Here is a 72,089-nt window from a genome sequence, read left to right as displayed (position 1 = left end):
TAGCACAGGGAATTCTACTCATTACTCTGTAATAACATATATGGGAAAATAATCTGAGAAAGAATAGATATATGTATATGTATAATTAAGTCACTTTGCTGTACACCTGAAACAAACACAACATTGTAAATCAACTATTTTCTGTTATAAAATAAAAATTAATAAATAAATACAAATTCAAGTAAAAATTCCAGGCCATATTCTTTCTAAGATATTGTTCCTTAAAAATAATAAATAGAAAGTTGATAAATTGTCTCATATCCAAGAAAATTGAGTTCGGATATCAGATATTTGAAGACATGATAGGACTTGAAAAGATGCAACTTGAATTATTTGTATTGTTATTGACATTTAACTCTACTTATACATGCAAACACAGAAACAGGAAGAAATGCAATAGAACATCAGTTGCAGAGAAGTTGTGTAATATTTTACTGGCCTATGTTTTCTCATGAATCATGCTTTTAAACACTCAGAGTCAACTAGGTATTTTGTTGTTTGTTTTGTTAAAACTCTGTCAGGCAAACAATTTATTTTGTTAAGCACTAAATAGTTTCATTTTACATGTGAATGTTCAAAAAAACTCTCAGTGTTAATAAATTTTTATCACATATTTATCTTTTTCCTTGTATTGAGAAATTTTAAAAAACTATTTTTTAATTTAGTAGGTCTTCCAGATGTCTTTTTAAAGTCATGCACCCAATGAAGACTCTACTATGCAGTGTTTATTTTTCTCAAAAGAGGTCATATCGTCAGCACTTTCTACAAAATGTGTTTGTATGGTGAAAAGGATTTAAATAAGATAAGCTTCTAGTGAAAGGTTAAGTATCCTGTGGGTGTACCGTAAATGATATTTAAGGGAATGACTGGCAGCAAATTCCATTTAATCAAATCAACTTTCACTGAGAGCCTAACCTATTCTAGATGTTAAAGGTATAAAAATGGATAAAAAGATTGTCTCTAATCTAAAGAAGTTTAGGTTCTTTTGCTAGAGATAAACATCTTCATAACTCTAAAAATGGGTATTTGTTTTTTCTAAATCAGCAAATATTAGTCAAAGTTCATTATAGACTAATATGTGAAGATTTGGACAATAAAAATTCCTGATCCTCTTGTTCTAAAAGCTTACAGTGAACTTTCAAATATAGCAAGAAAAGATTCACTCTTTCAACAAATACCTATTTTTGCAAAAATGTGTGTGTGTGTGTGTGTGTTTGTGTGTTTTCAGGAAGATTTCATTGAGACAGTGATCATGATCCTGTGCTGTCCCTTTTGAGTAGGACATAGATGGGGAGAGAAGATAGAGATAAGTTGATTTTGTAAGCAGAAATGAAGAACACCAAGAGCTAAGACTTGATGCCTGAACATAATGTTCAAATCAAGAAGTGAGAAGCTTACAATCCAAGGAGGGTTGTATAGAGACTTGCAAGCTATAACAAAGTACTTGTTCATATTCCTTTGTTTGTCTTTTATCTAGATGATGTAAAACCTTAAATCATAGTATTTATTCTCTGTAAATATCACCCTTCCAGTTTAAGGGTGTCCTTTATGCAGAGTCCATAGACAGGAAAACAGTATGTGGGTAAGTGTGGTTCAGTTGGTTCATGATAGATAAGAGCAATTTCAATAAGCAAGAAGTGGTCAAAATACATGGATGAACTTCCAATAGATGAGTTTTATAGCCCCCAAAAGGAACAGGTGTTAACAAACAAAACCTCTATTACTTTGTTATTATGTAAATAACAAAAATAATAAATCTTCAGACCGTTGAATGTGTACTATTCACAGGAGAAGGAGGCTAGTGGTAGTCATGGTATCCTTCAAGAGCTTCTCTTCTGCCTGTGTGTCAGTGTGAAGACTTTGATGACCATGATATTGCTACTCTTGGCACCATACTAGTTACATGTAATAACCTTGATGTGTCACAGAATTAATTAGATCTCTGCCTAGCTGAACATTAGAAATATTTCTCTTTAATAACTGGTGGGAGAGAGGCATTGGGGCTATAGGAGATGGGAGTGGAAGTTGTAACTATGGCAAATAACATTCTAATTTTTTCCTGAAGGCTAGAATATTAAAAAAAAGAATAGTATATCATGTAACATGAGAATATCAACTTCCCAAGCTACTTGTATCATAGGTGTCCTAAAACTTTCAATTGCTCTCTCTTACCTAGTTTTTCAATACTTGGATGTTTCCTTTTGTTATTGATCATTGACATCTATAGAACTCTATCTGATATCATAGGTAGCTTGTCAAGTTCCTGTTTTTTCAAAATAACTTATTCTAGTACCATTTACTATAACTGGGGCATCTTTTATATTTGCTGTGTAATATAATGTGGTTCCACATCTGATCTTTTATAAATTTTACACAGCATTTCAGATGTTTCACTACTATCCTGCTCGCTTAGATTTGGTTCCCTCTTGAATATTGATGTCAGATTTGAATTGGTCTCTCATCTGTTAATCTGCTTGTTTTGGAATCAGTTATCTCTCAATATTTTTCTTATTTTGATGGGCTTATTTAGTCTAAGCTCCATCTTATCTGCTTGTTTAATATTGTAAAACCAGTTTTATATTCAGATTTATATTAATCCCTTCTTTAAAAGTTTATAGCAATTATTTGTAGCTTTTTTAATGATGGCCATTCTGACTGGTGTGATATAATACCTCATTGTAGTTTTGATTTGCACTTCTCTAATGCTTAGTGATGTTGAGCATCTTTTCATGTGTTTGTTGGCAATCTGTATATCTTCTTTGGAGAAAAAATCTTCTGCCCATTTTTGGATTTTTTTTTTTTTTTGATATTGAGCTTCATGAGCTACTTGTATATTTTGGAGATTAATCCTTTGTCAGTTGCTTCATTTGCAAATATTTTCTCCTATGCTGGAGGGAGTGTGGAGAAAAGGGAACCCTCTTGCACTCTTGGTGGGAATGAAAATTGATACAGCCACTATAGAGAACAGTATGGAGGTTCCTTAAAAAACTAAAACTAGAACTACCATACGACCCAACAATCCCACTACTGGACATATACCCTGAGAAAACCATAATTCAAAAACAGTCATGTACCACAATATTCATTGCAGCACTATTTACAATAGCCAGGACATGGAAGCAACATAAGTGTCCATTGACAGATGAATGGATAAAGAAGATGTGGCACATACATACAGTGGAATAGTACTCAGCCATAAAACAAAAGGAAATTGAGTTATTTGTAGTGAGGTAGATGGACCTAGAGTCTGTCATAGAGAGTGAAGTAAGTCAGAAAGAGTAAAACAAATACCGTATGTTAACACATATATATGGAATCTTAAAAAAAAAAAAAAGTTCTGAAGAACCTAGGTGCAGGAGAGGAATAAAGACATAGATGTAGAGAATGGTCTTGAGGACACGAGGAGGGGGCAGGGTAAACTGGGACGAAGTGAGAGAGTAGCGTTGAAATATATACACTACCAAATATAAAGTAGATAGCTAGTGGGAAGCAGCTGTATAGCACAGGGAGATCAACTCCGTGCTTTGCAACCACCTAAAGGGGTGAGATAAGGAGGGTGGGAGGGAGATGCAAGAGGAAGGGGATATGGGGATATATATATGCATATAGCAGATTCATTTTGTTGTACAGCAGAAACTAACACAACACTATAAAGCAATTACACTCCAATAAAGACATTGAAAAAAAGTTTATTGCAATTATAGTGAAGACCCAAGTTATTTTATTGCATAAATATCAGTCCAGTAACTAGTTTAAAACATTATCTTAAAAAATCTGGAATAATTCTTTCACCAAACTTGTCCTGCAGAGCAATTAAAGTTGTACTTTCTTCAATGCATTTTCATAATATCTCCTCTATCCTTATTACTAATATTTCTCTTTCAAGATTGTTTTATATATATATATATATATATATATATATATTTATCAATACAATTGATCAAGTTCAGAAAATGTAGGGAATATATTTCAGTAGTTTTAGCATCTTTAATTTCCTTTTATTTTTTATTAATTTCCCCCATCTTGTCTTACATTTAATGCTTAGATTCTAAATAGATCTGAAATAATTATTCATACATATTAACACTATATAGGAGATTTGTTTTTAAGGCTAGCTTGAGCAATATGATGTTTTTCATTCAAGTTAATTTATTATTAATTTCTACAAACGTTATTACTTCTAGCCATTAGCACCACGGCACAATACCAACCTGCTTCTTTGAATAGGTAGCACATTGGCTAACTCAAACATTTAAGATATTCAGATTAGGTTTCATACATTTACCTAAGTTTTAAAGTTAACAGCTATGTAACAAAACTAAATGAAATCAACTTGCCTTTGAACATTTTGTTTTCCTGAACAGTTGAAGTCAGCTGTTAAAAGTTTCAAAGGAGCTTAAAGTACTATATCAAAGGTAAAATATATCAATGATAACAAGGCTTAATATGAGGGCTAAATACAGATATTTGATAACTTAGAAGAAGAAATATGAAGTGTAGTTGTCCATGTATTTGATGAAATGAAATATTATACATGTAGAGAGTATATAACATAAATCAGATATATTATAATTAATATAAATATATATAATATGTAGCTATAGGCCTTTAAGAATAATATTACAATATCCAGAAAAGCACTTTCTGTGGGTTCTGATTTTAATGTGCAACTTTACGTAAATACAGAGACAAGTACTGATGATTGACATTTTAGGATTTAATATTGACTTGTAGTAAAATGATATGTTTTGGAACAAGCTAAACTTATTTTTACACCCAAGCTTTGTCACCTACTAAGGTATCACAACAAACTACCAATTTTAAGTCCTACTTCCTAATATATGAAATATGAAATGGTTCTTGGATGTGTTAAATCTGAAAACATACGTAAAAATCCAGGCTTCCTGAAAGTCTTTTATAAGTGTAAGCTTTCTTTCTCTCCACCAGCCCCTAACTTCACCCCAGCACTCCTGCTCAGGTCATGTATTACTAGATTGATCATTTTGAGTCCAGAGTCTCTGTCCTTCTGGTCTTTGTGTTCCCAGAATGAGGAAAATGACTGGCTTAGAGTGGATGTAAAATGTTATTGGGTTGAAGGAAAACAATAATAAATCGATAGGTGGAAGAAGAAGAGAAGGAAGTGATCTCAGGTGGCTTCAGCCTGCAGTGGCTTGAAGCAGGATTTTGGTTCCCAGCCAGAGATTGAAGTCAGATCATGACTGTGAGAGCACTGAATCCTAGTCACTAGACCAGTGACCAGTGGCAAGACCCTGGCCCGTCAGCTTTGCAGAAATGAATTCCCACAGAAACGGAAAGTAGTGAAACAAGTAAAGTGTTTATTAGCAGGAAAAAGAGTACATATGTATAGACACATAGGTGGGCTCAGAGGGAGAGGTGCATCACCATGGCAGTTTGAATAACTTTTATGGGGCATTTCTTCTGGGTTTCCTTCGGCCAATCATCTTGCTTTGCTTGGCTCTGAGTCCCTATTTGGTATATCTCAGGGTCCTCTTAACCAAGATTGATTCTAGTAAAGAGGCTATGGGTAGGTTCACATCATTTACTAGGAGGTGATGCCTCCCCACCCTTTGACCTCCAAGGAACCTTTCCATGCATGTATAGTCAGGAAGTTCTCCTTAACCTTGAGAATGAGAAATATGTGTTCTCTATCTTTTAACTAGACAGTCCTCAGCTCTTTCTCGCTCCTGCTATTTTGGAGTATCTGTCCACAGGGGACAACTCCAGCTGTTCAGCCTGGGGTCCATCTATCTCCTGCCTCAGAAGGAAGGAAGGCAGGAAGGATGGGAAGGAGGGAGGGAGGCAAGAGGGAAGAACTGTAGAGAACACAAAAAACTTAAATTATCATTTTAACTTTTACTCTGAATATTATGTACTATCATCTCAATTAACAGATAAAGGAACTACAATTACATTTTCATCCAAGCTCATACTGTGAGTAGGTTATGGGTTTGGGATTTGAATCTAAGTCTGCCTAGCTTTGGGATTCTCCACCAGATATGGGCAGTCTTGGCTTTGCCCATACCTGAACACAAGGATTCTGACTCCAAAGTCATTGCTACTTTTATTACAACTTGCATGATAATTAATACCAAGGCATGTTTAACTCTGAATCACTTTGGAGTATTAAATGTGAATATGACTTAAACAAACATTTGTCCAGTTAAAGTATGTCAAAATTCAAAAGAACACATTTGTCCCAGAGGTGAAATAAATTAAATAAATAATAAAGATGGTATTGCCTTATCATAAATTCAGAGATTAAAGGGTAAAAATCATTCTGAAATTGTATTATAAAACAATATATAAAAGAGTGTGTCTCATGAAGGAATTTCAAAACACATTCATTTCTAAAGCAGATAAAACCATAAAGATTATCATATTGAAAAACTTTGAAATTACTGAAGCATATCTTAGCAAATTCCAATAAAACATCTTTAGAAAGTGAAAAACAATTAAAGACTACAATGCTCATTATTGGAAGACAATTAAATTAAATATCAATATAGCAGAGTAGGATATTCTGATTATTCTGGTAAAATATGGAAATTTAATGAACTCAAACAGAAAATGGATGTAATATGATGGCACAATTGAATCTAAATTCTTTAGGTAAGCATCTTTCTATTCTCAAAGAAAAATGCATTTGCCATTAAACATGTAGAATTAAAGGACACTTTTGAAAGTTTTAAATTCCCAAAACAAAAGCAAACCATCCCAGATAAGAACGGCTGAAAATACAATGAGATTAGGAAATGTTCTAGTAGAAGAACACCAGCTTCTAGCTCATTTTATATTTGAAATATGGAGTTTTGATTCTTCCCACAACATTTTACTGAACAATAGAAATAAACTAGTTCCGATAGTCCTCAAATGAAGATTCAACTCAGCACAGTGGTTGCCTTCACAAGGAAAGAGTAAAGAAAGACAATTCTTTGTAGGAAACAGTGTTGGTTAAAGAAAAATAGATAAAGTTTAAGCAGTGTCTGGCTCCTTAATATGTCACAGTGGGTGAGAGTTGTTGTTTTTTTGTTTTTTTTTTTTGTGGCCTCTACCGTTGCGGAGTACAGGCTCCGGACGTTCAGGCTCAGCAGCCATGGTTCACGGGCCCATCCGCTCCGCGGCATGTGAGATCTTCACGGACCGGGGCACGAAGCCGCGTCCCCTGCATCGGCAGGCGGACTCTCAACCACTGTGTCACCAGGGAAGCCTCAGAGAGTTTTCTCTTACAAGTTGCTTTCCATCTACTTATTGAAACATGTCAAAAGGAACAACAAAGTGTATCTCTTAATCCCTTTCACAATTTAGTGGATGAAGCCATCTATCCTGATGGGAGTAGAATAAAGCTTATATCTCAAACATGACTAGTAGGTTGTCTCTAGATGATCAAAAGGAAAATCTGAATAAAATATCCAGGTTTTCAGAATGGTATATATTCCAGGGTTGTATCTCTCAACTGTTCATAGCATGCAGGTGGAAATACTAGGATTCAGTTAAGATATAACCAAATTCGAGAGGTTACTTTGGGAAACTCACTGTGCGTGAAGGCTTTGCTTATCTTAACTTATTCTGAAATGAAACCATCATTATGATTACGCTTAACTGAAGAAGAAGATGTAGTATCTTCACTTTGAACCAGTGTTCTGTTTGTTGATAATTAATATACAAAAAGAGATAATATGGTATGTTAATTGCTCCTCTATCAACTGAATTGAAATTGAAATAATAATGAAATTAAACTTGTCCTGAGATAACCCAGATGAAGTTCACATTCAACCCATGGGTTTCTTTGTAAAGGGCACTCAGAGAAAAGTATTCCCTGCAAAGCAACTGTAAAGTGCAGTGATGGATGAAGCTAGATTTGGATGAAAAATCTGCCACTTAATCACTGTGTGATTGTGGCCAAGTTATATAACATCTCAGAGTTTTTTGTTTTTTTCTGTGCAACATGTTAGTAATGATGTATGATTTGCATTGTTGTTGAGAGGGCAGTAGATAATGTATATAATCTACTTAGCACAATAATAGATAAATTGTATGCAGTTAATAAATGGCAAAAGCATGATAAGACAAGTTTTATTATGAGGCTATATATAGTTCATTCAATTCCTTCTTTATTAGAGCATCCATTGTATTTTGACATTAACCAGGCTTAGAAGAAAGATCCCTATTCTCAAGGGTAAGTATCAATTATAATATAGGATAATAACAGCTGTAATAAACTTAAGGAGAAAGTGGGTGCTATTCTCTGTGTTTGCACTTTCTACTTTGAAATGGAATATTGCTTTAGTTTTAGTCTTAATAAATCTAATTGGTATTGTACCATAAAAGTAAAGTTTATTATAAATTTTACATTGAAGAGAATGCATATCCAGGATAATTCTCTATAAACAGTAATCATCTTTTTAAGAAATTTGACTATAACTAATGACTGTAGTTAGCAACAGAAATAAATTATCAATGGACAGGAAGCACAGTGTACAGCATGGCTGCTGGAGGTACACATCCTAGGTTTGAGTCAGCTTTTTTTACTATCTGTGTAATGTTGGGCAGATTTCTTAACATCTCTGTGCCTCAGTTTCCTTATATTTAGTGCATTCATCGTAAGCTTGTGCTCATTAATCAATGTTTGTATAGTACTTAATGCCTAGAATAGTATAAGGGCTATATTTATGTTTAAGTGAATCTACTTGAAAAGAAATTAAGATTAGTCTTTTGAAATTCTAAAAAACAATACAACAAATTTTGGTTTTTGTATGTTGGAAATAAAAGGAACGCTCTTCTTCCCTATCTCTGATGAGTTTCTTCTTAAATAGAAAAGGGAAATTATGGAAAACACAATCTCAGAATTGAAAGAAATCCAGATAGGATTTTATTTGAAGAATCAGATATCTGGGGCAGTTATAAATAAATATATTGGATAGAAGTACCAGGTTTTAAAAAGCTAAATAATAGCACAGTGGTCCCCAATATTTTTGGCACCAGGGACCGGTTTCATGGAAGACAGTTTTTCCATGGATGGTAGGGGTCGGGTGGGAGGGGGAAGAGAGTGGTTCAGGTGGTAATGGGAGCAATGGTTCAGGTGGTAATGCAAGCTATGGGGAGCGGCAGATGAAGCTTTGCTCACTCGCCCACCATTCGCCTCCTCCTTTGTGGCCTGGTTCCTAACAGGCTGCGGACCAGTACCGGTCTGCGAACAAGTACTGGTCTACGGCCAAGGAGTTGGGGACCCCTGTAGTAGCATAAAGCTTATAATAAAAAATGCAGTCCATTTTATAACTACTTTTTTACTAATTACAATTCCCAGGGAGGAAAACATTATCCTGTTTTAAAATATTTCCCAATATTGAAATCAAATCTACCTCAGTGTCTTCATTTTTCAGTTGCAGACATGATCTATTTACTTCCTGCTGTGGAAGAAGTGTATACAGCATTCTTTTATCACCACTCCAATTTCCCAGCATGCACAAGTTTCATTAGAAAAATACATTTATAGTCTACATGAAATTAGTTTATACAGACTTGTTACAGTTTAATGACATGAATTGATTCTTCTGAAGACAATAAACAAAAAAACATAAAAAAAAATTCTTTTAGCTTAGCTTCAAAGATATTGTTCACCCCAATAACCAATATCTGTTATAGCTTCTTACATGATTACATGGATATTTTCTTTTAGATATAGATAGCAAGAAACGATTTCTATAAGATAAAATGAATTATTTATATTTTCACATTTCCTATTTATATTAGGCTTATAGGACTCCTACAAACAAATGTTAACATTCAATCATACACATAATACACACTCATATATAGTAAGTTTCCTCAAATAGTTTTTGAAAAGTAAGGGGTTATAAATAGATGGAAGACCGAATAACAAATAATGCATGAACATACAAATATGTAATGTAAATTTTCACACTTATTTTATCCTGCATTATTTTACAACAATATTACACCTTACTTCTTCTCTGCAGTTTGAGCTATTTTGGCACAGCTATCATGCCTTAATCATTGTTCTTACCATGGTGCCTGTATTATATAAAGTTGATTCTCAATAAATATTTATTGAAGGGACATACATAACTTTTATTTACCTAGAATTTCTCAAAATCTGAAACTTTTTTATATTCAGTTATTCTGGATAGAAATCTTTTTGTGATTACCTTTCAGAGGAAATGTCCGAACATTAGCACCATTCTCAACAGTAGTAATTTTATTGTGACAGAAAAATACAAGCTCTATATAGTATTAAAAGGTTAAATAATTTAATAAATAGTCTAAGTCTATTCATCACAAATTTACACTTTATATGCAGAGGAAGTAGGAGTTATTTAAGTAGATCTTTGAATTTTCAGAAAGCACTATGCTGGATGTGAATTCCATTTATAAGGAGGCCAAGCTGTGTCCATCATCAACAGAAGCCCAGTATATCTAAATCTTTGCATTGTTATGAGTGAAAGGGAATTGCTTTCAAGACATTTTGCTGCAATTCAGCAGCTACCAAAAGATTCCACTTCTCAGCAGGAAATGATGGCCTTCAGAGTTGTAACCCCCTTCAAATGACTGTAACAAGAGTTCTAAAGGGTTTTTCACACTGCGTTACTATGCACTGTGTCTCATTAGGCTACCTACAGTGCAGTAGTTACAGAAAGACTTGACAGATCTAAAATGTCACTACAATCACTTTTACCAAGTGCTGTCACCCATGCTTAGTCTGCTTTTAGTTTTGTGGAAGGAAATGTAGAAAGGTCATAAAGGTCTTTCTTAATGGGAACAAGCAATTTGGTTTCAGTTCTAAAATGAGGACTTTTGTTAAACTCTGTGAGCATCTTGACAGAAATTCACCTTGGTGAACACTGTATTTATTAAGATAAAGGTCATCTTATCTCCATGCATCCACCTGCTTGATAGTACACATAAAATGTGTCTATTTATCTCTCTTTTTGTATATGTATATAAAAACATAAGTATAGGTATAGACTCAGCAACATGCATTTTTGTAATTTATTTCATCTCTCATGTGATTTATTGGGATTTGAGGGGTAAAAAAGCAGCACCCATTTTTCTTGCTTGAACTGAAAATGAATTGAAAGATAGGCAGGTATATCTAGCAGGTTGAAACCAGAATGTTAATGTTGAAATATGTGCTATGCACGTGTGGACAAGTCAGTACCCTAATACTAAACGCTGGAACCAAATTAGGAGAAATCACTTTTGTTTCACTTGGATTAAGAGAAAGAATATGGGTAAAGATCTAGGAGAAAAGAGGCACATAACAGGCTGCTTAAGCTCACTATGATTTTTGCGTTCAACTAGATTAATATTGTGTTTAAGGGTTTGACCAGCCCAGTAGATTAATAGGAAAGATTACATAAGAGTTTAGGACTAGAAACTTAATAATTGTTTACTCTTTATAGTATTTATTTCCCTGAAAAGCCATTTGGGCAAACTTGTCTTAAGGATTAATAGTAGCTATGGCAAGGATAAGTGGTTAACATCTACTCTCTTTATATCAGAAAAACACTTAGGTAAATATTTTATTTTATGTATTTGCTAATGTTAACTACTTTATCTTACTTTATGTAAGCACAAGGTGACAATCCAACTCACTAATATCTTGCCTACACAGTGTATGACATGCAAATAAGACAATATGATAGGTAAATGTCTGAATGAAAAAATAAATTTACAAAGTTTAAATATTCTGCACTTGATTTTGAAATCCACCACTTTTGTGAAACAATATTCTAGGTGTACCATCAAAAATAATTTCCTTATGTGTTGGCTAGAATGATTATTATATTTCTGTAGCATTATACATATATTTCCAATAACTGAAATGAGTTTCTTATAAATATTCTTTCACTGTTATTTGAGTTTCCATTCCTAGTACTCAACAGCTAGCAAAGGAAAATGAGAGGGAATAAGAAAGAAAAGATGCAAGCAAGTGAATCTTATGTCAGATGTCTTTCTTTGAATGTTCTCTTCTCACCGCTTTGCATGTTTATATCACCCTTTTCTAAAATGCATTTGCAAAAAGTATCTATGAAACATAGCATATGCTTTAATATAAGCTGTTCTTGTTTGTTTTGAATATATCATCTTTATATCTTGACTAAACAAACCGTTTTGAAATTTCCTAAGCCATCCCAGTGAAACCCTAGGTTGCATTAGTGTTTCTTCCACTTCATGTCTCTACAGCATTTAATACTATAACTACTTGATCTATGATGTGTCTGGAGTACTTCTCTATGCAGAAATCAACTCCTCCAGTGATAAGGGTGTAATATTGATGTAGGGAGGAAAACTCCTGATGATCTTTATGTTTTAAATCAAGTCAAACCCCTTTTTCCTTGCTTACCTTTTCCCAGGAAGACTTTGATGGTCCTTGTTCTGTGGTCTGACAGGCACTTACAAAATTCCAGATACATCTTAGATACTTAATGAGTATTTGTTAAAAAAAAAAAAGAAAGAAAAGAAAAAAGAATGAGCTAACAAAAATTTGCATGATTTAAAGAGTGATTCTTTTTTTTTTTTTTTTTTTTTTTTTGTGGTACGCAGGCCTCTCACTGCTGTGGCCTCTCCCGTTTTGGAGCACAGGCTCCGGACGCTCAGGCTCAGCGGCCATGGCTCATGGGCCCAGCCGCTCCGCGGCATGTGGGATCTTCGCGGACCGGGGCATGAACCTGTGTCCCCTGCATTGGCAAGCGGACTCTCAACCACTGCGCCACCAGGGAAGCCCAAGAGTGATTCTTTAAGTTACTTTTTCCAGGAACATTGTTGCTTGCACCTAAAAGACTTGCTAATGTTAAGTGTAACAGGAGACGATGGTTCTCTCACAGATCAGCTATTCAGTGGGTTCTAAGCAAGGGATCGCCAGAGGGAGGAGCCTGGAGGTATAGAGGAGGAAGAACTCATTGTGTATTGTGTGTGGGAGGACACTTTTGGTTTCTTAAAGATGGAAAGCAGATACTGTAATTGGTTCTTTATAAATAAATTTACTTTTATTGCCAAGATTTTTTCTATTATGTAATAAAAATGCTCAACTTGGACTTTGAAAGATAATTCTCTTTTTGCTATTATCTATCAGCATATATTGTACATCGATGATTCCCAAGCCACACTTCAAGATGAAATAACTTTTAATTTAAAAAAATTAACAAGGCAGTGATAAGGTTACTTCAGGATAAAAAGTATTATGGGTCCAAAAATTTAGTAAAACCTCAAAATTGCCAGTTTTGGGATCTAGGAATCAAAATTAAAAATAAATACTTTGTAAGTATTTACATTGAAAAATGAAGCCAAATTAATAAGTTCAAACAAATTCATGGTTTAAAGGGAATTTTCTTCTATAAAACAAAGGCAATATTCTGGATCTGGAAAAATGTTACAAAAATTATGGGTAAAACAAAAAAATGATAAAAATAGCTAATGATTTTTTATTTCAAAATGATTTTCTCAAATGCAGAATGAGAATGAAAAGCTAAAGCTACAAACTAGAGCAGTAAATAACATAGGTGAGAAGAAATATATCTGTGGTATTTAGCTTGCCTCTAAAAGATTAATAAAAACATATTCCTTTAGTGAGCAGACACAATGGTTCTTTCTTGTGTAGATACAATAAACTTTTTAAAATAGACTGAAGAAAATGTAAAATACTTTTCAAAATACAGACTCAGGGAATACAGTCTATCTTGTTACCTTTTTATGTCAACAAGGGAAAAGCAACAAATATAACATAAAATGGAATCCCCATAAGGTTATCAGCTGATTTTTCAGCAGAAAAATTTTTCAGCAGGCTGGAAGGGAGTGGCAGGGTATATATAAAATTATGAAAGGGAAAAACCTACAAACAAGAACACTCTACCTAGCAAGGCTCTCATTCAGATTCAAAGGAGAAATCAACAGCTTTACAGATAAGCAAAAGCTAAGAGAGTTCAGCACCAGCACATTAGCTTTGCAACAAATGCTAAAGGAACATCTCTAGGCAAGAAACACAAGAGAAAAGAAGAAAAGAGGAAGGGGAGAAAAAAGACCTACAAAAACTAACCCAAAACAATTAAGAAAATGGCAATAGGAACATTCATATTGATAATTATCTTAAATGTAAATGGGTTAAGTGCTCCAACCAAAAGACATAGACTGGCTGAATGGATACAAAAACAAGACCCATATATATGCTATCTACAAGAGACCCACTTCAGATCCAGGGACACATACAGACTGATAGTGAAAGGACACAAAAAGATATTCCATGTAAATGGAAATCAAAAGAAAGCTGGAGTAGTAATACTCATATGAGACAAAACAGACTTTAAAATAAAGATGTTACAAGAGACAAGGAAGGACAAGGACAATACATACTGATCAAGGGATCAATCCAAGAAGAAGATATAACAGTTGTAAATATTTATGCACCCATTATAGGAGCACCTCAGTACAAAAGGCAAATGCTAACAGCCATAAAAGGGGAAATCAACAGTAACCCAATAATAGTGGGGAACTTTAACATCCCACTTACACCAATGGACAGATCATCCAGGTAGAAAATTAATAAGGAAACACAAGCTTTAAATAACACATTAGACCAGATAGATTTAATTGATATTTATAGGGCATTCCATCTGAAAGCAGCAGAATACACTTTTTTCTCAAGTGCACATGGAACATTCTCCAAGATAGAGCACATCTTAGGTCACAAATCAAGCTTCAGTAAATTTAAGAAAATTGAAATCATATCAAGCATCATTTCCAACCACAATGCTATGATATTAGAAAACAATTACAGGGGGAAAAAACTGTAAACAATAAACACATGGAGGTTAAACAATATGTCACTAAATAACCAATGGTTCACTGAACAAATCAAAGAGGAAATCAAAAACTTCCTAGAAACAAATGACAACAAAAAAACGATGACCCAAAACCTATATGATGCAGCAAGAGCAGTTTTAAGGATGAAGTTTATAGCAATAAAATGTTTCTTGTTTCTAGCAAGAAACAAGAAAAATATCAAATAAATAACCTAAACTTACACCTAAAGCAACTAGAGAAAGAAGTACAAACAAAGCCCACAATCAGTAGAAAGAAAGAAATCATAAAGATCAGAGCAGAAATAAATGAAATAAAGATGAAGAAAACAGTAGGAAAGATTAATGAAACTAAAAGCTGTTTCTTTGAGAAGATAAACAAAATTGATAAAACTTTAGCCAGACTCATCAAGACAAAAAGGGAGAGGACTCAAATCAATAAAATTAGAAATGAAAAATAAGTTACAAAGGAAACCACAGAAATACAAAGGATCATAAGAGACAACTACAAGCAACTATCTGCCAATAAAATGAACAACCTGGAAGAAACTGACAAATTCTTAAAAAGGTACAACCATCGAGACTGAACTAGGAAGAAATATATCCTTCTGAAACTCTTCCAAAAAACTGCAGAGTGAGGAATACTCCCAAGCTCATTCTAGGAGACTCCCAACAACCTGATATCAAAACCAGACAAAGATATCACAAAAAAGAAAATTACAGACCAATATCACTGATAAACATAGACTCAAAACCGAATCCAACAACACATTCAAAGGATCATACATCATGATCAAGTGGGACTTATCCCAGGGATTCAAGGATTCTTAGACATATGCAAATCAATCAATGTGATACACCATATTAACAAATTGAAGAATAAAAACCATATGATCATCTCAACAGATGCAGAAAAAGCTTTTGACAATTCAACACCCATTTATGATATCATTATATTATCGATTCAATTGATGACCAAGAAAATTAATTCTTAGTCACAAAATGAAATTAAACATTTAATAATCATGGTAGGGTAGTTCTATATAGATTTCTATAATGATTTCAGAAGATCTGAGATTAAAACCATTTGTATAAAAAGTGCATAATTTTATATGTGGTTGAAGTTTATTCCATTATAGAGCCAAACTGTAGTAGATTCTATTTTTACCTTGATAAAAACATTATTTACATTTTACCTTTGGTGAAATATATTGAATAGCTGGATGAGACTTATGGTAATCAAGAGCTAGTGTAATCATTTCATTAGTAACAAAATCAGAGTTATTTTTTTGACCAGGATATATATGAAAAAAAATGGTTCAACCATCCCATGAGGTTGGTAATTTTATCTTTCTTTTATAGATAAAAAAATATAAACACAGAAAAGTTAAATAACATGTCCAAAGTCACATGCTGAATAAGTAGCAGACTCAGAATAGTTGTAAAGATTAAGTGAGAGAATTCATGCGTGCACTCAACACACTGCCTGGAACACAGGAAACCTCTATATATGTTGGCTATTACTTTTTTCAGCACCATAAATCTCATATAAATATTGGTGATCATAAAAGAATTGTAAGAAAAATAATTAATTTTACTGCTAAAGTAAAAGACCTTAACATGAAAACTACTAAAATGCTGTTTGTGTGATTTGGACCTTGGGAAGTAGGCAGCTGCATAGTTGTAGATTAATAATTAACTAGTCCTTTAGAAAGGAAATCTTCATAGAAACTATAAGTTTGCTAGGTTCAGTTGGGGAGGCCCAGAATGGTAAATCTTTAACTTAATGATAAATCTTGGAAAATAGGCAATGAACTCAGTCATATTATCCTTTTAATGAATACTGTGTCCTTAAGTCACATCTTCATGAGAACTTGCTAGTGAAATACAACAAAAGAAGTATCTATAGATCAAAGATGGTTGAATGTGTTTAAAGGTTTTCAACAAAGAAACATTATTCTTCCAAACAGAAAGAAAATGTATAAACTCAGTCTCTGTCCAAACTCTAGATGGAGAAGAGTTGTTGTTATTATTTACTTGCTTACTCTTTGTTGTTGTTTTGTGTTAACAACTTTTGGAAATTGGAATAACCGTTGCCAGCCATTGGTTATTGTAAAATCTTTCCTGATAATCCACATGAAATGCTCAGAGACTTGCCAAGAAATGCTGGAAAAAAACTGGAAAGAATAAATGATTATTAAATAAGTCAACTTCTTTAAACTCGTACGTGGGGAAAAAATGTGCCATCATTTCAATCGCAGATGATGAAAATGACAATGCAAATATGATATTAACTAATATATGTCTTGGTTGAATTTTTAACTTTCTCTTCATGTAATTGTATACTTTTAAGATTAAAGTTATACATTATATGTAAATCAAATGTGAATTAAATTTTATACCCCTGTAAGACTTCTGATGTAAATTTGTTACAAATAAGAAAAAATAAATTTTGGTAAGAAAAAAATTGTTCATAAAATGTGCAAAAAGCCAGGCTTTGAGACATAAATTGAAATGGCTTTGGATTTAACTTTATTTCACTACAAAATACCTCAGGTTATCTAACTTGCATCATTTCTGTTACATATTTTGATGTATAAATTAACAACTTTATATCTAATTATACATAGACTATACAGGGAGACTGTATATTTTGTACTCTACATAAATAGGAGAAAATCCCATCCAAAATTTGGTTCAGATGTCAAAACTGATGATGTCACACCAAGAGGATATGAAAAGATTTACTGCTTGCATAATTGAGGATTTCCTGGAGAGAGCCAGGCAGTCCCTTAAAACAGGTCTGAAAAGGCTTGAGAAAGGAGATGGGTTTGTGATTTTCATAGTGGATGGGGTTGGAACTAAGGCGGCATAGGCAGGAGGTTACCTGGTTTGAATTTCCCTCTAGTGCCAAAGGAGGAAGCACCCAGGATTTCTTACCAGCTTTCCCAGATGCAAGATACAAGGGGAAGAGAGATAAATGAGGTTTAAAATCTGTCATCTGTTAAACATAAAAAAAAAAAAAAATAGGGTCAGACTTTTTGTTACAAGGGACATAAAATTCCCCCACGAAGTTTAGTAGCTGCATGGAAGTGTTTTCAAAACATTGAAAATTACATAAACTTTTTGGAAAACTTATAAAAGATTATGAGCACAACACCCTCATAAATACCTTTCTTCTTCTCATCCTCTTTCTCTATCTCTCACTTTCTTGTTTTCTCTATTTTTTTCTTCTGCTCTTCCATTTTTAATTAACTGATAGCCTACATTTCTTCTGTTTTCGTGAAACATATCATTTAGTAGAGAGAAAATAGACTCTAAATTAATAATTACACAAATAACTATTCATAATTACTATAAACACTATAAAGAATTTTAGGTGCTATGAAAACATATAATATGGATTTGAGAAGGCGTCCCTGACTAAATGACCTAAACATTGAGACCTGTGGATTAGTTATCTTTGGCAAGTGTAGAGCATGATGATTATGCATGGTGGGAGCAGGGTCCCAATTTTTTTTTTTTTTAAGATGTTGAGGATAGGAGTTTATTAATTAATTTATTTATTTTTGCTGTGTTGGGTCTTCGTTTCCATGCGAGGGCTTTCTCCAATTGTGGCAAGCGGGGGCCACTCTTAATCGCGGTGCATGAGCCTCTCACTATTGCGGCCTCTCTTGTTGAGGAGCACAGGCTCCAGATGCGCAGGCTCAGCAGCTGTGGCTCACGGGCCCAGTTGCTCCATGGCATGTGGGATCCTCCCAGACCAGGGCTCAAACCCATGTCCCCTGAATTAGCAGGCAGACTCTCAACCACTGTGCCACCAGGGAAGCCACCAATTTTTAAATGACAATTTAACTATCATTAATTTTACATAAATCATCATCTACTTCACTAGTTTCTAGTATATTCTGCTATAACCTTAGTATAGATATTAATTGACTGACACTTTTCCTTTTTTAAAAACAAAAATCAATTTGTTTGCTATCAAAAATGAAAGGTGGGCTTCCCTGGTGGCGCGGTGGTTGAGAGTCCACCTGCCGATGCAGGGGACACAGGTTCGTGCCCCGGTCCAGGAGGATCCCACATGCCGTGGAGTGGCTGGGCCCGTAGGCCATGGCTGCTGGACCTACGCGTCTGGCGCCTGTGCTCAGCAACGGGAGAGGCCACAATAGTGAGAGGCCTACGTACCGAAAAAAAAAAAAGAAAGAAAGGTAATAAAAAATAAAACAGAAAAAAATAAGGTAAAAGGAAATTTGTTTTTATTTTAAATCATTCTATCCCATTTCTAGTACAATACTTATAAATTGTAGATGGTCAATAAATATTGGTGGAATAAAGGATTGAATATATAAATGTTAGGGAAATAAAAGAAGGCTAAATATAGGAATATTTAATTATGACTTTTATGAAAGTCATCAAATATAAATTTTAAAATAGATGTATAATCTCCCAAGACTGAATCAGGAAGAAATACAAATCAGTTTCAGTTGGATTCTAAATCTAAATGTGAAAGTTTTAAATCTGTTTAGAAGAAAATAGAAAAATTGCTTTATGAATTTAGCATAGACAAATATTTCTTTAAGATTACACAAAATTCACTAATCATAAGAGAAATGTGTGTGTGTGTGTGTATATATATATATATATATATATATATATATAATTTGTTTGTTTTTCTCTGTTTCTCTGGTAGAACCTGGACTGATAATCTCTGATACTATCAAATGATCTATATCCAGAATATACAAAGAACTCCTAAATATAAACAGCAAATAATCCAATTTTCAAAAGGCAAACAAACCTTGAACATTTCATAAAAGGGGCTATCTAAATAGGAAATAAGCATATGAAGTGACCCTTAACTTTACTAACTTTATTAACATTACTAGTTCTCAGATAAAGGTAAATTACAACCACAAAGAGTTATTTTACACAGCCACCAGAATGGCTAAAATGAGAAAGACAGACAATACCAAATGCTGATGAGTAAAGTAAACAGAAATTCTCATATCCTGCTGGTAGTAGTATAATTTAGAACAATCACTTTGGAAAATGTTTCCTAGTATTTACTAAAGCTGAAAATACAAATAATCTATAACTCATCAACTTTACTCCAAGCATATATGGGACTGAAATAAATACATATGTTGATAAAAATACATGAAAAAGTATCATGGAAAAACAATTTACAGTAGTCAAAACATTAACAATAGATTAAATAAATAAATTATGACCTATTCACACAGTGGAATAAATGGAAATAAGCAAACTATATCAAACTACATAATTATATAGAGCAGCATGGAAGACTCACCCAAATAATAAGAGGAGAATCCAGGAATCAAAGATTATCTGCTGTATGAGTTCATTCAATCCAAGTTTAAAAACAGGAAAATTGATTTCTGACATTGGATGAGGCTAATGGTTACACTTAGTTGGAGCAGTGACTATAAAGTGATAAGGTAGATTAAAGAATGTCAGTTATTTTCTATTTCATAATCTGAAAGACAGTTACAATGGTGTGTCACCAGTTTTTCAAAGTGTACTTTTATTATTTATGTACATTTCTGTATATATGTTATATTTTATTTAAAGTTTAATAAAAATAGAGAAATACTTTTTTTATTTTTTAAACAGGTCAATGTATAGTAATGTCTGTAAAAAGATGAAGAATATTAATATTCATTTACTGTTTCACTCAGTTCTGATTTAAGACTACAGTCAGAGCAATTATGTATATATGTGTATGAACAGATGTATTTAGCTTGTTGTAGGTATAGAAATAGCTTTCAATAAACTCTATATTTGTATTTAAAGAAAATATCTTCATTCAAGTTTCATATTTGACCAGTGCAGAATGATAGTGGACTATCATAAATTTAATCAGGTGGTGACTTCAATGGCAGCTGCTCTTCCATTTGTGATTTTATTGCTAGAGCAAATAAACACATCCCATGGTACCTCTGGCAACTTGTATCAACTGTTGATGTAGCAAATCACTTTTTTCTCTATATATGGTTAGTGAAGGGCTTCCCTGGTTGTGCAGTGGTTGAGAATCTGCCTGCCAATGCAGGGGACATGGGTTTGAATCCTGGTCCGGGAAGATCCCACATGCTGTGGAGCAGCTAAGCCCGTGAGTCACAACTACTGAGCCCACGTACTGCAACTACTGAAGCCCATGTGCCTAGAGCCTGTGGTCCCAACAAAAGAAGCCACCACAACGAGAAGCCCGCGCACCACAAGGAAGAGTAGCCCTGGCTCGCCGCTACTAGAGAAAGCCCCTGCACAGCAACGGAGGCCCAACACTGCCAAAAATAAATAAATAAATTAATTAATTAAAAAAAAATACTTAGTGAAGATCATCAGAAGTTTGCTTTTAGCTGGCAGGGCCAAGATTAACCTTCAATGTTCTACTTGCATGCTTGGCTAAGGATTAACCTTCCAAGTCCTAATTCCAGGCTGTATCGACTCTCCAGCTCTGCGTCATTCAGTGAATAGGTCAGAGCAGTATGCTCAAATGAGACAGACATTTTCTCCAAAGTCCAAAGAGGTCCAATAGACATTTTGATTATTTCTTAGTGATAGAAGGGACAATATGCAGCAACTAATCTTTTATCTTCCAAAGATTCCTAAATGTGCTCCATACCAGCAATGTAGTAGGCACTTTTTCTTTTTTTTTGTAGGATTTATTTCCCACCTCTTGTCTTACATATGCTTTATTATTTTGTCTACAGTAGTTGCTACTTCCTGCTCACCAGATCTAATCAGATTTATACTACCAGCAGGTTTTCATTCCTTCACTTTGTGATATGATTCTAATCCATTGAACTTTGTTGACATATTCATATTTAATACAAGTCCAAAATAAGATGTTTAAATCATGAGAGAATCTATCATTATTTTCCCTCATGAATCTATTGTGTTTTATTTCTTTTGTACTTGGTTAAACAATAAACTTGTCTCAATAGGTCTGAATAGAAAACATGAACTACTATGCTTGCTCTTCAAATCTGAAAAAAATATATAATCTAAAATAATAAGCAGACACCTTTTCATTTCCTCATTCTTTTCAGAGTAGGTGCTTTCCCATGAAAATATTTCTTTATTTTTAAGTATTTGTATACTCATACTGCTTTTTATTTGAAACCAAATAGCAAATCTTCTGAGGCAAGAATGATACTTTGAACTATTCCTTATGAATATTTATAACCATATAATGAAAAGGAACTAACATTTTATATTTAAACTTAGAGTGCTGATAATATCAAGATTCAAACATTAAGACTGTGAATTTTAGTCATATTTTGTACTTTTAACATATCCCCAGTCTAAGAAGCAGTATGTCAAGAATTGCTTTAGACTATAAAAACAAGGTTAAGAAAGAATTGCCAGAGATGTCTAGAATTATTAGCTTTTCTAAGACAAGAGGAAATATGGAAAGCAAGGGCAAATACAGATAAAAATTGACCAAAATATTCAGCCAAAAAGAAGTGATCACACAATTGTCTCATGTATAATTCCAAAACAAAAATAGAAAACATCCAGAATCAATATTGTCAATCATTATTTTAGCACATGATAAAATATATTTATGAATTTAACTGATCAATTCAGGAATGCTATATTTATTTCTAGAAAAATTAGTTGACATAGCTTTTAGCACAAACTTAGGACATGCAAGAACATCAAGTTAAATCACAGAGATTCCAAGGAGTAAAGAATGTATAGTTTCATATGGTTAAAAACTGAGCTAGATTGATGTGGATAAAAAATTGTGCACAGGGCTTCCCTGGTGGCGCAGTGGTTGAGAGTCCGCCTGCCGATGCAGGGGACACGGGTTCGTGCCCCGGTCCGGGAAGATCCCGCATGCCGCGGAGTGACTGGGCCCGTGAGCCATGGCCGCTGAGCCTGCGCATCTGGAGCCTGTTCTCCGCAACGGGAGAGGCCACGACTGCGAGAGGCCCAAGTACAGCAAAAAAAAAAAAAAAAAGTAAAAAAAAAAAAAAAAAAATTGTGCACAGTAAAAGTTTTAAAAATGTAATTATTAGTAAAATGGACAGATCTTAGTTTTGTTTATATGTGAAAGAGTACAATGAATATAAAAGAGAAATGAGATACAGATCAATGTTTTTCTAAAAAAATAGGAATAGCTGTTTTATTATTTTCCTAATATTTTAATGAAACATTCAACTGATAAATAGATTAAGCTAAATTCTATGTTCTCTTTCTCCTCACCACTCCACCCCCAAAACAATTGTATGTCCTGGAGGACACTTGGATTATTATCTAACAGTTAAAGTCATACACAGGTTGTGCTATAATGTAACAAGAGCAAGTTCATAATTTTCACCACCTCCTCATCAAAGAAATTTTTGCAATCCAGCTACTGATATGAATGAAAGAATGAATGAAAATGGAAGATGTGACTCTCAGAAAAACCAACTCTTTCATTCCACCACGTGGAGAAAATATTTGTGTGTGTGTGTATAACTTCCTTGCCCCATAGACTGTAGACTTCATTGTGGGCAGAACCTCTCAGGCCTCTTCTTTAACAAGCATGAGTGCTTTCATTCTAGTTGCGTTGCCTTGTCAGGGTGGATGGCCTATTACTGCTATGATAGCGTCTACCACTCCTGTATCCTTTAGAACTTTAACTGTAGCAGTGGTCTATACTGTCTCCACTCCAATGCAGTATTATGTTTAATTTATTATGTTGGCCAGAGGAAGACAGTTTCAGACATTTCCTCTCAGCTTTCTCACTAAGATAGATTTTCCCCATTGAGACAACTCTTAATTCAATATGGGGGTTGCTCCAGCTGCCAAGTATATCAATCTCAATTATGAATTCAGGGACTGAAGAAATGATCACTGGGTAGATCCAAAAGCTCAGTGAACCCACTGTATGCTGGATTTGGTGCCAGGAATCCATTTACTACCCAACCCTAATTTAGGCACACTTAAACAGTTGAACCATATAAGGTTTTATGTTGCTGAACTGGCATCAACTGTAACAGGTAACGTAGTTTCAGTGAGAACTTTTCTGCGTTGCCTGGCAATTATATGCCCCCTTTTAGGTTTAGAACCTCCATCCCTACAGAGTCCAGATTTTGTGATAGAAAACAAAATCCACCAATGAGGCACTGAAAATGATGGCAAAGCCTACTTCCACTCATTGGTTCCTAGGACCATGTATCCTTCCTCCTGAGGATACAACACCATATGAGAACCTAGTTTCATAAATACATTGTGACCTGAATGATAGCACTACATAAAATTTGAGTAATACTATAATATTTACACATTGTACCCACTCGCATATGTTCATCCACATGACTTTACACAGATCTCCTTGTCTCTAATCTTATAACCCTTTCCTTTCCAGATCCCTGACCTGACAGCCAAGCATTTCGCCATTTCCCAGGCTCAGACCCTGTCATTATAGACCTGCCTTAGCTGATCATTACATCATTTTTAAAATTTAGCCACTCTGATTACTCAATCCTATGTTTGGTGTTCACCTTCTTCTTTTCTCCTTGTAAAATATCAGAGAAAGTATCTGGCCTTCACACTTAATTTTTAGTTATTTGTTAAGCTTTCCATTTTCCTTCTGTAGAGTATCAGTATAACTTAATAACAACAAGCCTATTCTATTTTCCTTGTATGGAAATTTTCTATCTCCTCCTTCTCTCACTCCTGCATCCTCATATTTTCACAATTCCTATATCACTGCACAGACCAGAGTCTTTCTTTTTATTGAACATTCTCTCCAGTAACCATCTGTATAAGTTTTAGCAATTGAGCTGTCATTTTTTTCCCAGGACTACCCTAACCCACAAAACCCCTAACAGTGTCCTTGTTGCCAGCAGATGAGTCATCAAGCTCCCCAATTCTATCTCACTCTCTGCTTTCTCAAATGACTCCTGGAACTTCTGTGTCAGTTTTGTCCTCTGGAAAGGAGAGGCTGACATAGAGTTAAAAGTACAAAAAATTGAGGGGATGTATTATACCTGAAAAGGAAAATAAAGAAAGCAAATTTTGGCAAGAGGAGTTGTTGGATCATGAAGTAAATATGGCAAAGTCTCTGCTAGGTCAAAGGAGAGCTTTCCAGCAAAGATTGCCTGTAAAATGTACGTCACATTATGTTTAATGCCAGGTGCATGTATCTCAGTCTCGTTTGGTCATTGGCTAGGGCCATCCCTAGAAGATTATAATCTAAACTCAAAAGCAAAGGTAAATCAAAAGGAGGTAAAAGAGGCTGTCAACTAGCCAAATTCCTCCAAAGTCTTTCAAAAAGACCCTTCTTGAAGAAAGATCTGGGCAGTACATTTCTGTTTGCTTTAAGTAAACTGTCAACGTTCATATGACTAGGAAGTGGAGAAGCCTCAGAAGTTTAACAAAATGCATAACTGTAATATTCATATGAATAAATTACCAAAACCAAAAAAAAAAAACATCTCATAATGTAAGCCTGGTTTGACACTTCTGTTCAAGATCCAATATTTATTTAATCTATGTTTGCTTTTAGCCAATTATATGCTGTCAGCCTGACAAAAATTACAACCGTTACTTGTTTTTATTCTCCTTAGAATTAATTTACCATTTTGTTCAATATATAATAACAGCTTGAGGTTTTAGAAAATAAGACCAAACAATATAACCTTGAGATAATTATGTTTTCTGGTAACTGATTGACATAAATTAATATAAGTCATCTGTGTTTTTCAACAGGAAAACATTTTTGAGACAATAACTTAGTGTTTGGAAATAATTGGAAAATTTATTTTTTTAATTTATAAAGTGAACTTAAATATGTATTTCCCTTTGCTGCCATCATTCTGGGGGGAGAGGTCACTTTCCATGTAGTTCTAACAACATATAAATTTATGAATTTGTAACTTCGAAGATATACTATAATTCGATGGAGATTAGAATTATTCAGTAATAGTTTTAAAATCTTTACTATCTCTTAGTCAAAAAAATTAAATTTCATGTAATTTTCAATGTTTCAGTTTACTTATCTATAAAATGCAGGTAATAAATCTCCCTCTCAGTATTGCTGGGTTCTAGACTGAGATCACTGTGCCATATATGTAATATTTTTATATGTCTTTTTTTCTTTCCTATCCTTCTATCTTCATATAAGCCTGAGTCCTTAGATCTGTCAGTATAGACTGGAAAAAAAAATGAAGATAAGTCATTTTAGAATACTGTAGCATTGCTCTTCACTTCTTTTCTGTACCCTGCCTATTCACAATATATGTCCCTTGGGGAGACAGAGAATAAAAATGAAGTTTAATGGTTTCATAACAAGTCTTGATTTAGCATTATATTTCTGTATGTATGACTATAGTATCATTTGGATAATCAAATTAATCAAATGAAGAATACTGCATTCTGCTTTCCATTAGGTGACTATTCATGGTTAAAAACTTCAAATATTGTATCTATCAATTTTATACCAATTTTGACATTATTTTAAGATGATTTTGTTGTAAACTTAAGATATTTCAATTTACTGAAAGCACATCATTATGATTCTGAAGCTATCTTCTAGGCAAGAACTTATATATGGATTTTTTAAGGCAACATATAGAATAAAGCAGTTAAGAAAGAAAAAAAGAAAGAACAAAATCCTAACAGTCTTCAAGGCATGTCCTAGAGCAAATTGATATTACAGTGTGAAGTTATATGGGATCTATTTCCTTGGGACCTGTTTAAAAATATTTTTTAGCTTACTAGTTATTTCTTAGTAAATATAGTGTAACATAACAGATGATAAGCTATTTTAGTCTTAATAAACTTCATTATTTAAAATAAGATATGTCTAATTTCCAAATATAATAGCATATCTTTATTCCAAAACTTGATTTATTTCTCTATTGACAGAGTTTATTCCTGCTCCATATTGACCTACATTCATCAACACTGTGTCAATAAAACTGCTTTTTTGTTTCAAAATTTAACTGTAGCAACATATATTTATTCATTACTCATGTTTAAGTATAGAACTAAATGATTTATCATCTGGTCTTAACATATCTAGAGAAGCAAAACGAAAACTGTACAGTTTTATTGCAGGAATTAAATTATTCATTTATTTTAAAAAAATACATATACATCAAGTGCAATGTTCAAAGACCTAGGTCAAGTGCTTAGGATATTAAATGAATAAGACAAAATCTCTACCCTGGAAAGACCTACAATCAATCAGAGGTAGATGTGTAACTAAGGATAGTCAAGTATAAAAAACCTTAGGCTTTGGAGGCATATGCACATGACATTAAGTGCTTATTTTACCATATATCAGCTCTGTGGCTCTGAATGAGTTTATTTTACTCTCCAGCTTAAATTTTATCATCTATAAAATTGATATAATACATTAGTCCATATATTCAGAATTATCACAAATTTAAATAAAATTATTTATTTAAAATGGTTAGTACCTACCAGACACAATTGTAAGCTCTCAAGTTCCATGTTTTCTCTAAACTACAATGTGATGTAATGTGCAATTTCTATCACAGTGGACTCTAAAATAATTCTGCTGGATCACAGAGACGAAAGCAAGTAATTCACCCTCAAGATAATGAGGGAAGTCATTGCATTGGAAGTAAAACTTTAGAAGTTGAAATAGGACATAAAGCCATTTCAGAAAGACAGTATGATTGAAAGCAACAAGGTAGGAAGTCAATAAAATTATGAGGAGTCAATGTGGTAGGATTTGTTGAGCAAGTAATAAAACACAAGACAGAAAAGGCTAAATTACTGACTAGACTGCCAACAATGACAACTTCTTAGAGAGTCTCTGAGTGAATCAGGATGAAAATATCTTTATAAAAAAACTCTAGTAAGAATTTTGAATTTGATCAATAGCCATGTCTTTCATCCCTTTCCATGGTTGGGAAATGAACACTCTCTGGCTATCAGTTATCCCTAGTGCTCTTGTATTAGCCAAACTTGGTCTTATTTCCTCTCCAACCTCATCCTCCCTTGACTTCCTTCTATGTCAACTTTCCTCAATGCATTCTGGAGGCCAAGTATACCTAAACAAATTGCCTTATATCTCCAAATAGTCATTGAGTCCTCTAAAACCCATGCCTATTAAATACTTATACGTTCAACTCTAGTACTCTTTAATTTCATTTTAAATCAGCAACATAATGCATGGGCACATCCTAGGCTTGATCTTCCTGGCAATAAACAAAACTTAAACTATAATTGAAGGTTTTAATTCCATTGTTATGAATGATTAATTAGTAATATATTTTAAAAATATATGCAGATAGTACTGAAAATCTAAATAAATTGAAAAATCAACTGGAAGTATATCACTTAATGTTTTGGTAAAACTCCTTCCAGATATTTCTGGTATTCTCTTGCAATATAGCCTAATATAAATAACATAACAAAATACATGATATCACATAAAATATAATTTTGTGTAACTCTAATTTTCACACGGTTTATATCATACCTTTAATAAGAATTGATTTATATGATACATACTAGTTGTGACCTTATTCTTCATTTAATGACTTTTTGTACATTAAATCCCCAATATACAAATGGATTCCATTCTGAGAGCATGTTCATAAGTCCAATTTGTTCATAAATCCAACAAAGTTAGCCTTGGTACCCAACTAACACAATCAGCTATATTGTACAGTACTGTAACAGGTTTATAATAATTTTTGCACAAATAATACATAAAAAACAAACAAACACAAAAAATAAAGAAAACATCTTTAATCTTACATTACAGTACCTTTAAAAGTACAGTAGTACAGTACAACAGCTGGCATACAGGGGCTGGCATCAAGTGAACAGGCAAGGAGGGTTATTGACTGGAGGAGGGAGAGGAGGTGGGAGATGGTAGAGCTGAAGGAACAGGAGACTGAGGGCATGCTGCAATTTCACTCACTCCTGATGTTGAGAGCACAGGTTCTGGTTCCTTGCTGGATTCAGTTCTATCTACCCTCTTGAAAAAATGATCCAGTGATGTCTGGGTAGTAACTTTTTTTTTCTTCTCATCATAGATGACACGGTAGCACTGGATTGCCTTCTGAAAGGCTGCTGCAACCCTCATGTACTATTTTACATTCGGGTCCTGTGCCTCAAAAACTAACAGTGCCTTCTCAAATAAAGGAAATTCCCTTGCCATTTCCTGTGTCATGAATCTCTTACGCTTGCTTCTGGACATCCTGGTTTTGAAATAAAGATACTATACTACTGTACTATATAAAATACTGTACAGTAAAGTATACAAAGCACAACCACTTGTAGAGGATGGACATATATGACAATGTACACCAGACACGTGAACTAACTTATGGATTAGACATGCAAATGCACGTTCACATCTTTGAAAGTTCACAACTAGAAGTTTCCTATGTGGGGGACTTATTTATACATATTTCTATGTCAATAAATACAGGTTTACATCATTTTATAGGCTACATAATTTCTCATTCTTTTCATGTATGATCATATATTATGTGTTCATGTAAATTGATCCCATTGTTTAATAATTCAAACAAAATTGGATAAAAATCCCTAAATATTTATATCATGAATAAATATGAATATCTATATATTCATATTTAGATATTCATATAGACTATTAATATCTATATCTGTATCTATATCTATATGTATCTATCTATCTGAGAAAAGTTTCCTCAAATTCAGATGCTTATGATTTTCTGCAATGAATGTAACCAGGAAATACTCAAGTCCAAAAAATCAATAATTTTATTTTATAAGTGATGATAGCCAAAACCAGCATATTGTGATTCTGAGATTTCTATGTGAACCTGAACGTGTGTTTACTACCTCAGAGAATGGTATGTATTTTGAAGACTTATTTAATTATTTGTTTTAAAATTTTGAGAATAGAAAGACAAAATGGCCAGGCCACATGCAAAAAGATTTACAAAGTATTGAACTTATAATGTGATATTTTAGAAAATATCAAAATAGTAAATTGATATGAAACTCTACTAAATATGCAACTGGCAATGAAAACAAAAATAGAATAACACTTAAAATAAAGAATAATAGCTTACAGATTTAATCTAAGTACTTGATATGAATAATTATTCATATGTAATTAACTTATCATTATGTAAAAATCCAGATTGTTTAAAAAGTATTGGGTTTTCAGGAGTAGCTAAAGATAATACAGCTAACCAAGTATATAATCAAAGATTCTTATTCCTTCTAACTTTTTGTTCCATCATGCATACAATTTAGCTTTTGTCTTGGGTATATGTAAAAGGAAGTGGTGGAGAAGTAGGATTTGTGTTTTGAAAGAAAAACCTTCCCCTAAAATGCCTAGCAGACTTCTACCTATATCTTATTGGCTAGAAAAATGTCACATGGGTCATTCCTATCTGAAAAGGAGTCTGGGAAGGCAAATATGTTTAACTGGGTATGTTTTTATACACAATCAAAATCAGTGGTCTCGGGACTTCCCTGGTGGTGCTGTGGTTGGGAGTCCGCCTGCTAGTGCAGGGGACGCAGTTTCGAGCCCTGGTCCGGGAAGATCCCACATGCTGTGGCAACAAAGAGTGGCCCCTGCTCGCCATGACTGGAGAAAAGCCCTTGTGCAGCAAGGAAGACCCAACACAGCCATAAATAAATAAATTAAATTAAAAAAAAAAATCAGTGGTCTCTTAATAAGGAAGAAAGCAACAAATACACATAACAAAAAAGAATAGCTTTATCTCTAGTAAATAAATTGAATTTTTAATTAAAACATTTTCACAAAAAAACTCTCATGCTCAGTGGCTTTACTGGTGAATTGTACCAAATGTTTAAGAAAACAATGCTAATTTTACAAAATCTCCTCCAAAACATTGAGGATGAGGGAATATACAACTAATTTTATGAGCCCAGAAATACTGGTATTAACACCAGGCAAAGACCATACAAGAAAAGAATACTACAGTACAATATCTTTCATAACATAGAAGAAAAATATTCTTGCAAATTTTTAGCAAATTAAAGCCACAATATATGAAAATGTTCATCAATCATGACAAATTTGGGCTTATTTCAGGAATTCAGAGTGAAAGTCTGAATGTTGTTCTCCCAAGATCAGAAACAAGGCAAGGATGACTGTTCTCAACACTTCTACTCAACATAGTACAGGATGCTCTAGCCAGTGCAATAAGCAAAAAAATAAATTAAAAAAAATAGGACAGGAAAGAATAGAAATGTCTTTATTCAAATATGACACAATCATCTACATAGGAAATGTTATGAAATCTATAAATTAGCTATTACACCTACTAAGTGACCTTATCAGGACTGCAGGACAAGATCAACCTATGAGAAGCAATTGTGTTTCTGTATCCTAACAATGATTCCAACAACTGGAAAGAAAAAGTAAAAGTAAAAATAAAAATGCTAAGTTACAATAGTATTTACAAATGTGAAATATTTAAGGATAAATCTGACAAAATATGTGAAATAATTTTACACTGAAAACTACAGAGTGTTATGGAAAGAAATTAAAGAATACAGGTTGACCCTTGACCAATATGGGTTTGAGCTCAGTGTATAAATGGCTATTTTTCAGTAAATATGAAACATTACTAGAATCCATGAATGGGGAATTGTGGATATAAAGGGCCAACCGTGTCTTCCAGATAAATTTTATGTTCTTATAGAGAACAAATTATTCCATAGAATTAAAAATATTCCCCCCCCATTGCCCAATTACTACTAACTAGAGTTAAGATGAAACCATATATTGATTTAAGAAGAAAAAACATTTGTACTACGTTTAGTTTCTTCTTTGCATAAATTAGCTTCTCTCAATTTGTGCAATTTTTCTTTTACCACATTTTTAACAGTTTGTATTTCCCTACTGATTATTTTGATCATTTAAAAAATGTTTAGCTTTTTCATAAACTTCTATTATCTTTAATCAACTGTTTTGTTTTCTTGTTATTGAATCACATTATTCTCAAATAGAAATGATTTTTACTTCTTTTATCAAGTACTTATGTTTTATTATTTTCTCATGTGTTATGACATTGACCAGAAATTTGAATATGATTGACTTAGGTATATTAATTATTCTTTTTGCTCCTATTTTTATGGGGACAATTTACTCTTTCATAATACTGTGGAGTTTAAAGCTCATACTTCTTTTATTATTTTTTAATTTATTTTATTGAATTATAGTTGATTTACAATGCTGTGTTAATTTCTACTGTACAGCAAAGTGATTCAGTTATATATATATATATATATATATATATATATATATATATATATATATATTCTTTTTTATATTATTTTCCGTTATGGTTTATCCCAGGATATTGAATATAGTTCCCTGTGCTATACAGTAGGACCTTGTTGTTTACCCATTCTATATATAATAGTTTGCATCTACTAATCCCAAACTCCCAATCCATTCCTCCCTCACCCACTCTCTCACTTGGTAATCACACATCTGTTCTCTATGTCTGTAAGTCTATTTCTGTTTTGGAGATAAGTTCATTTGTGTCATATTTTAGATTCCACATATAAGTGATATCATATGGTATTTGTTTATCTCATTCTGACTTATTTCACTTAATATGATAATCTCTAGGTCCATCCATGTTGCTGCAGATGGCATTATTTGATTCTTTTTTATGGCTGAATAGTATTCCATTGTATATATGTACCATATCTTCTTTATCCATTCATCTCTTGATGAACATTAGGTTGTTTCCATGTCTTGGCTATACTGAATATTGCTGCAGTAAACATTGGGATACATGTATCTTTTCAAATTATAGTTTTCTCCACATATATGCCCAGGAGTGAGATTGCAGGATCATATGGCAATTCTATTTTTAGTTTTTTGAGGAACCTCCATACTGTTCTCCATAGTGATTGCACAATTTATTGATACATTCCTCCCAACAGCATTAGAGGGTTCCCGCTTCTCCACACCCTCGCCAACATCTGTTATGTGTGGACTTTTTTTTTTTAACATCTTTATTGGAGTACAATTTCTTTACAATGTTGTGTGAGTTTCTACTGTATGACAAAGTGAATCAGCTATATGTATACATATATCCCCATATCCCCTCCCTCTTGCATCTCCCTCTCACCCTATTTGTGGACTTTTAATGGTGGTCATTCTGACTGGTGTGAGGTGGTATTTCATCACTGTTGTTTTGATTTGCATTTCTCTAATATCAATAATTAGTGATGTTGAGCATATTTTCATGTGTCTATTGGCCGTCTGTGTATATGCTTTGGAAAAAATGTCTATTTAGGTCTTCTGCCCATTTTTCAATTGGTTTTTGTTGTTGTTGTCATTGTTGTTATTGAGTTGTATGATAAAGTTCATACTTTTTCTAGAGAAACAATCTAGACTTGCTCATTTTTGGTCAGTATATCTTGCAGGAAATTGACCTAAATTATTTAGGGTCTGAAATAAAATCCACCTACATATTTCTAGACAGAGTGTTTTCTAAATCAACTCATCAACATTTGCTCAATCTAGCTTCAGTGACATCTTTCTGTATTACAAATATCTTCAGTTCATAATTCAAATCTTCTACCTTCTTGTATGAATTCTTCAAAAGCTCCTTCTGTAGTTCATTTTATTAATAGCTCTTGTTCTGTCCAAATGAATTTATTCTATTTCAGATTTTTATACCCCAGAGTTGTTAAAATGGTATCTTTTAATAACATTTACAAATGGTATTTTATATCCAGTTGTGTTCTGAAATCATTTCTGCTTTTTTTCTTTTCTGGGTCTATAAATACCTAGGAATAAATTTAAGCATTCATAATTCAGTCAGGGAAATTCATTCATTAAAAGCTAGTCATTTTTTCTACTAAAATTGACTTTTCTACCAGAAACAGAGTCACTATATATAGCCACAGCAAATTAAGTCAGGGATCCATTGATCATTCAGCCTACTTTTGTCTTTGTATTTTCTTTTATTCCTTTGTTATAATTTAAATGAAGGTCTGCTTCCATTCTAACCTTGACTTCATTATATTATCCAAACTTCTGGTCAAAGCCCTCTTTCTCTAGGATATTCAAAGTATTTTGATTGGTTGGATAAAATGTATGATAAAACCATATCTGAATTTTTAAGTATTTTTTATTGTAGTGGGATAATATTTCATCATTTTCTGATTAAAAATAAGCTAAAGAACCAAGCAAAAAGGTGAAGTTTTTCATTACTCAAATGTCTTAATACATTGTAGACACTCAGTTTAAATGTTTTCTTCTCTATTATTCAACCTTTTTTCCTGTAAGCCTATGATTAATGATGTTTATTCAAATTGCATTTAACTTCTAGTCATGCAACTTTGACTTCCACATATATTTGTGATTTTTCTCTCTGTTTCACATGACAATTTTTCTCAAATCCTTTCCTAGCTATCATAACAAACTTCTAGAACTGTTGCTGCTTTCCTTTCTCAGAAATTATTTGACATTATACACCCAGTTCTGATTCTTATTAACCAGGTAAACATTTATTATTTGTCCCTTTTGATATGTTTCTGTACCCCATATTCAGTGCCTATTTAGGAAGATCAGAATTATTTGTAGCAAGTATATCCTCTCTTCAATGTCTACAGAAAATCTAGAAGAATTACTGCCTTTTTAATACTTATGACAAAATTTATTTGAGATGGAATCAAAGTACTAGTTCATTTATTCATATCTTAAGCACTCAACAAATATTCCCTTATGACTAAATGAATTAATATATAATTATTAAACATCTACTCTACAAAAACATAAAATACCACAAAACCCACTTCCCTGTCCACAAAGAGTTTATAATCAATAATATTGATGATGGTAACTTCTGTTATATTTGTTTTTGTCTTAAATACGTTTTTCTTGAATAAATTAGCAAGTTCTTATTCCACACTTCAATTAAACCACTGATATTGGTCAAGGATGAGAAACTGTGATCTGTGTGCCTAATAGAGCCCACATTCTACTTCTGTAAATAAAATATAATTGGAGGAAAGTTCCACCATTATAAAAATTATATTCTTTATAGAGGCATACATGCTGCAATGTCCAAGTTTATTAGTTGTAATAGCAACCATATGACTTAATATATTTACTATTTACCTCTTTAGAGAAAAAGTTTCCAGACCCCTGGTTTTGATGACACAGTTTCAGTTATATGTTTATTTTAAGAAATTGCTATATTATGACTTTGTAACCTAAGATAATGTTTTCATGTAAGAGAAACAGCATGTTCAGTTTGCTGTCAACTTACTTTTCCAAGTGGATGCTACTGAGACAACATAATGGATTTTTTTTTATAATAAAGCACATAGCAGAGCTTGGTTGGGGAGATTCCTAGAAAGATAGGCAGCAAACCGACACATTGAGTAATATGGGAATGTTACCTACCAGTTGGAAATCACTTAAAGTTAATTAAAGTATAAATAAGAGATACATGAAGGAAGGTAATTATATATTCTGAGTACCAAACATATGGCAGGCACTGCTCTATCTCTAGATACCTAAGTGCACTCCACTTTTAAATCTTACCCCAATTCAGCTGTGAGAGATATAGAATTATTCTCATATTTTAAAAGAATGAAGAATCGCAAGGAAACTTTAACAATAACTGTACATTTTTAAATTTATCAAATGTTATCTCTGATTTACATACACTGTTTTGAACTTTGCACACATTGTTATATTACATTTACTATTTTATCTTATTTAATACTGCTAATAGTTTAATAAAATAATTAAGACTATTCTCATATTATCTACTCAGAGTGAGTGACTAACAATTTATCCAAAGTGAGAGTGGCAAAGCCAATATTCAAACTAATTCTATTTGACTCTAAATATATTTACCTTGTCAAATTATTTGTTGAAACACCTTATCTTAGTCCTTAATTAAGAGCCACAGATTAAATAAGTTTAAATAAGTGAAATGAGTTTTAAGAGTTTTGGTGTGCCAACTTGAGAAGAGAAATCAGTCTTACCTGTTTCAAAAGCCAAGTATTTTCCATTGAGATCACTTTATTAAGGAGGAGGTTGCTGAAACATTACTTAAAATATGCTTGCCAATTGAAGGGCACTGATAATGCTACTGTATCTTATATTTTCTCACCTGTGATAAAGACAGTAGTATAAAGTGGTTAAGAGTTTTAACTTTGGCATGAGGTTCCCTGGGTTCAAATTATTGTTCTATGATTCTCGGACTATATGGTCTGGGGAAGTTACATGAACTCACTCTGCATTTGTTTTCTCATCTTTTAAATGGTGGTAACAATAGTGTCTACTTTGTGGGAGTTTATTGAGATAGAGTAAAATAGTGTGTATAAAGTATTTAGGGAGTATTTCTATTGCTTTCTTCCTTCCTTCCTTTCTCAATTTTTCTTCCTCTCTTCTCTTTCATTTCATTCTTTTCTTCCGTTCTTCTTTCCTCTACTTGATTTTCCATGTATTAAGATTCACTTTTCTTTTTCCATTTGAACACAGACATTTTAGTTTCAGGTTAGTTGAAAATCTAGCACTTGGCTTGCATGGGCATCAGGATATGAATTATACCTACTTAAATATATATTTAACTTATTTACTAACTACTAAAAATTGAATCTTTGAAATATTTAATTGAAATTGTCTAAAGATTATATGATTCAAACTAAAATACATATTGATATAATTTATGTTGACATAAGTGTATAAAAAAAAGGTGTTGATTTACATAACAAGCCAGATTGATATTTTCATTATTGTAAGTTCACAATAATTGTTCAATGTTCATTTTTATTTTATTTTTTATTATTATTTTTTTAAACATCTTTATTGGGGTATAATTGCTTTACAATGGTGTGTTAGTTTCTGCTTTATAACAAAGTGAATCAGCTATACATATACATATGTTCCCATATGTCTTCCCTCTTGCGTCTCCCTCCCTCCCACTCTCCCCATCCCACCCTTCCAGGCTGTCACAAAGCACCGAGCTAATATCCCTGTGCCTTGCGGCTGCTTCCCCCCAGCTATCTACCTTACTACGTTTGTTAGTGTGTATATGTCCATGACTCTCTCTCGCCCTGTCAAAACTCACCCTTCCCCCTCCCCATATCCTCAAGTCCGTTCTCCAGTAGGTCTGCGTCTTTATTCCTGTCTTACCCTTAGGTTCTTCATGACATTTTTTCCCCTTAAATTCCATATATATGTGTTAGCATACGGTATTTGTCTTTTTCTTTCTGACTTACTTCACTCTGTATGACAGACTCTAGGTCTATCCATCTCATTACAAATAGCTCAATTTCATTTCTTTTTAAGGCTGAGTAATATTCCATTGTGTATATGTGCCACATCTTCTTTATCCATTCATCCGATTATGGGCGCTTAGGTTGTTTCCATCTCCGGGCTATTGTACATAGAGCTGCAATGAACATTTTGGTACATGACTCTTTTTGAATTTTGGTTTTCTCAGGGTATATGCCCAGTAGTGGGATTGCTGGGTCATATGGTAATTCTATTTGTAGTTTTTTAAGGAACCTCCATACTGTTCTCCATAGTGGCTGAACCATTTCACATTCCCACCAGCAGTGCAAGAGTGTCCCCTTTTCTCCACACCCTCTCCAGCATTTATTGTTTCTAGATTTTTTGATGATGGCCATTCTGACTGGTATGAGATGATATCTCATTGTAGTTTTGATTTGCATTTCTCTAATGATTAATGATGTTGAGCATTCTTTCATGTGTTTGTTGGCATTCTGTATATCTTCTTTGGAGAAATGTCTATTTAGGTCTTCTGCCCATTTTTGGATGGGGTTGTTTGTTTTTTTGTTATTGAGCTGCATGAGCTGCTTGTAAATTTTGGAGATTAATCTTTTGTCAGTTGCTTCATTTGCAAATGTTTTCTCCCATTCTGAGGGTTGTCTTTTGGTCTTGGTTATGGTTTCCTTTCCTGTGCAAAAGCTTTGAAGTTTCATTAGGTCCCATTTGTTTATTTTTGTTTTTATTTCCATTACTCTAGGAGGTGGGTCAGAAAGGATCTTGCTGTGATTTATGTCATAGAGTGTTCTTCCTATGTTTTCTTCTAAGAGTTTGATAGGTTCTGGTCAATGTTCATTTTTAAACAAATACTTCATAAGAAGTAATGTAAGACTTGAGCAGAAGCAAGAAGAGCTACAATCCTGCAGCCTGTGGAACAGAAACCACATTCACAGAAAGACAGAAAAGGAAGAGGACTATGTACCAGATGAAGGAACAAGACAAAACCCCAGAAAAACAACTAAATGAAGTGAAGATAAGCAACCTTCCAGAAAACAAATTCAGAATAATGAAAGTGAAGATGATCCAGGACGTCAGAAAAGAATGGAGGCAAGATTGAGAAGATGCAATAAATGTTTAACAAAGACGTAGAAGAATTAAAGAACAAATACCTATAAGAATTAAAGAACAAACAAACAGAGATGAACAATACAATAACTAAAAATGAAAAGTACACTAGAAGGAATCAATAGCAGAATAACAGAGGCAGAAAAACGGGTAGGTGACCTATGGAACAGAGTGAAGGAAATAAATGAAGACAACCTAAGAGACCTCTGGGACAACATTAAACACAGCAACATTAGCAGTATAGGGGTCCCAGAAGGAGAAGAGAGAGAGAAAGGACCTGAGAAAATATTTGAAGAGATTACAGTTGAAAACTTCCCTAAGATGGGAAAGGAAATAGCTACCCAAGTCCAGGAAACACAGAGAGTCCCAGGCAGGATAAACTCAAGGAGAAACATGTCGAGACACATACTAATCAAACTGATAAAAATTAAAGGCAAAGAAAAACTATTGAAAGGAACAAGGGAAAAACAACAAATAACATACAAGGGAACTCCCATAAGGTAAATGGCTGATTTCTCAGCAAAAGCTCTACAATCCAGAAGGTAGTGGCATGATATATTTAAAGTGATGAAAGGGAAGAAACTACAACCAACATTACTCTACCTGGCAAGGATCTCATTCAGATTTGATGGAGAAATCAAAATCTTTACAGAAAAGCAAAAGCTAAGAGAATTCAGTACCACCAAGCCAGCTCTACAGCAAATGCTAAAGGAACTTCTCTAAGTGGAAAACACAAGAGAAGAAAAGGACCTACAAAAACAAACACATAACAATTAAGAAAATGGTAACAGGAGCATACATAATGATAATTACCTTAAAAGTGAATGGATTAAATGCTCCAACCAAAAGACACAGGCTCACTGAATGGATAGAAAAACAAGACCCATATATTTGCTGTCTACAAGAGACCCACTTCAGACCTAGGGACACATACAGACTGAAAGTGAGGGAATGGAAAAAGGTATTCCATGCAAATGGAAATCTAAAGAAAGCTGGAGTAGCAATATTCATATCAGATAAAATAGACATTAAAATAAAGAATGTTACAAGAGACAAGGAAGGACGCTACATAATGATCAAGGGATTAATCCAAGAAGAAGATATAACAATTAAAAATATATATGCACCCAACATAGTAGCACCACAATACATAAGGCAACTGCTGACAGCTATAAAAGAGGAAATCAACAGTAACACAATAATAGTGTGGGACTTTAGCTCCTCACTTACACCAATGGACAGATCATGCAAACAGAAAATTAATAAGGAAAGACAAGCTTTACATGACACAATAGACCAGATATATTTAAAAGATATTTATAGATAATTCCATCTAAAACCAGCAGATTACAGTTTCTTCTCAAGTGCACATGGAACATTCTCCAAGATACATCACATCTTTGGTCAAAAATCAAGCCTCAGTAAATTTAAGAAAATTGAAATTGTATCAAGCATCTTTTCTGACCACAATGCTCTGAGATTAGAAATCAATTACAGGGAAAAAAACACAAAAAAATGGAGGCTAAAGAATACATTACTTAATAACAAACAGATCACTGAAGAAATCAAAAAGGAAATCAAAAAGTACCTAGAGACAAATGACAATGAAAACACGATGATCCAAAATCTATGGGATGCAAAAGCAGTTTTAAGAATGAAGTTTATAGCAATACAAGGATACCTCAAGAAAAAAGAAAAATCTCAAATAAATAATTTACCTTACATGTAAAGGAACAGGAAAAAGAAGAACAAACAAAACCCAAAGTTAATAGAAGGAAAGAAATCATAAGATCAGAGCAGAAATAAATGAAATAGAAACAGAGAAAACAAGAGCAAAGATCAATAAAATTAAAGGCTGGTTCTTTAATAAGAAAAACAAAAATGATAAACCATTATCCAGACTTATCAATAAAAAGAGGGATAGAATTCAAATCAATAATATTAGAAATGAAATAGGAGAAGTTACATCAGACACTGCAGAAATACAAAGCATCCTAAGAGACTACTATAAGCAACTCTATGCCAATAACATGGATAACCTGGAAGAAATGGACAAATTCTTAGAAAGATATAATTTTCCAAGACTGAACCAGGAAGAAATAGAAAATATGAACAGGTCAATTACAAGTAATGAAATTGAAACTTTGATTAAAAATCTTCCAACAGGGTTCATGCCCTGGTCCGGGAGGATCCCACATGCCGTGGAGCGGCTGGGCCCGTGGGCCATGGCCGCTGAGCCTGCACGTCCGGAGCCTGTGTTCCACAATGGGAGAGGCCGCAGCAGTGAGAGGCCAGCCTACTGCAAAAAAAAAAAAAAAAAAAAAAAAAAAAATCTTCCAACAAACAAAAGTCCAGGACCAAATGGCTTCACAGGTGAATTCTATCAAACATTTAGAGAAGAGCTAACACCCATCCTTCTCAAACTCTTCCAAAAATTGCAGAGGAAGAAACAACCCCAAACTCATTCTATGAGGCCACCATCATCGTGATACCAAAATCAGACAAAGATACTACAAAAAAAGAAAATTACAGACCAATATCACTGATGAATATAGATGCAAAAATCCTTAACAAAATACTAGCAAACAGAATCCAACAACACATTAAAAAGATCATACACCATGATCAAGTGGAATTTATCCCAGAGATGCAAGGATTCTTCAATATATGCAAATCAATCAATGTGATACACCATAATAGCAAACTGAAGGAGAACAGCCATATGATCATCCCAATAAATGCAGAAAAAGCTTTTGACAAAATTCAACACCACTTTATGATAAAAACTCTCCAGAAAGTGGGCACAGAGGGAACCTACCTGAACATAATAAAGGCCATACATGACAAACCCACAGAAAACATCATTCTCAATGGTGAAAAACTGAAAGCATTTCATCTAAGATCAGGAATAAGACAAGGATGTCCATTCTCACCACTATTATTCAACGTAGTTTTGGAAGTCTTAGCGAAAACAATCAGAGAAGAAAAAGAAGTAAAAGTAATACAACTTGGAAAAGAAGAAGAAAAACTCTCACTGTTTGCAGATGGCATGATACTATATAGAGAGAATCCTAAAGATGCCACCAGAAAACTACTAGAGCTAATCAGTGAATTTGATGAAGTAGCAGGATACAAAATTAATGCACAGAAATCTCTAGCATTCCTGTACACTAATGATGAAAAATCTGAGAGACGAAACACTCCCCTTTACCATTGCAACAAAAAGAATAAAATACGTAGGAATAACCTACCTAGGAAGACAAAAGACCTGTATGCAGAAAACTATATGACACTGATGAAACAAATTAAAGATGACAGGTGGAGAGATATACCATGTTCTCAGATTGGAAGAATCAATATTGTGAAAATTACTATACTACCCAAAGCAACCTACAAATTCAATGCAATCCCTATCAAATTACCAATGGCATTTTTTTTACAGAAGTAGAACAAAAAATCTTAAAATATGTATGGAGACACAAAAGTCCCCGAATAGCCAAATGAGTCATGAGGGAAAAAAATGGAGCTGAAGGAATCAGGTTCCCAGACTTCAGACTATTCTACAAATCTACAGTAATCAAGACAATATGGTACTCTCCCAAAAACAGAAATAAAGATCAGTGGAACAGGATAGAAAGCCTAGAGATAAACTCATGCACCTACAGTCAACTAATCTATGACAAAGGAATCAAGGATATACAATGGAGAAAAGACAGTCTCTTCAATAAGTGGTGCTGGGAAAACTGGACGACTACATGGAAAAGAATGAACTTAGAACACTGCCTAAAACCATACACAAAAATAAACTCAAAATGGATTTGAGACCTAAATGTAAGACTGGACACTATAAAACTCTTAGAAGAAAATGTAGGAAGAACACACTTTGACATAAATCACAGCAAGATCTTTTTTGATTCACTTCCTAGAGTAAAGGAAATAAAAACAAAGATAAATAAATGGGACCTAATGAAACTTAAAACTTTGGCACAGCAAAGGAAACTAAAAACAGGATGAAAAACAGCCCTCAATGGGAGAAAATATTTGCAAATGAAACAGTGGACAGATGATTAATCTCCAAAATATATAAATAGCTCATGCAGCTCAATATTAAAAAAGCAAACAACCCAATCAGAAAATGGGCAGAAGACCTAAACAGACATTTCTCCAAAGAAGACACACAGATGGCCAAGAAGCACATGAAAAGCTGTTGAACATCACTAATTATTACAGAATGCAAATCAAAACTACAATGAGGTATCACCTCACACCAGTTAGAATGTGCATCATCAACAAATCTACAAACAACAAATGCTGGAGAGGATGAGGAGAAAAGGGAACCCTCTTACACTGTTGGTGGGAATTAAATTGATACAGTCACTATGGAGAACAGTATGGAGGCTCCTTAAAAAACTAAAAATAGAACTATCATATGACCCAGCAATCCCGCCTACTGGACATATACCCAGAGAAAACCATAATTCAAAAAAGCATATGCACCCCAATGTTCATTGTAGCAATATTCACAATAGCCAGGTCATAGAAGCAACCTGAATGGCCATCGACAGAAAAATGGATAAAGAAGATGTCGTACGTATAACCAGTGAAGTATTACTCTGACATAAAAAGGAATGAAACTGTGTCATTTGTAGAGATGTGGATGGATCCAGTGACTGTCATACAGAGTGAAGTAAGTCAGAGAGATAAAACCAAATATCGTATATTAGCACATATATGTGCAACCTAGAAAAATGGTATAGATGTACTGGTTTGCAGGGCAGAAATAGAGATACAGATGTAGAGAACAAACGTATGGACAACAAGGGGTGAAAGTGCCGGGGGGGGCGGGTAGTTGTGTGAAATATTGGGAAATTGGGATTGACATATATACACTAATATGTATAAAATGGATAACTATAAGAACCTGCTGTATAAAAAAATAAAATTGAAATTTAAAAAAAAGTAATGTAAGACTTTTTATGTGTTAGGGAACATATAAGTTATTGAGAATATAAACATAAATATATATATACCTGTGAGTGAATGTGTATGCTAAACTCTCTGAAGCCAAGTGATCCATAGTTGGAGGAGAGAAATAATTGATAATGAATTCTCCAGCAGCTGTTGTTGATCAGTAGAAAGAAGAAATAATTGAAATACAAATATACTTGGCCTAAATATGTGTCTAAACACCTCCACCATGAGCAGCAAAATTTCCCATTGGCCCTGAAGTGAATTTTTCTCCTATAGTAATGTTTCCTAGGAAAGAGTAAAGTATGAATCCCTTGCTGAGCAGTAAACAGTAGTCACTGCTACTTTTCTCTGTTCCTCTACAGTTAGTTCTAGTACTGGTAGACTCAGGAAAAGAATGACACCAAATCAGGTATAAATAATAACCAGAATAGCGATAGCATGGATTCTACAAAATTTATTTAAGGAAAGAGGAGAAACGACTATGGCAAATAAGAGGAAAGAAAAAATTCAATAAGCCAGAAAAAAAAAAAAAAGATTAAAAGTGTAAACACCAAGCAGGGAGGTTTAGAAATGTGAATTACCTAAATATACAGTATTAAAATAGTCATTATTTATTGCTTACATCAGTAATCTCCAGTCAAACTACAGTTAATTCAGCCTAGTTAAATGATTTAATGGAATTTCAAAATGGTTTAAAAAATGAGTTTTTGTGTTAATATGGGCATAGAATATGAACATATGCATAATAATGCCAAACACAATTACTAGCACATAGAATTTGCTCAAAATATTGAATAAATTTTTGTACAAAATGAATTTGTGTCTCTGTGTGTGTGTGGGGGGGGTTTAAGACATATAGGTAAATATTGAGTGGAAGACATTGTAATATTCCTTCTTAGGTAGAATTCATTCTGAATCCAGTCCAGAAACTCCATTTCAATTACACAGTCCAATAGAAATGGTCATCATTATACTCCTTCTATTTCTCTTTCTGTTTTATCTTAATATGAAAAAATGATATCTTTTTCTTCATATGGGATAGATACTTTTATGTTAGAATTCAAAAATCCAGAAAACATCTGCTACACTAATATAGTTTAAACATGCAATTTGCTGGGGGATCTTGGGTACTTTCTATATATTCTATATTTCAGGATTTTATGTTTCTCTCAAGTGTCTCTACAGTTCTTAAGAATTATTTTTGCTTTGTCTGTGATAAAAAATTATTCTGTTCAGAAATTTGAAGCAAAGCCTTTGCAGTTCTCTCAGCTTGCTGGTGATTATGGCTCAACAGCATTCACTTCCCTCCATCTCTTGTTGAATATAGCTTCTATTTTCTCCTCCAAAGAGGTTATACATTTCTGCCATCTGTTTTGCCCTATGTGAATCACATCAAACATACCCATGAGAGATTATGGGTCATCTTTTCTGACATCTGGGGGAGAAATCCAAAGCTAAGAAGACAAATAAAACACTGAACTCTTTGAGTGAAGGGCTTGAAAATTCTATTTGATGATTTTTATATTTCCCCTGAAAAGCACTAAAAGAATAACAATACTTATCCCATATCCACTTAATATAACCATTGCAGGGATTCATTAGATCAGCTATGTAAAGGACTGAGAGCTCTTTAAAGAAAAATGCTTTTATCCTGGCTTTTCATCTTTTGACCCTTTTATCACATTTTACTGAAGCTAGGACAGTTAATTATTTTCTTTTTAATTTCAAAAGATAGCAGTGATAAAAAAAGAGGTTGTCACAGAACTTTTCCTTAAAAGTTCAGTATAAAACAGCAGGCATTTGGCCAATATTACTTTTCTTCACTGTGAGATTTTTCTCCAATGAATACCTCTAAAGTACCCTGCAGCTCTGTGCTTACCTGCAGGTCTCACCTCAATGTGAGGAATTTTGCACTAATTTGAGGCCTTGCAAAAGCTGTGACTTTCCACTTCAAGACTCCTAAATTCCATGTGGTACATATGCATTCAGTGTCTCTAACTATGTGCTGCATGGGGAAGTATAGCCGTGCTACATTACAATTCTTTAAAAAATAAAATCTGTCACAAATTATCAGGGCTATAAGAATACATACAAATATATACATGAAATACAAGACAGTCATTTTGGATTCACAAAATCCAGTCACATAGAGTTGCAACAAATAATCTTTGAACACCTAGCACTGTCCTTGGCATAAAGTAGTGCTAAGTAAATGTTCAGTGAAGTGATTACTAAAAAATGGGCAGTTCTGCTTTAACCACACAATAACTATCTCTAGTGACTTGAGTTCTTGCTTCTGTTCTCAGAGAGACAGCAGTAAGTGGTGCTGAAGCAGGATCTTAGTTCCCTGTCCAGGAATTTAACCTGAGTAGCCTGGATGAAAACCAGTAATCCTAGTTGTTAGTCCACCAGGGGCTGGAGGCTAGAAAAAAGTTGCCCGGTTCTTGCCCCATTTGAAAGCAAGAACGTTTCAAAGAGGCAAAAACTGTAAAAATAGTAAAAAAAATTATTATTATTAGCACAGGACAACATGAAGGAGAGCACACAGAGAAGTAGTTTATTTATTTAAGACTGAAGCAAGGCAGAAATACATATCCTGAGAGAAAGGGTGTGGGCATCCTCCCTAATGAGCAGGAGCGCAGTAAAGAGGCAGTTAAATCATTTATATAGGGACCCAGTTCTTCTGGGTCTTTGTTCTCCTCTGGCCAATTACCTCACTTCTTTTCCCACATCTGACCTGCACTAGGACCCTACCCAGTATGCATGTACATTTTTCACCAAGATGGATTCCACAGCAGAGGCTAATGGGAGGTTTGACAACACTTATCATGGGGTGGTGCCTCCTCCCTTTTTGACCCCAAAGGAGCCTTCCTGTGCATGTGCAGTGGGAGAGGTTTCCCTGACCTCAGGAGTAATAGATGTGGTCATCTTACCTCATTACTCCAGTAGACTCAGCTCCTGCCACTAACTTTGTCCTTGGAATATCTAGGGAAAACAAGGTTCCAATTTATCTGCTTGACAAATTTCAGCTGGTCAGCCCAGGGGCCTATCTACCTCCTACCTCACTTCTTCATTCATTCTCTCACTCAGGAAAGATAACAACAGATTTCTCACCCTCTCGTGTCACTTTAGAAAAAGAGAAGCTGCTTTATTAACCAATGGCCCATCAACACAAGAGATAAAAGTACCCTCAGAGATCTGTGCCTTTTTTTCTTCTCTACGGTCGTCCTGGCCTTCTGTACATCTAATACATTATCTCTAAATTTCCCAATCCCATGTTTCATAATGACTAATTTTTTGCATTGAAATATTTTTTTCTGCAGTGGAATTAATGGACTGATCTAATCTTTTGGTTTAGGGATAGTATCAGTGGTAGAATTTGGCTAATTTTAGGCTCTACACCTACTATTAGGAGTAAAAATGCTGGAGGAAGTAGAAGGAAATACAACTGTATAATTGAAATGTTATTGAATAATAACCACATTATTGAAAGGGTATTATAGTTTTCAACAAGATAAAGTAATAATAAGTATAATAACACTTCATCTTTACATTAATGCTTTACATTTTAAAATTACAGTCATGTAAAATTTCTCACTTGATTCTGATATTTTTCAATGATAAATGTTATTAGCCACCATCCTACCCACATACAAACACTATAGAGATAAAAAGATTAAGGTTAGATATTTTAAAACCTAGTATTGTTGAACTAACTTCACTTTTTATAAAACTTTCATTTTGTTTATATCTCCATAATATTGTCATGCTGCTTTCCAAAACAGTTATACTGTTTTACACCCCTACCAGTAATGTGATAGATCTTTGTGAATGTTTCATATAGTCATTCATTTTAGTTTTAGCTATCCTAATTGGTGCAGTAGTATCCCACTGTGGTTTTAATTTGTCTTTTTCTAATAGCTAATGATGCTGAGTACCTATTTCTTGTGCTTGTTTATTTGTCATCTACATTTCTAATTTGGGGTAATGACTTCTCAAATTTTTACTCATTTTTTTCTTATTTTGGATTTTTGACAGTGCCTTATATATTCTGGATAGAAGTCATTTTTTTAGATATGAGAATTGCAAATATTTTCTTCCTGTCTTTGCCTCATCTTTTTATTATCTTTATATACTTTTCAGAGAGTAGAACTTATTATGTTTATGAATTTGGTTGGTCTTTTATGGAACATATTTTTGGTGTCATATTTTATAAATCTTAACTTTGAGACTTTATCCATTAAATATGATATTAACTATAGGTTTTTCAAAGATGCTCTTTGTCATATTGAGAAAACCCCTTGTGTTCTTAGTGTGCTGAGCATTTTTATCAGGAAGAAATATTGGATTTTTTAAACGCTTTTTCTGTGTCTACAGAGATAATCATGTGTTTTCTCTTTTTAGTTCTTCAATCTGATAAATTTCATTGACTGACCTTCAAAAGTTAGACCTTCCTTTCCTGATACAAAATACCCTTAGATATGATATGTTTGATATACAGTTGAATTAAAACTGCTAAATTTTTGTTTAGAATATTGTTATCTATATGCATTAGAGATATTGATCTATGAGAGTTTTTCTTGTAATACCTTTTTATGATTTTTATATCAAGGTAATACTGGCTTTACAATGAACGGGGAAATATTTTCTCCTTTTCAAATTTCTGGAATAATTGGTGTAATTTATTTCATGCATGTTTGCTAGAATTCACAGGTGAAGATATCTGGGACTGGAGTTTTATTCATGGGAAGGTTTTGTCAAGAACTACGAAGGGTCTGAGATTTTAGCCAACTTACAAGTTAACAAGTTAGCCTGCCACAGTTTCATGAATGCTGGAAAAAGACACAAGACAACTTTATTACTCACAGCACAGCAAGTATCATAAACATTGATGTATTCTTGTCATTTTCCCTTGCATACAAGTCTCATGGATGTGAAGTTATTGGGCCCTTATGGATATCTGCATATAGAGAGAGTTGTGTTATTTGAGAGGAAACAAATTTAGGGAGCCTACTTGTTTTTTAGTGGTCTGTAAATATGTCTGGTCTGTGCTCTGATGGAGATGTTACCTTCATTATCCTGGACAGTAATTAAGCCTGTCCTTTGCTCTAGAGACAGACATATCTCTAACTTCAAAGGCTGTAAACAAAGCGTCTCTATCCTCTAAAGGTGGGCATTACCTCTATCTTCCAAAACTGCTATACAAATATTCTTGAAAAAATTGTCTGAAACAAAGGGCAGTCAGTGTTTCTGTTCAAAAAATGTACAAATAGGGGAGAAATCCATGGAAATTATCTCTTACAGATTGTTAAATAAAAATTAAATTGCTTTATTAGAAATCATGTTTGCCTCTCATCTTTAGCTGCATAAGCAACTATAAACTTTTTGTCTTAAAACAAACAAAACCAAAGCCCTCTCTCAATTTCCACACTGCCCTCCAGCTACACATTTATTTCTTATCTAGGTCACTAGTAACCTCTTTTGCTAAATGGCATTCTCTCTAAACATGTTACTGAAGTAATCAATAGCAGTTAACACAGTTATTGATCTTTTAAAATTTAAATTAAGACTCGTCACTCCCACCCTGCACAGAACCTTCCATTGGCTTCTGGTCACAATCAGAGGAACTCTAAAATACTCATTGTATTCAAGACTTTAATTCAGCAGGCTCCAGCTACTTCTAAGCCTCATGTCCTACCTCTTTCCCTCCTTGATCATGTTTCCAACACCACAGCATATTCCTTCTTCAGGGCTTTTGCACTACTGTTTTCTCTACTCAGCTTACTGCAGTCCTCTTTTTTATGTTTGCTTTCCTATCTTCAAGGTCAGAGTTAGTTTTATTTTACCAGGTTTAATCTGAACAGATAATCTGTAGAAACCATAAAAGTAGGAAAAAAACCTCTTTACCCTAAGTTGTTTGACCAGTCAAATGGCTGTGCTTTGTAAACATGTTTATAATATAACTTAGCAGACATTGCTTAGCATCAGAAAACATGGATAGAAGTCTCCCCCAGTCATTTAGTAACTAGAACATTTGTGATGGAATAAAAATGACCCTCTCTACATTCTGAGGAGATTGTGTTTATATAAATACACTTTCTAGTAGAGATAGATAGGCAGACAGGCAGGTAGATGGATAAACATATAGACAAACAGACATAAAGACACAAGGGAGAGAACAGTGGGGAAGAAGGAAGGAATTTATTTCTATGTTGAAACAAAACACTTCATAACCTCAATTAGTGTAAAGTGTATGTGTTTTAATTTCCTGGTGGACATTTTTTTTTCTTTTTCTTTAAAGTAGCAGATCATTATTGGTCTGAACCTAGAAAAAAACCCTGCAACTTTTAAAAAAAGGACAATCTTGGGAACTCAGCCTGCTTAAGAATGAAGAAGAGCTGGTGTTCCAGATTCACAATGAAGTTGAGAGCAAAGGACTCCAATGCTTCAGGAGATTGCAAAATAACAAGAGAGAAAGAAGCTGGCTTTCTGAATTACCAGGTGGAAGGCAGAACTTACAAATCCCAGATGACTGCCATGATAGAGAACTTCCTGATGAATGCATCCTGCATTGTCCTCCTGCTGATTCACACTAATGTATATAAAGATGTTTGACTAAGAAGAGAGAGTACCTTATAAATTCCAGGGAACATGTAGTCCTTAAAGTTCCAGAGAAGAAAGATCAATTGATCAATAAAAGACTTTTTGAAGAAGTCCCTTCCACCAGGAAGCCTACACAATCCACTGAACTAACCTTAAACACTGAGGGCAGACACCAAACACAGCGGGATCTACAAACCTGCAGCCTGCAAAAAGGAAATCCCCAAAACAGTAAGTTAAGGAAAATGAGAAAACAGAGAAATACACAGCAGATGAAGGAGCAAAGTAGAAACCAAACAGACGAAACAAATGAAGAGCGAATAGGCAATATACCTGAAAAGGAATTCAGAGTAAGGAGAGTAAAGTTGATCCATAATCTTGGAAATAGAATGGAGAAAATACAAGAAATGTTTAATAAGGTCATAGAAGAAATAAAGAGCAAACAAATAATGATGAACAACACAATAAATGAAATTTAAAATTTTTAGAAGGACTCAACTGAGGCAGAAGAATGGATAAGTGATCTGGAGATAAAATAGTGGACATAACTACTGCAGAGCAGAATAATGAAAAAAAGAATGAAAAGAATAGAGGACAGTCTCAGAGACTTCTGGGACAACATTAAATGCACCAACATCAGAATTATAGGGGTCCAAGAAGAATAAGAGAAAAAGAAAGGGACTGAGAAAATATTTGAGGAGATTATAGTTGAAAACTTCCCTAATATGGGAAAAGAAATAGTCAATCAAGTCCAGGAAGCACAGAGTCCCATAAAGGATAAAGCCAATGAGAAACATGCCAAGACACATATTAAGCAAACTATCAAAAATTAAATACCAAGGAAAAATATTAAAAGCAACAAGGGAAAAGCCACAAATGACACACAAGGGAATCCCCATAAAGTTAACAGCTGAGCTTTCAGCAGACTCTCTGCAAGGCAGAAGGGAGTGGCAGGACATATTTAAAGTGATGAAAGGGAAAAACTTACAACCAAGATTACTCTACCCAGCAAGGATCCCATTCAGATTTGACTGAGAAATTAGAATCTTTACAGACAAGAAAAAGCTAAGAGATTTCAGCACCACCAAACCAGCTCTACAACATATGCTAAAGGAACTTCTCTAGGCAGGAAACACAAGTGAAGGAAAAGACCTACAAAAACAAACCCAAAACAATTAAGAACATGGTAATAGGAACATACATATTGATAATTACCTTAAATGTAAATGGATTAAGTCCCCCAACCAAAAGACATAGACTGGCTGAATGGATACAATGACAAGACCTGTATATATGCTATCTACAAGTGACACACTTCAGACCTAGGGACACATACAGACTGAGAGTGAGGGGATGGAAAAATATATTCCATGCAAATAGAAATCAAAAGAAGGCTGGAGTAACAATTCTCATATCAGACAAAATAGAATTAAGAAAAAGATTATTACAAGAGACAAAGAACAACACTATATAATGATCAAGGGATCAATCCAGAAGAAGATATAATAATTGTAATTATAATTGTAAATATTAATGCACCCAACATAGGAGTACTTTATTGACAGTAACACAATAGTAGTAGGGGACTTTAACATCCAACTTTCACCAATGAACAGATCAACCAAAATGAAAATAAATAAGGAAACACAAGCTTTAAAAGACACATTAACCAAGATGGACTTAATTGATATTTATAGGACATTCCATACAAAAAAAAATACACTTTCTTCTCAAGTGGGCATGGAATATTCTCCAGGATAGATCATATGTTGGGTCAAAATCAAGCCTTGGTCAATGTAAGAAAATTGAAATCATATCAAGTATCCTTTCTGACCACAATGCTCTGAGACTAGATCAGTTAGAGGAAAAAAAAACTGTAAAAAATACAAAGACATAGAGGCTAAACTTTAAACTACTAAATAACCAAGAACTTAAAGAGGAAATCAAAAAATACCTAGAAACAAATGACAATGAAAACACGATGACCCAAAAGCTATGGGATGCAGCAAAAGCAGTTCTAGGAGAGAAGTTTATAGCAATACAATTCTACCTCAAGAAAAAATACAAGAAACATCTCAAATAAACAACTTAACCTTATACTGAAAGTAATTAGAGAAAGAAGAGCAAAACAAATCCAATGTTAACAGAAGGAAATAAATCATAAAGATCAGATCAAAAATAAATGAAAAAGAAATGAAGGAAATGATAGCAAAGATCAATAAAACTAAAAGCTGGTTCTTTGAGAAGATAAAAAAAAAGAAACCATTAGGCATATTCATCAAGAAAAAAAGGGAGAAGACTTAAATCAACATAATTAGAAATGAAAAGGAGCTAACGACTGACACTGCAGAAATACAAAGGATCATGAGAGATTACTAAAAGCAACTATATGCCAATACAATGGACAACCAGGAAGAAATGGACAAATTCTTAGAAAAGCACAACCTTCCGAGACTGAACCAGGAAGAAAAAGAAAATATAAATAGACCAACCACAAGCACTATAATTGAAACTGTGATTAAAAATATTTGAAGAAACAAAAGCCCAGGACCAGCAGGCTTCACAGGCAAATTCTATCAAACATTTAGAAAAGAGCTAACACCTATCCTTCTAAAATTCTTCTACAATATAGTAGAGGGAGAAACACTCCCACATTCATTCTACAAGACCACCATCACCCTGATATCAAAACCAAAGATGTCACAAAAAAGAAAACTACAGGTCAATATCTGTGATGAACAGAGATTCACATATCCTCAACAAAATACTAGAAAACAAAATCCAACAGCACATTAGAAGGATCATACACCATGATCAAATGGGGTTTGTCCCAGGAATGCAAGAATTCTTCAATTACGCAAAGCAATCAATGTGATACACCATATTAACAACTTGAAGGAGAAAAAACATGATTATCTCAATAGATGCAGAGAAAGCTTTTGACAAAATTCAACACCCATTTATTATAAAAAACAACCAGAAAAAATAGGCATAGAGGGAACTTACCTCAACATCATAAAGGCCATATATGACAAACCCACAACCAGCATCACTCTCAATTGTGAAAATCTGAAACCATTTCCTCTAAGATCAGAAACAAGACAAGGTTGCCCACTCTCACCACAATTATTCAGCATAGTTTTGGAAGGTTTTGCCACAGCAATCAGAAAATAAAAAGAAATAAAAGGAATCCAAATCAGAAAAGAAGAAGTAAAATTATCACTGTTTGCAGATGACATGATACAATACACAGAGGATCCTAAAGATGCTACGAGAAAACTACTAGGAGTAATCAATGAATTTGTTAAAGTAGCAGGATACAAAATTAATGCACAGAAATCTCTTGAATTCCTATACACTAAGGATGAAAATTCTGAAAGAGAAATTAAATCCCAGTTACCACTGTAACACAAAGAATAAAATAGCTAGGAATAAACTTACCTATGGAGAAAAAAGACCTGTATACAGAAAAATATAAAATACTGATGAAAGAAAATAAAGATGATACAAACAGATGGAGAGATATACCATGTTCTTGGATTGGAAGAATCAACATCGTGAAAATGACTCTACTACCCAAAGAAATCTACAGATTCATTGCAATCTCTATCAAACTACTGCTGGCATTTTTCCCAAAACTAGAACAAAAAAGTTCACAATTTGTATGGAAACACAAAGGACCCTGAATATCCAAAGCAATCTTGAGAAAGAAAAACGGAGCAGGAGGAATCAGACTCCCTGACTTCAGACTATACTACAAAGCTACAGTAATCAAGACAGTATGGTACTGGAACAAAAACAGAAATATAGATCAATGGAACAGGATAGAAAGCCCAGAGATAAACCCACACCCATATGGTCACCTTATATTTGACAAAGGAGGCAAGAATATACAACGGAGAAAAGACAGCCTCTTCAATAGGTGGTGCTAGGAAAACTGGATAGCTATATGTAAAAGAATGAAATTAAAAAACTCCCTAACACTATACACAAAAATGGACTCAAAATGGATTAAAGATCTAAATGTAAGTCAGACACTTTAAAACTCTTAGAAGAAAACATAGGCAGAACACTCTATGTCATAAATCACAGCAAGATCCTTTTTCACCCACATCCTAGAGAAATGGAAATAAAAACAGAAATAAACAAATGAATCCTAATGAAACTTAAAAGCTTTTGCACAGCAAAGGAAACCATAAACAATATGAAAATACAACCCTCAGAATGGGAGAAAATATTTGCAAATTAAGCAACTGACAAGGGATTAATCTCCAAAATATACAAACAGCTCAGGCAGCTCAATATCAAAAACACATATAACTCAATCCAAAAACGGGCAGAAGACCTAAATAGACATTTCTCCAAAGAAGATATACAGATTGCCAACAAACACATGAAAGGATGCTCAAGATTACTAATCATTAGAGAAATGCAAATGAAAACTACAATTAGGCATCACCTCACACCCGTCAGAATCGCCATCATCAAATATACAAACAATAAATGCTGAAGAGAGTGTGGAGAAAAGGGAACCCTCTTGCACTCTTGGTTGGAATGTAAACTGACACAGCCACTATGGAGAACAGTACGGAGGTTCCTTAATAAACTAAAAATAGAACTACCACATGACTCAGCAATCCCACTACTGGGCATATACACTGAGAAAACCATAACTCAAAAGGAGTCATGTACCACAATGTTCACTGAAGCACTATTTACTATAGTCAGAACATGGAAGCAACCTCAGTGTCCATCTACAGATGAATGGATAAAGAAGATGTGGCACATAAATACAATGGAATATTACTCAGCCATAGAAAGACATGAAATTGAGTTATTTGTAGAGAGGTGGTTGAACCTAGAGTCTGTCATACAAGTGAATTAAGTCAGAAAGAGAAAAATAAATACCATGTGCTAACACATATATGGAATTTTTAAAAAAAAAAGGTTCTGAAGAACCTACAGGCAGGACACAGATGTAGAGAATGGACTTGAGGACACGAGGAGGGGGAAGGGTAAGCTGGGACAAAATGAGAGAGTGGCATGGACATATATACACTACAAAATGTAAAATAGATAGCTAGTGGGAGCAGCTGCATAGCACAGGGAGATCAGTTCAGTGCTTTGTGACCCTCTAGAGGAGTGTGGTAGGGAGGGTGGGAGGGAGACACAAGAGGGAGAGGATATGTGTATATAAGTATATGTATAACTGATTCACTTTCTTACACAGCAGAAACTAACAGATCAATGTAAAGCAATTATACTCCAAAAAACTGTTAAAAAAAGTAAAATTAAATTAAAAAGGCAATCTAAGGATCTATACATATATATTTCATTTCATAATTGCTTAAGTTGTAGAATTGCTGTGAATTTTAAAAGAGATGATGTTTTTAACTTGCTTATGATGTAGTAAGTGTTCAATGAATACTTGAAATAATTTCTTTGCTTGCTATCACAAGGACCAGGATTGCTGGTCTGGGCCTTCCGTTGACCTCCTTGATTGAAGCCATTTGACACAACACATGTCAACTCAGTAATATCTTTGGTGTGGTGACTCTGATCACTAAAGTTATGTCTGAGCCACCGGTCTTGCAGCTTCCTCTGGCTTTTGACCATTGCATGACAATTGCCCCGCCTTGGTTTATCTCCTTTGTCTTACATACCTCTGCTCCTTGCCTAATATGCCTGAGAAAGGGCTGCTGCCTGTGTGCCAGTGCTAACTTGAGATGGCCCCAGTGGTGCTCCCCAGAGACCTATACCCATTATTTTCCCACCCACAACTCTCCTTTCAGGCCTCTGGCTTGCATCACTCACCACTGCTGACAGCTACATTAGAGGAACTGGCTGGAACTGAGATCAGTTGTGGGACTCTGGGAGATTTTTCCACTATCGTTTCAGGACCCTTCTTCCCTGTTTTGAGACCCAAAGGATCTTTCTTCTGTTGATCAGGCTGACGACCACCCAAAAAACCCAATCTATTGTATTTGTGGGGAATCTCGGCAGTTCTATGCTCCCCAGCCTCGAGGAAAGTCCCCTTTTTAGCTGGACAGCTCTTATTTTAGATCCCCTCATTCTTTTCCTTGCCATCTCAAACATCTGTTTTGCATGGTCCCTAAGGTGAACTAATTCTTCCTCCACTTGGCCACCCAGCACAATTTCTATCACTACCCAGACCTTGCCGACTGCCAGCCTGTCAGGAATCTCCAGGGACTTGCCTTTATGGCCCTGACCACCCACATAGACCCACTGACAATGGGAAAGAAGGAATAACCACACTATCATGAAACTGAGGAGCCAGAGAGTGCAAACAAACTGCTCATTAAGGTGAGGGAATCTCTATTGGTTACATAGCCTCGATGCTGGGTATTCCCTCTACCAGACAAATTGCTCATCTAGGTGAGAGAATCTCTATAGTGACACAACCATTGGCACATGGTCTGTTACTCTCCCTGAATGTTGTGTGTCCTCACTGCCAGTAAGGCAGGGGGATCTCTATTGATGACAATGCCTTTGGGGCCAGAGGGAATAGATAATAGTCCTGCGGGGTCTATGGCCAGGGCCCTCCACTGATACCAGGAGGAGGGGAGGGACACCCTCTCCTGCAGGCAGTCAGGGATATCAGGACTCTGAGACTCCCCTGACAGTGTTGTGTATTCTCTCATTCCAGATAGGTAACCAAACCACTGGCCTCCTGCCACCTGCCACTCCCTTAGGCTACATCCTCAAAAAGTGGTTGGCTTTTTACCCCGACACCCTGAAGAAAGAGAGACTGATCTTTTTCTGCAGCACTGCTTGACCCCAGTATAAGCTGGGAGACCAAGAAGAGAGGCCCTTATATGGTAGCATTAACTTTAATACAATCCTTCAACTAGATCTATTCTACAAATGAGAAGGAAAATGGAGTGAGATTCCTTATGTTCAAGCGTTTCTTGCTCTTAGAGATAGGGAAGACCTCTACAAGACTTGTAAAATTGACTCTGCTGTGCTGACCCTGATGGAACAACACCCAACCTCTCCTTGAGCGGACCTGAGCCCGATAAGGGCAAAAATCTTTAAACCTGGGGATAGCGCTAAAACCACCCCATCCTCCATCTATCTCCCTTTGCTACCAACAGCCCCCTTACTGCTTTACCCGGGAGATCTGAATCCCACGAGGCCTCCCCCTAGAATTTACCCTTTGGTGGAGGCAATGGGCAAAAACAGACCCCAACTTATTCAGAAACCTTTTATTCTTCTAGAGTTGAAACAGATCAAAATGGAACTAGGTAAATTTTCTGAAGATCCTGACCACTACACTGACAAATCCCAACACTTAACCTTAGCTTTTGACTTAGCCTGGAAGGATGTCATGATAATCTTGGGGCAAACTCTATTAGATACTGAGAAGGAAGAAGTCCTGAAGGAGGCCCACAACTTTGCAGACAGTCTTCATTTTTCCAGCTCAAAATAACCTGTGGGGGAAACCATTTCACATATGGACCCTCACTGGGACTGCAATAACCCCAATGAGCAATGGGAAAAGGAACATGTTATAATCTGTATAAAAGCTGAACTCAAAGCAAGCATAAGGAAACTCATTAATTACTTAAAGGTTTCAGCCATCAGCCAGGAACCCAATGAAAACACGACAGCCTTCCTGGAAATACTCAAAGAGGCAGTAATTAAATATACCAACCTAGACCTGGACTCCCTTGAAAAAAACAACATTTAAAAAAAAAAATATTTATTTATTTATTTTTTACTGCATTCTGTCTTTGTTGTTGTGCACGGGCTTTCTCTAGTTTCGATGAGCAGAGGCTACTCTTCATTGCAGTGGGTGGGCTTATTGTGGTGGCTTCTCTTGTGTGATCACAGGATCTAGGCATGCGGACTTCAGTAGTTGTGGCTCATGGACGCTAGAGCGCAGGCTCAGTAGTTGTGGCACACGGGCTTAGTTGTTCCGTGGCATGTGGGATCTTCCCAGACCAGGGCTTGAACCCGTGTCCCCTGAATTGGCAGGTGGATTCTTAACAACTGCACCACCAGGGAAGTCCAAAAACTAGGCATAATTTAATGTAAATAGTGGCTCTGGCTATTACAAAACTAAGCTAATTGCTTAATTGTTCTTGGTTTCTGTTTCCAATTTGCAAATCTTGGTTAAAACCACCAACTGTATAGAATCATTATAAGAATAAAAGTAGACTATAAGGTATCAGTAAATGACAGATATTATTTCATTTATTACCATGCCTTATATATATAAGAATAGATTAAGCACAGTCAGGGTGAGAAATGGGAAAAATGACAACAAATATATTCTTATAGTATTATTTTAAATTTTGCTTTACTTTCATATTGCCTTACTATTTTTCAGATTGGACATATCTGAGACAAGAAGCTGGACTGTATGGTCCATTAGTCCATCAGGAAGGCCTGGTTTCATTTCCTAATACGCTTTATGATATATCACACTAATATCTGTTGAGTTTCACTTTCCATTTTTCCTATGGCTTTCTAGACCCATAAAATGGAAACACATTTTAAAATCAAATAGTACTATTTTCAAATACTTTAGTATCTCTCTTCTGTAGTTACTTCTACAACTCATATTCATTTATGGCCTTTGCTATGCATTTAAAACTATCACAATATCCCCAGTAGTACTTTGGCAACAAAGAGGAAAATCCACGTACACCCCACACATGTACTCTCTTAAAAAAACTTATAAAGATACTGGTAAGAAATCTATCTCCTTTTATATCTATTTGTGTTTCAGGAAGCAAGCCAGACAATAGAAAGAATAACAGTATCCCTGTCAATGGGAAGCTTTTTATATGTTTGAGCTACATTTTTTTTTTTTTTTTTGTACGCGGGCCTCTCACCACTGTGGCCTCTCCCGCTGCGGAGCACAGGCCCCGGACGCACAGGCCCAGTGGCCATGGCTCACGGACCCAGCCGCCCTGCAGCACATGGAACCCTCCTGGACCGGAGCACGAACCCGCGTCCCCTGCATCGGCAGGCAGACTCCCAACCACTGCGCCACCAGGGAAGCCCTGAGCTACATTTTTTTTTTTTTTAAACATCTTTATGGGGTATAATTGCTTTACAATGGTGTGTTAGTTTCTGCTTTATAACAAAGTGAATCAGTTATACATATACATATGTTCCCATATGTCTTCCCTCTTGCGTCTCCCTCCCTCCCACTCTCCCTATCCCACCCCTCCAGGCTGTCACAAAGCACCGAACTAATATCCTGTGCCTTGCGGTTGCTTCCCCCTAGCTATCTACCTTACTACATTTGTTAGTGTGTATATGTCCATGACTCTCTCTCACCCTGTCAAAGCTCACCCTTCCCCCTCCCCATATCCTCAAGTCCGTTCTCCAGTAGGTCTACGTCTTTATTCCTGTCTTACCCGTAGGTTCTTCTTGACATTTTTTCCCCTTAAATTCCATATATATGTGTTAGCATACGGTATTTGTCTTTTTATTTCTGACTTACTTCACTCTGAATGACAGACTCTAGGTCTATCCATCTCATTACAAATAACTCAATTTCATTTCTTTTTAAGGCTGAGTAATATTCCATTGTATATAAGTGCCACATCTTTATCCATTCATCCGATGATGGGTGCTTAGGTGGTTTCCATCTCCGGGCTATTGTAAATAGAGCTGCAATGAACATTTTGGTACATGACTCTTTTTGAATTTTGGTTTTCTCAGGGTATATGCCCAGTAATGGGATTGCTGGGTCATATGGTAATTCTATTTGTAGTTTTTTAAGGAACCTCCATACTGTTCTCCATAGTGGCTGAACCATTTCACATTCCCACCAGCAGTGCAAGAGTGTTCCCTTTTCTCCACACGCACTCCAGCATTTATTGTTTCTAGATTTTTTGATGATGGCCATTCTGACTGGTGTGAGATGATATCTCATTGTAGTTTTGATTTGCATTTCTCTAATGATTAATGATGTTGAGCATTCTTTCATGTGTTTGTTGGCATTCTGTATATCTTCTTTGGAGAAATGTCTATTTAGGTCTTCTGCCCATTTTTGGATTGGGTTGTTTGTTTTTTTGTTATTGAGCTGCATGAGCTGCTTGTAAATTTTGGAGATTAATCCTTTGTCAGTTGCTTCATCTGCAAATATTTTCTCCCATTCTGAGGGTTGTCTTTTGGTCTTGATTATGGTTTCCTTTGCTGTGCAAAAGCTTTGAAGTTTCATTAGGTCCCATTTGTTTATTTTTGTTTTTATTTCCTTTACTCTAGGAGGTGGGTCAGAAAGGATCTTGCTGTGATTTATGTCATAGAGTGTTCTGCCTATGTTTTCCTCTAAGAGTTTGATAGTTTCTGGCCTTACATTTAGGTCTTTAATCCATTTTGAGCTTATTTTTGTGTATGGTGTTAGGGTGTGATCTAATCTCATACTTTTACATGTACCTGTCCCGTTTTCCCAGCACCATTTATTGAAGAGGCTGTCCTTTCTCCACTGTACATTCCTGCCACCTTTATCAAAGATAAGGTGTCCATATGTGCGTGGGTTTATCTCTGGGCTTTCTATCCTGTTCCATTGATCTATCTTTCTGTTTTAGTGCCAGTACCATACTGTCTTGATTACTGTAGCTTTGTAGTATAATCTGAAGTCAGGGAGCCTGATTCCTCCAGCTCCTTTTTTTGTTCTCAAGATTGCTTTGGCTATTCGGGGTCTTTTGTGTTTCCATACAAATTGCGAAATTTTTTGTTCTAGTTCTGTGAAAAATGCCAGTGGTAGTTTGATAGGTATTGCATTGAATCTGTAGCTTGCTTTGGGTAGTAGAGTCATTTTCACAATATTGATTCTTCCAATCCAAGAACATGGTATATCTCTCCATCTATTTGTATCATCTTTAATTTCTTTCATCAGTGTCTTATAATTTTCTGCATACAGGTCTTTCGTCTCCTTAGGTAGGTTTATTCCTAGATATTTTATTCTTTTGTTGCAATGGTAAATGGGAGTATTTTCTTGATTTCACTTTCAGAATTTTCATCATTAGTATATAGGAATGCCAGAGATTTTTGTGCATTAATTTTGTATCCTGCTATTTTACCAAATTCATTGATTAGCTCTAGTAGTTTTCTGGTAGCATCTTTAGGACTCTCTATGTATAGTATCATGTCATCTGCAAACAGTGACAGCTTTACTTCTTCTTTTCCGATTTGGATTCCTTTTATTTCCTTTTCTTCTCTGATTGCTGTGGCTAAAACTTCCAAAACTATATTGAATAAGAGTGGTGAGAGTGGGCAACCATGTCTTGTTCCTGATCTTAGTGGAAATCTTTTCAGTTTTTCACCATTGAGGATATTGTTTGCTGTGGGCTTGTCATATATGGGCCTTTATTATGTTGAGGAAAGTTCCCTCTATGCCTACTTTCTGCAGGGTTTTTATCATAAACGGGTGTTGAATTTTGTCGAAAGCTTTCTCTGCATCTATTGAGATGATCATATGTTTTTTTCTCCTTCAATTTGTTAATATGGTTTATCACATTGATAGATTTGCGTATATTGAAGAATCCTTGCATTCCTGGAATAAACCCCACTTGATCATGGTGTATGATCCTTTTAATGTGCTGTTGGATTCGGTTTGGTAGTATTTTGTTGAGGATTTTTGCATCTATGTTCATCAGTGATATTGGCCTGTAGTTTTCTTTCTTTGTGACATCCTTGGCTGGTTTTGGTATCAAGGTGATGGTGGCCTCGTAGAAGGAATTTGGGAGTGTTCCTCCCTCTGCTATATTTTGGAAGAGTTCGAGAAGGATAGGTGTTAGCTCTTCTCTAAACGTTTGATAGAATTCACCTGTGAAGCCATCTGGTCCTGGGCTTTTGTTTGTTGGAAGATTTTTAATCACAGTTTTAATTTCAGTGCTTGTGATTGGTCTGTTCATATTTTCTATTTCTTCCTGATTCAGTCTTGGCAGGTTGTGCATTTCTAAGAATTTGTCCATTTCTTCCAGATTGTCCATTTTATTGGCATAGAGTTGCTTGTAGTAATCTCTCATGATTTTTTTTATTTCTGCAGTGTCTTACTTCTCCTTTCTCATTTCCAATTCTATTGAGTCTTCTCCCTTTTTTTCTTGATGGGTATGGCTAGTGGTTTATCTATTTTGTTTATCTTCTCAAAGAACCAGCTTTTAGTTTTATTGATCTTTGCTATCGTTTCCTTCATTTCTTTTTCATTTATTTGTGATCTGATTTTTATGATTTCTTTCCTTCTGCTAGCTTTGGGGTTTTTTTGTTCTTCTTTCACTAATTGCTTGAGGTGCAAGGTTAGGTTGTTTATTCGAGATGTTTCCTGCTTCTTAAGATGGGCTTGTATTGCTATAAACTTCCCCCTTAGAACTGCTTTTGCTGCATCCCATAGGTTTTGGGTCGCTGTGTCTCCATTGTCATTTGTTTCTAGGTATTTTTTTTTATTTCCTCTTTGATTTCTTCAGTGATCACTTCAATTTTAAGTAGTGTATTGTTTAGCTTCCATGTGTTTGTATATTTTACAGATCTTTTCCTGTAATTGATATCTAGTCTCATGGTGTTGTGGTCAGAAAATATACTTGATACAATTTCAATTTTCTTAAATTTACGAAGGCTTGATTTGTGACCCAAGATATGATCTATCCTGGAGAATGTTCCATGAGCACTTGAGAAAAATGTGTATTCTGTTGTTTTTGGATGGAGTGTCCTATAAATATCAATTAAGTCCATCTTGTTTAATGTATCATTTAAAGCTTGTGTTTCCTTATTTATTTTCATTTTGGATGATCTGTCCATGGGTGAAAGTGGGGTGTTAAAGTCCCCTACTATGAATGTGTTACTATTGATCTCCCCTTTTATGGCTGTTAGTATTTGCCTTATGTATTGAGGTGCTCCTATGTTGGGTGCATAAATATTTACAATTGTTATATCTTCTTCTTGGATTGATCCCTTGATCATTATGTAGTGTCTTTCTTTGTCTCTTTTAATAGTCCTTATTTTAAAGTCTATTTTTTCTGATATGAGAATTGCTACCCCAGCTTTCTTTTGGTTTCCATTTGCATGGAATATCTTTTTCCATCCCCTTACTTTCAGTCTGTATGTGTCTCTAGGTCTGAGGTGGGTCTCTTGTAGACAGCATATATAAGGGTCTTGTTTTTGTATCCATTCAGCCAATCTATGTCTTTTGGTGAGAGCATTTAGTCCATTTACATTTAAGGTAATTATCGATATGTATGTTCCTATTCCCATTTTCTATATTGTTTTGGATTCGCTACTATAGGTCGTTTCCTTCTCTTGTGTTTCTTGTCTAGAGAAGTTCCTTTAGCATTTGTTGTAGAGCTGGTTTGGTGGTGCTGAACTCCCTCAGCTTTTGCTTGTCTGTAAAGGTTTTAATTTCTCCATCAAATCTGAATGAGATCCTTGCTGGGTAGAGTAGTCTTGGTTGCAGGTTTTTCTCCTTCATCACTTTCAGTATGTCCTGCCACTCCCTTCTGGCTTGTAGGGTTTCTGCTGAGAGATCAGCTATTAACCTTATGGGGATTCCCTTGTGTGTTATTTGTTGTTTTTCCCTTGCTGCTTTTAATATGCTTTCTTTGTATTTAATTTTTGACAGTTTGATTAATATGTGTCTTGGCGTATTTCTCCTTGTATTTATCCTGTATGGGACTCTCTGTGCTTCCTGGACTTGATTAACTATTTCCTTTCCCATATTGGGGAAGTTTTCACCTATAGTCTCTTCAAATATTTTCTCAGTCCCTTTCTTTTTCTCTTCTTCTTCTGGAACCCCTATAATTCGAATGTTGGTGCGTTTAATGTTGTCCCAGAGGTCTCTGAGACTGTCCTCAGTTCTTTTCATTCTTTTTTCTTTATTCTGCTCTGCAGTAGTTATTTCCACTACTTTATCTTCCAGGTCACTTATCCGTTCTTCTGCCTCAGTTATTCTGCTATTGATCCTATCTAGAGTACTTTTAATTTCATTTATCGCATTGTTCACTGTTGCTTGTTTCATCTTTATTTCTTCTAGGTCCTTGTTAACTGTTTCTTGCATTTTGTCCATTCTACTTCCAAGATTTCAGATCATGCTTACTATCATTATTCTGAATTCTTTTTCAGGTAGATTGCCTATTTCCTCTTCATTTGTTAGGTCTGGTGGGTTTTTATCTTGCTCCTTCATCTGCTGTGTGTTTTTCTGTCTTCTCATTTTGCTTATCTTACTGTGTTTGGGGTCTCCTTTTTGCAGGCTGCACGTTCGTAGTTCCCGTTGTTTTTGATGTCTGTCTCCAGTGGCTAAGGTTGTTTCAGTGGGTTGTGTAGGCTTCCTGGTGGAGGGGACTAGTGCCTGTGTTGTGCTGGATGAGGCTGGATCTTGTCTCTCTAGTGGGCAGGTTCACGTCTGGTGGTGTGTTTTGGGGTGTCTGTGGCCTTATTCTGATTTTAGGCAGCCTCTCTGCTAATGGGTGGGGTTGTGTTCCTGTTTTGCTAGTTGTTTGGCATAGGTTGTCCAGCACTGTGGCTTGCTGGTCGTTGAGTGAAGCTGGGTGCTGGTGTTAAGATGGAGGTCTCTGGGAGATTTCTGCCGTTTAATATTATGTGGAGCTGAGAGGTCCCTTGTTGACCAGTGTCCTGAAGTTGGCTCTCCTACCTCAGAGGCAGAGCCCTGACTCCTGGGCTGGAGCACCAAGAGCCTTTCATCCACACGGCTCAGAATAAAAGGGAGAAAAAGTAGAGAGAATTAGTAGAAGTATGAGGAAAGAAAGAAGGAAAGGAGGAAAGGAAGGAAGGAAGAAAGAAGCAAAGAAGGAAAGAAAGGAGGGAGGGAGGGAGGGAGGGAGGAAGGAAGGAAGGAAGGAATGAGGGAAAGAAGGAAAAAAGACAGAAAGAAAGAAGATACAGTAAAAATAAAATAAAGTATATTATAGTTATTGAATTAAAAATATTTAGAAAAAAAAAAAAAAAGGACGGATAGAACCTTAAGACAGATGTTGGAAGCAAAGCTATACAGAGAAAATCTTACACAGAAGCATACACATACACCTTCACAAAAAGAGGTAAAGGGGGAAAAATCATAAATCTTGCTCTCAGAGACCACCTCCTCAATCTGGGTTGATTCGTTGTCTAAAGGAAGGAAGGAAGGAAAGAAAGAAAGAATGAAGGTAAAGTATAATAACGTTATTACAATTAAAATTAATTATTAAGAAAAAAATTAAAAAAAAAAAAAAACCATGGATGGATAGAGCCCTAGGACAAATGGTGGAAGCAAGAGTATACAGACAAGATCTCACACAGAAGCATACACGTACACATTCACAAAAAGAGGAAAAGGGAAAAAAATCATAGATCTCACTCCTAAATTCCACCTCTTCAATTTGGGATCATTCCTTGTCTATTCGAGTATTCCACAGATGCAGGATATATCAAGTTGATTGTGGAGCTTTAATCCGCTGCTTCTGAGGCTGCTGGGAGAGATTTCCCTTTCTCTTCTTTGTTCTCACAGCTCACAGGAGCCCAGCTTTGGATTTGGCCCTGCCTCTGCGTGTAGGTCGCTGGAGGGCGTCTGTTTTTTGCTCAGACAGGACGGGGTTAAAGGCGCCGCTGATTCGGGGGCTCCAGCTCACTCAGGCCGGGGGTTGGGGGGGGAAGGTGGGGCACTGCGTGCGGCGCGGGCCTGCGGCGGCAGAGGCGGTGTGACGTTGCGGCAGAGGCCGGCGTGACGTTGCACCAGCCTGAGGCCCGCCGTGCGTTCTCCGGGGGAAGTTGTCTCTGGATCCCAGGAACCTGGCAGTGGCGGGCTGCACAGGCTCCGCGGAAGAGGGGCGCGGAGAGTGACCTATGCTCGCACACAGGCCCCTTGGTGGCGGCAGCAGCAGCCTTAGCGTCTCCCGCCCGTCTCTGGGGTTTGCGTTTTAGCCGCGGCTCGCGCCCGTCTCTGGGGTTCGCGCTTTTAGCCGTGGCTCGCTCCCGTCTCTGGAGTTCCTTTAAGCAGCGCTCTGAAACCCCCTCTCCTCGCGCACCAGGAAACAAAGAGGGAAGAAAAAGTCTCTTGCCTCTTCGGCAGGTGCAGGCTTTTCCCCGAACTCCCTCCCGGCTAGTCGTGGTGCACTAACCCCTTCTGGCTATGTTCAAGCCGCCAACCCCAGTCCTCTCCCTGCGCTCTGTCCAAAACCGAAACCCGAGCCTCAGCTCGCAGCCCCGCCCGCCCCGGCGGGTGAGCAGACAAGCCTCTCGGGCTGGTGAGTGCCGGTCAGCACCGATCCTCTGTGCAGGAATCTCCCCGCTTTGCCCTCCGCACCCGTCGCTGTGCACTACTCCGCGGTCCCGAAACTCCCCCCTCCGCCTCCCGCAGTCTCCGCCCGCGGAGGGGCTTCCTAGTTTGTGGAAACTTTTCCTCCTTCACAGCTCCCTCCCACTGGTGCAGGTGCCGTCCTTATTCTTTTGTCTCTGTTTTTTCTTTTTTTCTTTTGCCCTACCCAGGTACGTGGGGAGTTTCTTGCCTTTTGGGATGTCTGAGGTCTTCTGCCAACCTTCAGTAGGTGTTCTGTAGGAGTTGTTCCACGTGTAGATGTATTTCTGGTGTATCCGTGGGGAGGAAGGCGATCTCCGCATCTTACTCTTCCGCCATCTTCAAGGTCCCCCTCCCTGAGCTACATTTTTAAGAGGAAAAATTTGGTTTATATTTCGGGAAGTCAGAGAAAAGTGCAAAGTCATTTGCTGTATATTATTACAAAAACAGGAAAAAAAATGACATTGTTTTGCAACTGTCTTATGTATTATCAGTTATTTATTTATTATTCCATGTTTTCAACAGAATATTGAATACAAATTTTATACAATTATCTTTTAATTGATTTTATAATAGCTAGTGGAAATCTCATTAATAATCAAAACTACATGTAAATTGTAAGCTAGAGATTTCTCAAAAATGATATATCCACAAGAAAATGACCTGGTGTGCTTGTTAAAAATATAGATTATGACACCTAATAACCAAGCTGTTGAAACAAAATTCTGGGAATGAGCCTAAGAATCTGCATGATATCAAATCTCACATGAATGATTTTTCTGTGCACTAATTTAATTGTTTAAATTGCACTATATATTGAAAATAAAGAAATTAAGAGACAAATGTCACTTAATAATATATTATATAGTTCATAATGATTTATACATTTAAAGCAAAAACCTAAAAAAGTTTCAAAGGAACTCTAATGTTTTAAATAATTATATTCCATTTATCTATAGGTCCGACTTTTCTATACTCAACCATGTGCATTATAAAAAAGATGTGAGGAGGATTTGTGTTCCTGAAATATCAAGTTCTATCACATTTGGGATTCCCTATATATATAAAATGAAACAAACTGCAACAGTAAAATATATATGTGCATATAATATACACATATTATGTGTATATATAGTATTTTTTCTGAAACAGTAAAAATTACATTTATATAAATTTGATATGGCATAAATTAAAATTTTTGAAAGAAAAATTTAATCATAAATAAAATAAAAAGTTAAAAGTCAAAGAAAACTACCCTTACATAATAAACAAAGATTTAGTCTTAACGTATAAACAAATAAATATTTTAAAAGACCAAACAGGGAGTGGCCAACGTGGCAGAGTAGGAAGACCATGAGTTCAACTCCTCACACGGACATAGCAAAATTACAACTATTTATAGAGCAACCACTGATGAGAAAGACTGGAAGTTTAGCAGAAAAGATTTTCTACAACTAAAGATACAAAGAAAGAACCACAATGAGACAGGTAGGAGGGACAGAGGAGCAGTATGGTGAAGATCTATACCCCTAGGTAGGTGACCAACAAATGGGAGAATAATTACATAGGTTGTCCTCAAAGAACTTGGGGTACTGTACTGGGAAGACAAGGCCACAGAATTGTTGGGCCCAGTCCTCCTGCTCCAGCAAGCCAACAGCAGCTCTGGAACACCTTGGGCCCCTCAGTGAGCCACTACAAGATTGAGACTTACCCACCAGTGGGCTGACACCAGCTTCAGGACACCATTGGTCACGCAGCCAGCTAGGTAAGGAAATGACCCCACCCACCAACAGACAGACTCTGGCATTGAGACCCCGAGGACTTTGTAGCCAGAGACCCCAGGACCTAACTCCACCGAACAGTAGGCTGGCACTAGCCCTGAGAACTCCTGGGCCCCATCCCTGCCTACCAGCACGCCAATGCCAGTTCTGGGACAACCCTGGACACTGGCTACACCTACCATAAGGTTGACACCAGATCCAAGATGTCTCACACCTCTTAATCACACAAAACATAACACTAACTATAGTCACCAAATCACAAGGGAAAAGAGCAAAAGAAGAAGAAAGGAATTTAAAATAAATATAAAAACAATTAGCAAAATGGCAATAAGTACATACCTATAGATAATTACATTAAATGTAAATGGACTAAATGGTCCAATCAAAAGACATAGGGTGGCTGAATAGATACTAAAACAAGACCCATATATATTCTCCTTACAAGAGACTCACTTCAAATCTAAAGACACACACAGACTGCAGCTGAGGGCTTAGAAAAAGGTATTCATTGAAAATGGAAATGAAAAGAAAGTTGGGGTACCGATACTTATATCTGACAAAATGGACTTTAAAACAAAGACTGTAACAAGAGACAAAGAAAGACATTACATAATGACCAAGGGATCAATCCAGGAAAAGGATATAATGGTTGAAAATACATAGGCACACAATATAGGATCACCTAAATATATAAAGCAAATATTAACAGACATAAAGGAGAAATTGACAGCAACACATTCATAACAGGAGACTTTATCACCTCATTTATATCAATGGACAGATCATCTAGGCAGACAATCAATAAGGAAACACTGGCCTTAAATGACACATTAGACCAAAGGAACTTAATAGATATGTGTAGAACATTTCTTCTCAAAGCAGCAGAATATACATTCTTTTCAAGTGCACCTGGAACATTCTCCAGGATAGATCACTTCTAGGTCACAAAACGAACCTCAGTAAATCTAAGAAAATTGAAATCATATCAAACATCATTTCCAACCACAATGCTGTAAGACTAGATATCAACTACAAGAAAAAAAAAAAACAAAAAAAAAACACAAAACACAACCAAAGGGAAGCTAAACAATATTATTAAACAACCAGTGGATGACTGAAGAAATCAAAGAAGAAAATAAAAATAATGAATATCTGAAGACAAAAGAAAATGAAAACACTAAGATCAAAATCTATGGGACTCAGCAAAAGAAATTCTAAGGGGAAACTTTATAGTGATATAAGCCTACATTAGGAAATAAGAAAAGTACCAAATAAAAATCTAAACTTATACCTAAAGGAACTAGAAAAGGAAAAGACAAAACACAAAGTAAGTAGAAGGAAGAAATTTTAAGAACCAGAGAAGAACTAATGTACTAGAAACAATCAAAAAGAAAATCAATAGAAAAGATCAATTAAACTGAGAGCTTCATCTTTCCAAAGATAAACAAAATTGATAAACCTCTAGCTAGACTCATCAAGGAAAAAAAAAAAGTCCAAATCAAAAAAATCAGAATGAAAAAGGAGAATTTATGACTGACACCATAGAAACAAAAAGATCATAGGAGACTGCAACAATTATATGCCAATAAAATGGACAACCTAGAACAAAAGGACACATTCCTAGAAATGTACAGTCTCCCAAGACTGAACAGTGAGTAATTAGAAAACATGAACAGACCAATTACCACTAATAAAATTAAATCAGAAATGAAAAAACTCCCAACAAACAAAAGTATAGGACCAGATTGCTTTACAGGTGAATTCTATAAAACATTTAGAGAAGAGTTAACATCTGTCCCTCTCAAACTATTTCAAAAATTTGTAGAGGAAGGAATGCTTCTGTACTCATTCTATGAGGCCAGCATCACCCTGATAACAAATACAGACAAAGATATCACAAAAATGAAAATTATAAGCCAATAACATTGATGAGCATGAATGCAAAAATCCTTAACAAATTGTAGCAAACTGATTTCAGCAATACATTAAAAGATTAATATAATGATCAAGGTAGCAATAATGATTCACTATCCACAAATTAATCAATATGATACACCACAGTAACAAACTGAAGAATAAAAATCTTATGATCACATCAATAGATGCATTTAATGCATTTTAAAAGATTTAGCCCCCCTTTATAATAAAAAACTCTCAATAAAATGGGTATAGAAAAAATGTACCTTGCCATAATAAAGGTCGTATACAACAAACACCATACTCAATGGTGAAAAAGTGAAAGCTCTCCCTCTAAGATCAGGAACAAGACTAGACTTATTGTGGTGATTATTTTCAAAGTTATAGAAGTATTGAATTACTACATTGTTTAACAGGAGCTAAATTTGTGTAGTAGGTTAATTATACTTCAAAAACAAACTAACAATAAAACTCATATAAAAAGAGATCAGATTTGTTTTTACCAGAGGCAAAGGTGGTGGAGGGATTCAGAAATGTGGTCAAAAGTTAAAACTTCCAAGTTACAAGACAATTAATTACAAGACAATTAATTACTAGGGATATAAGGTACAATGTGATAAAGATAACTAACAGTGCTATATATTATAAATGATAACTGTTAAGAGTGTAAGTCCAAAAGTTCTCTTCACAGGAAAATATTTTTCTATTTCCTTAATTTTGCCTCTATATGAGATGATAAATGTTCACTAAACTTATTGTAAAAATCATTGCATGATATATGTAAGTCAAATCATTATGTTGGACACCTTAAACTTATTATTGTATATCAATTATATATCAATAAAACTGGAAGAAAAAATAACTAAAAAGACTAAGCAACCTGCTATAGGCTAAGAATATGAATATGATAATCATAGAAAATATTAAAAACAGAAATGAATAGAAAAGATCAATATCCTTAGTAATCAGAGGAATCATATATTAGGAAATTTAAAGTAAAATTCAAATTTTGTTATTGAGTTATGATTAGCATAGAACATTATATTAGTTTCAGTTGTACAACATAACAATTCTTTATTTGTATATATAATGAAGTGATCACTACAATAAATCAAATTAACATCCATCACCATACATAATTATGGATTTTTTTATTGTGATGAGAACTTTTAGATTGACTCATACAATTTCAAATATGTAATACAGTATTATTGACTATATTTGCCATGTTGTACCTTACACTCCCCACAGTAATTTGTACATTTTGACTCCCTTCATCCATTTCACTCACCCCTTACACCCACCACCTCTAACAACTAAAGTCTGTTCTCTGTATCTATGAGCATAGTTTTGTTTTTGTTATTTTTTTTTAGATTCCACATATAAGTGAGATTTTATGGTATTTGTAGGTATTTGTATTTCTTTGTTTAACTTATTTCACTTAGCATAATGTCCTCAAAGCTGGATATATATATATATATAACACATCTCATTTATCCATTCAACTACTGATGGACACTTAGGATGTTTCCATATCTTGGCTATTATAAAAAATGCTGCAATAAATATAGGGGTGCATATAGCTTTTATTAGTGTTTTTGTTTTCTTCAAATAAGTATCCAGAAGTAGAATTGCTGGACCATGTGGTAGCTCTATATTTAATTTTTTGAGGAAACTCTTTACTGTTTTCCATAGTGGCTGTACAAATTTACATTCCCACCAATGATGCACAAATGTGTCATCCTCTCCACATCCTTGTCAATGCTTGTAATTTTTTTGACTTTTTGATAATACTCATTCTGACAGCTATGAGGTGATATCTCATTGTGATTTTAATTTGGATTTCCCTAATGATTAGTGATGCTGAGCATCTTTTTATATACCTGTTGGCCAACAGTATGTCTTCTCTGGATGAATGTCTATTCAGATCTCTGCTCAGTTTTCAGCTGCACAGTTAGATTTTTGTTATTGAGTTGTATGAGGTCTTTATATATTTTGGATCTTAACCTCTTATCAAATATATGACTTGCAAATATTTTCTCCCATTCAGTAAACTGCCTCTTCATTTAGTTGATGGTTTCCCTTGTTGGACAGATGCTTTTTAGTTTGATGTAGGCCCACTTATTTATTTTTGCTTTTGTGGTCCTTGCTTTTGGTGTCAGATGCAAAAGATCATCACTTAGATTGATGTCAAGAAAACCTATGTTTTCTTCTAAGAGTGTTATCATTTTAGGTATTCAAGTCTTGCATCCATTTGAGGTGATTTTTGTTTGTTGGTGTAAGCCCAGTTTTTTTGGGTAGCCCAGTTTTTCATTCTTTTGCATTTGGCTGTCCATTTTCCACAACTCCAGTTCTTA

Source organism: Phocoena sinus, chromosome 8 (assembly GCF_008692025.1).
Source record: "Phocoena sinus isolate mPhoSin1 chromosome 8, mPhoSin1.pri, whole genome shotgun sequence".
Lineage (NCBI taxonomy): Eukaryota > Metazoa > Chordata > Mammalia > Artiodactyla > Phocoenidae > Phocoena > Phocoena sinus.
The sequence above is the reverse complement of the archived record's forward strand: the minus strand, read 5'-3'. Positions refer to the sequence as shown.